General features: G+C 38.0%; 4 protein-coding genes, 3 long non-coding RNA genes and 1 pseudogene across 10 annotated transcripts; 6 read left to right on the top strand and 2 right to left on the bottom strand.

The window, feature by feature from the left end:
* The first annotated feature begins 1,186 nt into the window (after window positions 1-1,186).
* On the top strand, window positions 1,187-3,541 carry LOC112167147 (transcription factor bHLH162). 2 transcript variants are annotated; one of them, XM_024304114.2, is made up of 4 exons: window positions 1,187-1,342; window positions 2,322-2,547; window positions 2,817-3,167; window positions 3,284-3,541. In XM_024304114.2, exons 2-4 carry the CDS (start codon window positions 2,416-2,418, stop codon window positions 3,371-3,373), a joined length of 573 nt encoding a protein of 190 aa, XP_024159882.1. In that variant the 5' UTR covers window positions 1,187-1,342; window positions 2,322-2,415; the 3' UTR covers window positions 3,374-3,541. The 2 variants fall into 2 exon arrangements, with proteins under 2 accessions (XP_024159882.1, XP_040362826.1); XM_040506892.1 differs by lacking the exon at window positions 1,187-1,342 and adding an exon at window positions 1,356-1,468.
* A 12,858-nt stretch (window positions 3,542-16,399) lies between these two features.
* On the bottom strand, window positions 16,400-17,237 carry LOC112167247. Its single transcript, XR_002923665.2, has 2 exons — window positions 16,880-17,237; window positions 16,400-16,794 (listed from the first exon to the last, which is right to left on the bottom strand). It is a non-coding gene; the product is annotated as an uncharacterized LOC112167247 (long non-coding RNA).
* Window positions 17,238-22,145: 4,908 nt separating this feature from the next.
* On the top strand, window positions 22,146-22,258 carry LOC112168615 (annotated as a pseudogene).
* A 6,278-nt stretch (window positions 22,259-28,536) lies between these two features.
* On the top strand, window positions 28,537-29,848 carry LOC112201664 (transcription factor bHLH162). Of its 2 annotated transcripts, none has more exons than XM_024342573.2 (3): window positions 28,537-28,684; window positions 29,042-29,392; window positions 29,489-29,848. In XM_024342573.2, the coding sequence occupies exons 1-3, from the start codon at window positions 28,562-28,564 to the stop codon at window positions 29,576-29,578; spliced, it is 564 nt and encodes a 187-aa protein (XP_024198341.1). In that variant the 5' UTR covers window positions 28,537-28,561; the 3' UTR covers window positions 29,579-29,848. The 2 variants fall into 2 exon arrangements, with proteins under 2 accessions (XP_024198341.1, XP_024198342.1); XM_024342574.2 differs by having other exon boundaries at window positions 28,572-28,782.
* A 13,275-nt stretch (window positions 29,849-43,123) lies between these two features.
* Window positions 43,124-46,081, top strand: LOC112167036. Of its 2 annotated transcripts, none has more exons than XR_005800192.1 (3): window positions 43,124-43,603; window positions 44,466-44,498; window positions 45,839-46,081. It is a non-coding gene; the product is annotated as an uncharacterized LOC112167036 (long non-coding RNA). The 2 variants fall into 2 exon arrangements; XR_002923565.2 differs by lacking the exon at window positions 45,839-46,081 and adding an exon at window positions 44,719-44,775.
* A 55-nt stretch (window positions 46,082-46,136) lies between these two features.
* On the top strand, window positions 46,137-46,641 carry LOC121049428. Its single transcript, XR_005800193.1, has 2 exons — window positions 46,137-46,249; window positions 46,392-46,641. It is a non-coding gene; the product is annotated as an uncharacterized LOC121049428 (long non-coding RNA).
* Window positions 46,642-47,963: 1,322 nt separating this feature from the next.
* On the top strand, window positions 47,964-50,847 carry LOC112202687 (peroxisomal (S)-2-hydroxy-acid oxidase GLO3-like). Its single transcript, XM_040505688.1, has 9 exons — window positions 47,964-48,088; window positions 48,179-48,182; window positions 48,422-48,437; window positions 49,192-49,246; window positions 49,349-49,401; window positions 49,821-49,977; window positions 50,174-50,240; window positions 50,340-50,402; window positions 50,571-50,847. The coding sequence occupies exons 1-9, from the start codon at window positions 47,964-47,966 to the stop codon at window positions 50,808-50,810; spliced, it is 780 nt and encodes a 259-aa protein (XP_040361622.1). The 3' UTR covers window positions 50,811-50,847.
* A 3,855-nt stretch (window positions 50,848-54,702) lies between these two features.
* On the bottom strand, window positions 54,703-55,838 carry LOC112202039 (non-classical arabinogalactan protein 31). The gene is made up of 2 exons (XM_024342945.2): window positions 55,276-55,838; window positions 54,703-55,183 (listed from the first exon to the last, which is right to left on the bottom strand). The coding sequence occupies exons 1-2, from the start codon at window positions 55,787-55,789 to the stop codon at window positions 54,882-54,884; spliced, it is 816 nt and encodes a 271-aa protein (XP_024198713.1). The 5' UTR covers window positions 55,790-55,838; the 3' UTR covers window positions 54,703-54,881.
* Between the last annotated feature and the right edge of the window lie 15,662 nt (window positions 55,839-71,500).

Raw genomic sequence — 71,500 nt, forward strand, 5'->3', positions numbered from 1 at the left:
AGGAGCAATCTACCTTCAACGTCAGTTGAACTAGCGAAGCCAGGGTCACCCCTTAGCAAGCGAAACTAAAGTTACGCTTTAGCAAAACCTATGTTTTCTCCTACTTCCCGGTGATTGCTCTGCTTAATGTACAACGGTGAGTATCGACTCGGTGACGCAAGAGATCACACTCAAAGTCCTTATCCATAAGGCAGAAGTCCTTATCCATAAGGTAGAAGAAAGAACCCTGTGACAAGGTTGGTGCTCTCCTTGCCCACAGCGTTTGTGAAGAAATCAGGTCAAGGGAAACCCCGACGACTACACCGCACGGTGTTGGCATGCTCACGCATTAAAAGAGACTGTTTACTTGCCAAACTAGGACAGAGCCAAACAAGAAGGACCAGTGAACCTGAAATAACTTATGCAGAACCAGTGGATAATCTTCTGGAGCACCTCTTGGACCCATGGCAAAGAACCATTGTTCAGACTCTTCCCGACTGTGGTTCTTAAATGTAAATTGAAGTTGGTCTTTGCATCACATGTAAAACGATGAAACGTAAACTTCTTGCATTCTGCGGTTCTGAAAAGAAGATAAAATTTTTTTTTTTAAAAATAAAAAATTCAAGAAGCTTTGGTATGACATGCATGGTTTTTTCAAAACTAAGAACTCCCATTATCCTTCCTTCACTTATCTAATAACAAGATCGAAAAGACGCTCTGATCACCACTGTCCTTATCTTTTTCGCGTAAAAGCAACAATCGCGCAGTTGTATCAGAATGTGCGAGCAAAGACGATGCGTCTGATTTGTTCCTTAAGATTAGACCTCATCAAAATATAAAGCAACAAACATATACATATAGACGGCAACTTTAGTCTCTCCAGAGGGCGAGACGTACGACTTGTCAATTTCAAATGTTATCTAGCCAGCTCTTAAATAAAATCTCTATGTGTCATCCTGTGGTTCTGGTAATGACTAATGAGACCTAAAGCTACTTTAAAGGGTGTCTGAACACTCGGACTGTTTCTAATTGTGAATAGGGTGCTCTTGACGTTTTCTGTATATGGGTCCTGGAAAGGACAAACGAATTGAAACCATATGAGCGAAGATTAAAGTTAGTTACACTCATGGATAAAGGAAACTACCATATAAAGAACCCAGATATTTTTTTTAAGCACGTGCAGAAACTGGGAATATAACCGGCCAATCAATGCTTGATCAGCCTTGATCAATCGTCTGCTAGATTGGATAAGATTAAGGAGGAGTGGGTTACTTTGTATAGTTTGCATGATAAGCTCAATGAGAAAGTGATAGGCAGGAGGTACCAGATAGCAGCATCATCATTCACGGTACTACTGTACTTGGTAAGTAGTTGATGTTGTTTTAAGCTCAGGTTAGGGTCTGTTGTTGTTTTGGTTTCATCCATCTTTCAGTTCTCATTCTCTGCTGGAGAAGGAAAGAAAGAGGAAGGGAGAACTGTGAAGAAGAATGTATCCACTCGATCTTAATTAGTTTTTAGTCTAATTTTTTTTTTTCCTTCATCCCCATTTCTCACGTTCATTCTCTCGTTCTTCTTTTATTTCTTCTCGATCTTTAACTAAAAAGTTTTAGTAAGAAAATATTACCCCATTCATCCCTAGCTAGTATATAAGTGGAGAAGAATAAAACCTTTAATTTATTCATTCAACTACTTATTAATTGACTAAAATTGTATGTATACAGTAATATATCCAAGGATGTTTGGCAAGCCACCCTACTCTAATGTAGTGTATCTCTTTGAATTTGTTTATAATATTTTTCTTAAAAGTGTATTAAGCAAGATGTTTGTAAGAGTAGAAAAAACGTTGAAAGATTTAATTAGGAATATAAAAGTAAGTCAACAAATAACCAAACAATAATTAGGATGAGGATAAAATGCACAAAATAAACTTTGCGTGTGAACTTCATGTCCTCAGCTTTAGAAGAAAATATTCGCATTTCTCATGATATTGTCCAAGACTCTAAGTAGGGTTTCGGTTTGTAGTTTTGGTCAGAAGTCTAAGTAGGGTTTGTGAAAGCCGAAAAAAACACAGTGGTGAACTAACCAGCTAGGTTTGTGTGTTTCCATCTGTGCAAACTAACGGTCAATGAAGGTGGTGCGCACGTAGGGACCACGTTACCTGTGAAATCTGCATAAACTTTTTTCAGTAACAGCATAGCATCTAATCATATATAATGTTTTGCTTTTATTTCACCTTTCACCTTTCGCTTTCTTTCTGCAACGAAATTGATGAGAGACCAACATCAGTTTATAAGTTTTTGATATATATCATCACCATCACCATATGGTGTTATAATTTGCAGGTGGGAAATTGCGGTTCCTGTTACTGGAGGTTAATTGGTACAGCCAGCTAGCTTAGCAGCCTTAGCTTGGCTAGGCTATAGCCTCGTTCTGTTCATGGATCAGCAGCAGTACCCTAGTAGTAGTTCATCTAGAACTGACAGAAAAACCATTGAGAAAAACAGGAGGAATCAGATGAAAGCCCTATACTCCGAGCTCAACTCTCTTCTACCCCATCAACGCTCAAGGGTCTCTCTCTGTCTCTCTGTCTCTCTCGCTCTCTCCCCCCTCTTGTATGTGTAATGTGGTGTCAGATCTAGGCATTTTTCTTAAGAATGGCCGTTCTCTCATCTCCTCTTATTCATGCCTCTTGTAAAGTCTCCTTGAGACATTTCTATAACACTTTGCCATATTTGGATCCGGTGTTGTGTGTTTGCAAGTACATAGCTAAGGTGCACTTAATTATTTTGTTAATGGGATTCCTTGTTTCTTTCTTCTTTTTTTTTTTTTTTTTGCAGGAAGTGACTTCTTTGCCAGATCAAATAGATGAAGCTGTGAACTACATCAAGAAGTTGCAGACCAACTTGGAGAAAATGAGGGAGAAGAAAGACAGCCAAATGGGAGTAGAGCGGATCACCATTAACAATAATGGAGGTTCTCGTAGGGGAGTAAATGGTGGCGGGTTAAGATTACCTCAGATCGAGATTCGTGAAATGGGTTCTGTTCTAGATGTTGTTCTGATAACTGGATTGGATTTTCAATTCATGTTTGAGGGGTCGATTCGTATGCTTCTTGAAGAGGGAGCTGACATTGTAAATGCCAGTTTCTCAGTTGTTGAAGATACCATTTTCCACACCATACATTCTAAGGTAAGTAAAAATTGACAGAATTTTTGAAACCTGACACTTCAATTAACTCAATTAATTAGCATGATATTACTTCATTAATCTATTATCTATATGACTTCGTTCTTGATCATGAATAGATCGGCGAGTCTGCACCAGGCCCGGTAGCTGCAAGGATATCCGACAGACTAAGAAAGTTTGTGAACGAAGCTAGTACTACTGCATTTTGAAGCCCCTACATGATCAGTCACGTACTGTTGCAATATATGTATTAGAGACATTTCTATGTATCAAATCTTATTGTAAGTCGTTTATATGTTTCCTCGGCTGCTAGTGATCTGTAGCTTTACTCTACTGGCTAGCTAGTGCTATGCTATATATTGAAGTTAATTTTCGTAGTAGAAATTAGCAAGGGTGATCTGAAGCTTTGTTGACCAATTCATTTTTTCCCCAGCTGGTACTATATATATTCAGAAGAAAGCTTGACAAACCTACAAATCTATTCACAGAACTGTAATATATACAATGAAATAATAGAGACGCCATGAATGACATTAGTTCTCTATGGTTTTGGTTACAGAAGAAAACGAATAAGAAATCAAGCTCAGAGAAAGAAGAACGAGGCTCATTATATTTTTAATATGTCATCGAAACTGATTAACAGAACCATATAGGATTACAACACGTGTCGCCATCCTGCTGTCGATCTGTATAAGCTTTGGTGAAGGGGAGTGCTGACTTTTCTTCATACTTTGACTCTCAACATATATGTATATTTCTTGATTAAATCTATATTAGAAAGGAAAAAAAAATCGAGATGATTCTCTACTTACGCAACAAGATAAGGAAGAAGTGTGGACACAGAGTTCTTCGTGTTCTAATTATTAGGTCTTCTTCCATGTGTTCTGTAAGTACTTGTGTAACAAGTCCTTTATGCATGGGCATAAAGTTTTTATATATGTTTATACTACACATGCATACTTATGTTTATGAAGTTGTTAATAATACTCCAGAAATGTCTTTGCTATTTGACTTTAGACCAAAGAACGAGGAACTCAGCTAGATATTTGAGTATCACATGATGATCTATGAAAATATTTGTCATTTGTGATCGAGTTTACTCTCATTGGTGATTCTTAAAATGAGATCATGTAATAAACCAAGTACCGTACCATATCCCAGCACCAAAGAACTGAAGGATATCACGGCAATGAAACTAGAAAACCCTAATAAAGCAGAGTGATCAAACTCAACACTTACATAAATTCAATATATCCTTTCAAAAAAAATATTTATTCAATATATATATATATATATATATATATATATATATATATATATATGATGTCGTCCAAGTGGATGATGATGACATCAACAAGGGGGGTACTCATTAGTCACTTGTTATGAGGTGGCAAAAGGTGGTGTGGTTTTGTGGGAAATTAACACATGGCAACAAGGCCATTAATAGTTGATGGACACATGGCAAATTTTATAGCTTATCAACCATCATCTCCGTACATTCTTTTCCTCGCTTTCTCTCTCTAAAACTTCAGCGGATCATAAGTTTTGATCCGTAACTCTGATTCTGATCTGGACAAATATACAAATTCGTCCTGATGTTCTCTTTCTATCGATGGAGGTTTGAGTTAGATCAAATTGTTATTTCTAGAAAACTCGTATCAGGAGGCTCAGTTTACTATCAGTATTCAGGGAGACGATTAGTATTGTCGAGAATGACAAGGATTTAGAATGCTAATCGCAATGTTATTAATTTTGAGCAGTGTTGGATTTGAAGCTTGGATTCTAGGTAGAGTCGCTTGGGGAACCTTTTCAATTTTGGTGATTAAGGATAAACAAGATGACTAACAAAAAGGGAATGTGGATTGAATTGTTACTAGGTGTTAGATCATATATTCGCAACATCTAGAGTCACCCTTGTTGGTAAAATACACGATATGGGATGTGCAGGCGCTCTTGTTTTGATATATGGACTAATTAACGGGTAATTAAGTGGAGTTCATTTGACATGCTTCGATTCTATTATTTATTTTTGTAAGAATTTTTTGATAACTTGATTCTGACGTCTAGAGAATAATGACTTAAAAAGGTTTGACCCTACTGAGCGTAAGCTCGCCCCTATAGACTTTTGTTCAGGCGTGACACGAGTTTCAATAATGACTAAGCGAAACGAGCCTAGAAGGAAGAGTTTATTTACATTCTTCTTTGTAACACGAGCTCACACCTCGGATTTGGCATTAGGTGCTTAAAATTCACTGACACCGGGTATGGGGCGTGACATATGAGGCTCGTTCTAAAGAGGACCTCTTTACTTTAAGAATTTGAGAATTTTTACTATTTTACACTAGTATGTGATCTAATTCAATGATTTAAACCGTTGATAATTTAAATTCTTATGCAAGAATTGTTCTACAAAAAATCAACCAAATATATAATCATTTGGTCATTTGAAATTGTATGCACAAATGTAGTATGTTAGATAAAAATAAAAAGAATATTGTACTAAGCAAATGGTTAAACGTTTTCAGATTTGCTAATTTTTTTAGGATTCATGTGTATATAACTAGAGAATAAATTGTTTAGAATATTAAACTACACGTTAAAAATAAAAACATTCTCACATTTCAAGTTAAGGAGGTTCTCTCTAGATCCTCCTTTAAAAAAATGAATTCAGAGAGATTAAAATTTTCCCTCAACTAGATGTGATGAGATCGGACACAACGAAGGGTCTGACAAAGAGAAAAAGAAAGTTCTTTTGCATTATGCACAATTGCACATATGGGGTGTTGATGTATTCACTGGAAACCCTAAAAGCTTCAACACAAGAGTTCGTACATTTAATGGCCCATTCTACACAGATTGACTAAACGGAACTCAGTCTAGCAAAGAGAATGTCTCTTGGCCCAATACAATCTTCTAACAGCCCAAACACAAAGGTTTAATATAAATACAAAAGCATACACAAGCTAAGGCTTAATCCCAAACCCAAACGATAGTGAAGAAATTTGCACTGTCAACACAAAGCCAATCAGGCGACCAACTCTCTCTGAAACCTTAAAGTTCCATGCTCACTTTCGAAGCTTTACCTAAACAGATGACAGAATTATTAAGAGCATATTCCCAATATAGCTAATTAGCTATTTGTGTGTGTGTGTGTATTATATATGGTAAAAACGATGCCAGCCAATTCATGCCATTAAAACATTACAATGTGGCATTAGTTTTCACCACTAATTTTCATCTGTTTTGGTTGGGACAGGTTATAATTTGTCAAGCCCAATTTTTGTCTTGTTTTCTTTTCCTTTCCATTGGTTCTAATTCTCATACTCTTAGATTCTGCTCGAATGTTTTTCAGTAAACACTTTCAACTATGTGATTATTTTGATGACCAATTAGTCATTGTTTTTCTTGCTATTTCCTCTTCAATGTTAAATAAAATTTGAATATTCATCTTCAAAAGTAAAGAAATCAAAAGTAAAGAAAAACTCAATTCCAATGAACTACAACATATCACTTGCAAATGAGACTACTGATCTAACACAAAGTGGTCTTCTAACCTGGTATATCAGAATCTGGTGAAAAACCTTGAGCGCATTGGTCCTGATATATAGATAAGGTGCAGATTTCGCAAAACCGATTAGTACATGGTAATGAAATGTCTGACAATGTTCACAAGGAAACAGTCTTAATCATAAGATCGCTACTCCAGGCTCCAGTCTTAATCACAGGGCATGCATGAATGTACATTATACTTGGAAAATTGAAAGGAAAAATTTCTAAATTGTATAAAGGATTAAAGGATCGATATTTGCTTCTAGAATAGCTAAATCATGCAGATTAAACCTTTTTTCTTTCTTTTTTTTCTTTTTTAATTTGAGCATACAATCTAATAACTTGTATACACATAAAATCTACTCCCATCTCAAATAATGCTTGAGAATCCGTAAGTCTAATGCGAAGTAATTTACCGAGATACATTACAAAAAAATGGCAAATAAGATAATTGTTTCACTCCTTTGTTATAGGTCCAATATTGTCTGACACAGTTTCAAAGTTTTGGTGTAGTACATTGTATGTAGGTAATTAGGTATTGAGTTCACAACTCTTAACTGTTGTTTTCTCATCCACATATATAACATATCAATAAGCATTTTATAAGGTAAAGTTTGCCATCAATTCCTTATTTCCTTAACAGCTTAAGCTTGTTTCACAATATTTGGAAGAACAATGATTCTCTAGAAACATTTAATTTATATGAGAGCGCTATTACGTACCCCTTTAGGAATGCAACTATATAGTTTGTATCAGAATTTAAGAGCATTAAGAAGCAACATTTTATAAGATGGCTGATATCTATTCGTTTGATCCAATTTGATGACTCACGATATATTGTATTTCATTAACCTTTCATAAGTTGAATGTGTTAAAATTCATGGTAAGGTTGATGAAAGCTGAAGAAATCTAGAAGAAAAGCTATGGAGGATTGGAGGCTATTGAGAATGAAGAAGAAGAAGAAGAACGAGAGAGAGAAAAGGGAAAAACTGATATTGATATTTTTCAACGTAGGTTTACAAAGATGACTCACACACATACAGTAAAGCATAAGTCCCTATTTATATTGACCATTTCTGTTGACTTTGACCCCATCCTCTTAACATCCTCCCTCAAACTAGTGCTGGGAGAGCCAAGCACTAGGTTACAGCAAAGTCCTTGGATAATAGTTTCAACCAGGAGGAATGAGTGGTAGTGCCTGACATAACATAGAATGAGAGGTCTGCCTACAATGCAGTAGAGTGCTATCCGGAATTGCAGAAACAAATGCCTTGTGATTGGTAATCGGATTCGAAGCTGGAGTGACCGTTAAAGGAGACTGAGTAAGGCTGGATAACTGAGGTGAAGCTGCAACTTTAGACGCAGGAGGAAGTTGAGAATTTCTGTGATAACATTTGTACGCAGAGTGACCAGGTTTGTACAAATTTGGCATACAACCAAAGAACTTGATGCCTCTTGCTATTGTTGAGAATTCCTATAATAACAGTTGTAAGCCCCATGACCTTGTTTCTCACAAATTTGACAAACAATGCTGCTATAAGTTTGACCACTAGTGTTGGTAATTCTCGGTCGAGGTTTACCTTTGTTTCCATCAAAGTTGTTATTAGGAAAGTGAGGATAAACATCACCTTGCTGTATATATCCATCATTGCTAGAAGTAAAGCCATCATTGTCTCCATTGTTGTTACAATTTCTGCTCTTGTCCTTATTAAAACTTCTGTTGATACCATGATAAAGTAATCTGGGATTCACATCCAAAACCAATTGGCAATAGATGGAGTGGCCCAAACCCTTATAAACCCACATCCAAAACCAACTGGTAATGGATGGAGTGGCCCAAACCCTTATAAACCCATAGGCAAGGTCCCATTTTTCTTATGTGGGATGTATATATTCTCAACACGTCCCCGCACGTGTGGCGAATTTTCAAGCCATACACGTGGACAACTTTTGGGTGACGGAGAGCCCGTGTTCTGATACCATGATAAAGTAATCTGGAGTTCACATCCAAAACCAATTGACAATGGATGAAGTGGCCCAAACTCTTATAAACTCATAAGCAATGTCCCATTTTTCCCATGTGGGATGTGAAAGCTTGAAGAAGAAAAGCAAGAAAAACAAGGAAATTGAGAGAGAAAGAAATTATATTAGAAGGTATATGCTCTGATACATTCGGAAAGAAGAACCTGCAACTATATATACCAAGTCCATGTGGTGCTAATTACACATTTACCCTTAACATCCCCCCTCAACCTGATGGGAGAGGAACACTCATCAGGTTGCAACAGAAACAAAACAAAAAATTGAAGTCAATAGAGGAGCACAGAGCACAGAGCACAGGGATGTTTATCTTATTCGGGTGGAATGAGTTGCTGTGATTGCTGCAGCCCCATATCATGACAGATCTTCCTACAATTCATTAATGGTCTATTTGGAGGAGTGGAGTGTAGCTGTGAAGAGCCTTGTATCAACACAGTGTTGATTTCTTTGAGTATAGCTTGTTGCCATGTTGGGGTATCAATGGAGACTAGCATTGGTCTAAAGGTGGGAAAGGCAGCCTGGGCTTGACATTCTACAGTAGAGCCGGAACCATCGTGTTGAGATTGATTCATGTTGGTTGCAGGAGGCACAACACCAAGTTTTGTGAAGGCACCAAATTTCATCTTCATCTTCTCTTTCTCCAGCCTAGGAACATGTTTTACTAAAACTTTGTCCAAGCTCTCACATTCTGTAACATTGTTTCCTCCTTTTTTCTTTTCAAGTGTACGATATTGATAATTGTTTCCCTTTGCCAAGACTTGCATTTTCTCTCTTTCTAACCTGTGCATAGGTTTAAGCATGATCTTGTCCAAGCTATCTTCAGCCCCTTTAGTTCCAGCCTTCTTATTTATTTCCGCCGCAGTGACATGTTTTCCCATGTTCTCTGCAGCACCCGTATTCAAGTCAATATTTTCTCTCTCCTGTGTAAGGGCACCAAGATGTTGCAATTTGTTATTTTGCTGAAAACCACCATTTTGCTGCTGTGAAAAAGTCTCCACTTTGCCATTGTTTTTCTTGTTGTAGTTGAAAATCTTGTTGATTGGAAGTTGAGGATAACAACTGTTGTTGTTGTTCTCTGAAATATTATTAGAGCTTCTTTCATAGAACTTCCTAGAAGGATCCCCAAATTTCAGTGAGAAATCATGTTGTGGACCATGGTAGGGCTGTGGTATTCTACCACTATAGGGAACTTGCATATATCCACCATCAGAGTATACATTGTCATTACTACGTGCTTGGTGGCATGTGAAATTCCTTGTATTACTTTGTGAGAAGTTTCCTTGTTGTGGAGCCAATATTGATTGGGTGACATTGTTCTGTGAGTACCTGTGTTGTTGTGTGTACCCATAGTGCATAGATGGTGGCGAAGCATATCCAACTTGACTTGTGCTAACAGGAGACATATTATATGCACTGTAGTTTGTGACCCCAGTAGTGACAGAAGGCATATAATATGTGTTTGTGCTAGCAGGAGTAGAGCAATTAAAAGGCATAGCTAAACTAGCAGGATTAAAGCCACCAAGATGTTGAGAAAAACCAGTAGGCAAATAAGGTGAGGTGTGAACAAAATTTGCATCAGGAGGATGAACACTGAAATAAGATGCACTGGGAGAGAATGTCATCATGTAGCCATTACTTGACATATGGGGTAACCCAAAATTTCCATTTTGCATCATTGCATTAGCAGCATATGCAGTATTCATAGCAGAAATAGATGTAGTGACATAGTTGGTATTATTAGGCATAATAGTATGTTGAGGTACACAAGAAAATTGAGTAGTAAGATGTGTACCAGGAGATTGGTTCTCATGATTAACAATAGATGTAGTCACGGGAGCAGAAGTAAGAGATCTTGATTCTTGAACAATGTCAGACTCAAAATCCAATAATAGTGTGCGAAGCTCGTGACTTGGTTCATGAACTCTTCGCAAGCGTACGAATCGTTGTCAAGTAAGGGAAGTAATTGGACCTTAGTTTATCGTACCTCGGGGATTAGGTGTTGGACCTAACCAAGATAATTAGCAGTAGGATACTAAAAGCACACAAGAAAAATAAAAAGTAAAATAAGACTATAAACAATCAAGGCACCAAGCCTTGGCAATGCTCGGCTTAGCTCACACCAAGCCTATTCAAAGCCACTAACTTGTAGCCTCAAGATGGGTATACACAAATGAGTCGATGGATTTAATGTTTGAGAGTGGATTTGAACTTAACAAAAAGTAATAAAATGCAAAGCAAATAATAAAAATGCAAGGAAATTAAACTAGAAAAGTGTGAACAATATAATGGGAATGTCGGGTGCTAGGGAGGTTCCTTCACCCAAATCTCATGTGTCGGAAGCTAATCTAATGTAGATGCAAATTTCCTACTTTGGCGGTAATCGTATCTAAGGCGGTTCAAGGCTCAAGGACCAAAATTCCCTTTTATGGTATTCCTACTCCGGTTCAAGGGTCGTAGGAACTCACTTGGCATGACTTAGAGCCGGTTCAAGGGACTCTAATTCACATCAAGAGGCCTAAAGATCGAGGAATTAGACTACTAAGCGACCCGCCCGCGCATTCACGCAACGGGTGTAAATCACCATGCTTATAACCCCTCGAATACGAAATTGAAGGTTTCTAGCTTAGGAATTAGAGGGGGTCAAGCCTCTAACTCCATTCTAGACATGCTCAAAATACACAACCTAGAGTTGACTAGGCTCCTAGACATGCATTTTAACCCAACAAAAATATATATAAGCATCCATCATATGAAAATTGCATCATTACATTAAAATAAACATTTTTTTTATACAAGATTTGGACTAGGGCACACAACCCTAGCCCCCAACAACAAATCTACTCACTACCCATCATTAAACAAACATCAATATACAAAATTTAAAGAGGAACAAAGTGAAGAGAAGTAGGAGTAACAAGAACAAGCCACAAATTATTATAAAGCAATTATGGCTAGCCTTGATTTATGGCTCCCCACTTTTACCCAAATTTAATGGTGATGAATTTCTTGATGCTTGGGCTCCCCCTTTGAAATTTGTGGAATTGATGAGAATATTGAATCTTAGTGAGGTAGATCTTGGTGAGGTGTGAATCTTGGTGAGGTAGATATTGGTGAGGAATAGATCTTGGTGAGGAAAATATTGGTGAGGAATAGATCTTGGTGAGGTGAAGAAAATCTTGATGAGGAGGGAAACAAAGATGAGGAGGAAGAAATGGAGAGGAGAGTTGGAGGTGGGGTGGTTTTGGTGTTAAAGAGGAGAAGAGGATGGGTTTTTGGTGCAGTGGTGAAAGGGGTCTAGTGAGAATGGGGTGTGCTGCTGTGTGAGAGAGAGTCGGGTTGTGTGTATATATATATATATATAGGCATAATTAGGTCATGGTTTCTGTGGGTTGTGAGAGAAAGAGTGGCACGTGGTCTGCAAGTGGGTTGAGAGAAGTGTGGCTGATTTTAATATCAATTAAAGAGGCCAAACGTGCAGCAACATTTCCTTGGGCTTAATCAATTAAACAACAACCTTTATATATATATATATATATATAAATATATATATATATATATTTATTCTCTCTCCTTGTAATTTCAAGTGCATGTCCATAATTACGAATAATTGCATTTTGCTCCTTTTCTGACTTTGATCGTGGTTGACCGCATCAATAATTTCATTTCCTTCTCCAAAATTCAATTTTGCTCCATTTTCGTGCCATTTTATCTCGATTTCCGCAACTCCGCTTATTTTCTACAAAATAAATAAAAGTAGATTAATTACATAATAATTGACATGAGGATTAGTTTAATTCTAGTATTTTAGATATAATTACACGTATATAAATGCGTGTAATCACACCTCCACACTTGAACTTTGCTTGTCCCCAAGCAAACTAAATGATACAAAAACCAAAAATCTACTAACTCACAAACATAAGTAAAATACGGTATTAGCCTTTCCAACCATAGCCCTCGGAGAACTAATTATGTAGATGACCATGAAGTAGATGTAAGCACAACATATGATTTTTGAATTTGTAAGGCAATTAAGATGCATGTGTAATAGATGCTCAAGTATATGCATGTGTTGACCATGTGTCAAATCAATCCACCATAATCAAATAGGCACATAGAAGACCCGACATAACCCACTAAACTCACATAGGTTCACTAAATATTACCGCTCAAGTGTTTAGGGGCTATATGTGTTTCACTCAAAAGCAATTTCACAACACGCGCTGCTATATGCTTGCTCTTTGATCTCATCTCCGCTAGGTAGCTCACAACATTCAAGATTAAAAGGTCTTTTATTTGGTTGTAATGAGGCTAATGGCAAGTGGCTAATAGAAATGAAGGATAGGGAAAAACAAAGTCCATGAAAATCGGTGAAGCAACTCTCTCTTTTAGAGATATATGACTTTTGCTTTCGAATGCTAACTCACTTACTCTAAACCCAATGTACAACCCACACTACACTACTATACCATGTAATACTTTTTTTTTTTTTTCCTTCTTCTTCTTCTTCTTCACACAACCTTTTTTTTTTCTTTCCTACTTTTCTTTTCCTTGAACTTTCTTTTTATTTGCACAAACTTTTTTTTTTTTTTTTTTTTTTTTGAGAACTTTCTTTTCTATACATATCACTCACCCCCACACTTACTTTTATAACCTCACACTTTTGACTTTTCTTTTCTTTGGAAGCACTCAAACACAAAATCATTCTCTCGAATCGCTTCACCAACTACCATGGAAGGGTAGGATAAAAGTGTATAGGCTAGGTACGAATTTGTGGTGGTAATGAACAAAAATGCTAAATTATATAAATAGGCTCAAAGTGGCAATCTAGTGGTAAATATTTTTGGGCACATGCTTCTTTGGCCATGGTGGTATATAGTCCTAATGCCTCCATCCTTTCTAGCATGTCGCAAGCTAAAAGTAGCCTCAAGAGGTCTCAAGCAAGTTCTAGATACGCAATGTCATGAAATTGTACACACATGAAAGAATAAGTGAATGAATGATGCATACACTATAGATATAGGCACAAAAGCTCACAAATAAGGGTATGCAAGTCAATCAAATCATCTATATGCTTATCTAATTATGATGAACCAACCTAAGCTTAGGCTATGTACACACATATAATCAAGCATAGATCACATATACACTCAATTACAAGACAAATTCAAAGTCCTAGATCATGCTCAATCTATCCACAATCATAACAAGTTAAGTCTATGTCTCGTCATTGGGGTTGGAAAAAGGCATTAACCACTAACTTCTAATTACAAAAAGCTATCTATTTATTTATTATTATTATATATATATATATATATTTTTTTTTTTAAGGGCGCCCAAGCCCTCACCCCCACACTTAAAACCAACATTGTCCTCAATGTTGTCAAGTGAGCTCGAAAGCTAAATCCAAGTCGGAATTAGGGATGAGAGTGAAGTCCGAGCGAAGGCACAAGAAAAAAAACCTACATAAATATACTAACTAAATGCGGAGAAAAGATACGGAAACCCACTTTTGCGACCCTCCATTGCTCACGACCTTTGGAGAAGACTAATATAAGACATCAACCTCAAGGCGCAAGACCTTGACTTCCTTCACGTATGCTCCATAATAACTCTAGGTACTCATGAAAATATCAACTCCATTGAGAAATGTGTAGTGTCCAAGAGCAATGCATCACAAATAGCCCATCAAGAAATAAGGACAAGGGTCCTCCACTAAGTTCGTGGTCTTCATCCCATCAACTCACAACCCAAAATCATCCTCCATGACCTCCACACAAGAATTGTAGCTCAAAATATCTCCTTATTCTCCACACTCCAAGCATTGTAGCTCAAAATATCTCCCAAAAAGATGGCTAAATAGCCTTATTGATGCAAAATGAACAAGAAAGAACATCACAAGTAATGCTAGGGTTGCCTCCCTAGCGAGCGCTTTTTTTAAGGACTTCATTGCCGGTCCATATGTCAAGGATGAGTCAAGGGACATCTTGGAGGGTGACCTCCTCCTCTTGAGTGTCAAATCTGGTGTCCAAGTAAGGTTTCAATCGATGCCCATTTACCTTGAAGGGTTCCCCACCATGAAGATTCTTGATTGTGATAGCACCATGAGGAAAAACTTCAACTACCTCAAAAGGTCCGCTCCACCTAGATCTCAACTTTCCGGAAAATAACTTGAGCCTAGAATTGTATAAGAGAACCTTTTGCTTGGGAAGAAAAGTCTTCTTCACCAATTTTCGATCATGTATCACCTTGGTCTTCTCCTTAAACAATTTGGCACTCTCATATGCCTCTTCTCGGATCTCCTCCAACTCACAAAGATCAAGCTTCCGCTTCTCACCACTTGCTTCCAAGTCAAAATTCAAAAATTTGACAGCCCACATAGCTTTGTGCTCAAGCTCGACCGGAAGGTGACAATTCTTTCCATAGCACAAGCGGAAAGGAGACATGCCAATAGGGGTCTTATATGCGGTCCGGTAGGCCCATAAAGCATCATCAAGTTTAATAGCCCAATCCTTCCTAGAAGAGTTGACCGTCTTTTCCAAAATTCTCTTAATCTCCCTATTTGACACCTCCACTTGACCAGAAGTTTGAGGGTGGTAAGGTGTGGCAACCTTATGCTTGACTCCATATTTTCTCAACAAAGCATCAAAAGTCCGGTTGATAAAATGTGTACCACCATCACTAATAATAATCCTAGGAGTCCTGAATCGAGAGAAAATATGCTCTTTCAAGAACTTGGTGACTACCTTAGAATCATTCTTCCTTGTGGCCTTGGCTTCAACCCACTTCGAAACATAATCAACCGCGACTATGATATATTCGTTCCCATGAGACTTCGGAAATGGTCCCATAAAGTCTATGCCCCAACAATCAAAAATCTCAACCTCCATAATATTAGTGAGAGGCATTTGGTCCTTGGAGGAAATATTCCTGGTCCTTTGACATCTATCACATTGAAGCACGAAAGAATGACAATCTTTAAACAAAGTAGGCCAAAAGAAACCGGGCTGAAGGATCTTGAAAGCTGTCCTCCTCCCACCAAAATGACCTCCACATAAAGATGAGTGACACAATGAAATAATCTCCGAGGCCTCCCATTGAGGAATACAACGTCTAATCACCTGGTCTTTACCCACCTTCCACAAGTACTGCTCATCCCAAATATATGACCGAGCATCTCGAAGAAACTTCTTCCTGACTTGTGCATCATAGTTATCAGGAATGAAAGTACAATTGCTAGCCCAATAGTTCACAAAGTCTACAAACCAAGGCATCTCAGTGTCTACATGAAATAAGTACTCATCGGGAAAATGCTCAATCAATGGTATATCAGGAGAGTCTCCGCCATGCCCAAGTCTAGACAAATGATCTGCAACAAGGTTCTCTCTACCCGGCTTATCCTTGATCTCGATATCAAACTCCTGGAGCAATAACACCTAACGAAATCATGATAGGTGAGTGAGTCAACTTCTCCTTAAGTAGCTCAAAAGCCTGTAAACTGTGAAGACTTGAACTCTATTTAAGTTAATTAGTCTAGTTTACTCTACTTCTAAACTAATTATAGCTATGTACTTATTTGTTTTGGCAAAAGAATGATCAAATATAGAAGGTATAGATTTGTGTATGGGGTCATGAATGATGAATTGTTTGATCCCTGCTGATTTTGGTTTATTTGTTTTTATAACTCAAAAACCAACTAGCTTTTGTTAACAAAATGCTAGAGTAGAACACAAGTGTTTCTTACAAACAAAAGCAAACATTTACCTGTTTACATTCTTTGTCAAAAAGAAAAGAAAAGAAAAAAGTACAACTTGTGCTTAGGTTTCAATAAAGGTTACATAGATGGCTACAAGTACTATATTTACATTACTACATGTTTCCAAATGTCACAATACATCAATTTCTTATTTATGATTTGAAATTATAGCTTCCTTGATTTGCTGCCATTACTTCTTGCAAATGTACCAAAATTTCCAGCAAATGCTTAGCTTATTATGCTCCTTCTTCTTGATTTTTCTTTAGCTGGAAGTTCTATTAAAACCTGCAACACATGCACAAAAACACATTAGAAGAAGAAGAAAAAAAAAATCTGGAATGTTATTTGTTTTATTTAACTACTGAGTCACCTAGTAGCTTATTAGAAACACATGTATACACACTTCTAACCACAAGTAAGAACCTGCAGGCATAAAGTTAAGTGTGTGCAGCAAGTGGCTGCTCTTAGAGCAGCTTAAAACTTGGGCAACAAGCTCAAAGCATGAGCTGGCAGTTTGGGATAACTTTCAGATGTTTTTTCTAAGCAGGAGCTGGCAATAAGCTGCTCCCAATGTTTATCTAACTGACTGAGCTAAGCATGAGGTGGCTAGTCTACATATAGGTTCTCATGATTTCATCTTTTAGTATAAAAAGGCCTTTACCTGCAGTAAGAAACACAAGTGAGAAAACATAGCAGAAAACAATTTAGAGACTCTAGAGTTAGCAAAGTCCAGAAAACAAGCTTTGAGAGGTTTGGAAACAAAGTCTCAGCTTTACTAAACCAGGTTTAAGGTAGGGGAAGTTTTGGGGAACCTCAAGTTTGATTATATCAGTCTATTGATGTGATTTTGAGTGATATTTGCTACTGATCAGATTGTTTATGTTGTGTAAAATATTTGTTTAGTTCATTATCATGTTGTTTTATCTAATCCTAGCTTGAAGAAAGAGTAAAAATGGTTGTGTAGTTGAGTCTAATACTCATAAGGGACCAGCAAAGTCAGCCAATGGTATATACACTTGGGGAGAGAAGCCCCTTCAATTATTATTGATAAAACGATCTAATGTTTGGCAAGAAGACACTGGTGACCGAGATTAGTACAAGATTACTAACAATCAGAGTATAAGAAGTTATTTTCTGTATTGCATCATCACCAATTATATGTTTGAGGTTTGCTCTACTGAGCTTTAAGCTCACCCCTTTTATGATATTGTGCAGATCATGCTCTTGGGGGTTAGAATTTAATTTCTGGAAATCTGGGAGAAGGAGAAATAAAATTTTAGTTTACTGTTTTGTTTTATCTTTGTACAATAAAGCTTATTTCCTAAGCTTGCTTTTGTTTCTCTTGTAAGTACTTACTTATGTAATAAAGAGTTCAACCACAAGTCACTTCTGATTCTCATTTTTTTTCAATATAGTTTTTATTTGCCAAAGTGTTTCTTATCTTTGACAATTAAAAGCTATTCACACCCTTACTCAAAATTAAAAAAAAAAAAAAAAAAAAATTTGCAGTTTTCAGGGTTAGGGTGTGACATAAACACTCCTAAGTGAACTCAAATGGCACATCCTTGCCTAGCAAGTCACACAATGGCTTGGTGATCTTAGAGAAATCTGGAATAAAGCGTCTATAAAAGCCAGCATGCCCAAGGAAACTCCTAACTCCTTTCACATTCTTCGGTGGTGGTAAACTAGAAATCAACTCAATCTTCGCCTTATCCACCTTAATGCCACGTGATGATACTACATGCCCTAACACAATACCCTCTTCCACCATAAAGTGGCACTTCTCCCAATTAAGGACCAAATTGGTCTCGTCACACCGTTTTAGAACAAGGGTCAAGTGTTAGAGACAATCATCAAAAGTATCTCCATGAATCGAGAAATCATCCATAAAGATCTCCATAAAGCGCTCAGTCATGTCATGGAACAATGCCATCATACACCTCTGAAAAGTAGCAGGTGCATTGCAAAGTCCAAAAGGCATCCTCTTATATGCAAAAGTACCAAATGGGCATGTGAAAGTCGTCTTTTCCTGGTCTTCCTTAGCAATAGCAATCTGATTATACCCCGAATATCCATCTAAGAAACAATAGTGGCTATGACCTGCTAATCTCTCCAACATGTGATCAATGAAAGGTAGTGGAAAATGATCTTTCCTTGTCGCTCCATTAAGCTTTCTATAATCAATACAAACCCTCCATCCATTCTGAACTCGCTGTGGCACATCTTCACCCTTTTCATTCTGCACTACTGTAATTCCTCCCTTTTTGGGGACAACCTGAACTGGTGAAACCCATGGCGAATCAGAAATCGGGAAAATAACTCCAACATCCAGAAGCTTAATAATCTCCTCCTTCACTACCTCCATCATGGGAGGATTCAACCTCCTCTGAGCTTCCCGAGTGGGCTTACACCCCTCCTCTAAGTAAATGTGATGTTGACACTTGGATGGACTAATGCCTTTGATATCGACAATGGTCCAACCAATAGCTCTCTTATGCTCACGTAATACCCGCAAAAGCTTATCTTCCTCAACTTTACTCAATTTCGACGAGATAATAACCGGTAATGTGCTCTCTTCCCCTAGAAATGCATATCTCAAAGTCGAAGGTAAAGTCTTTAGCTCCAAATCTGGTGGGGTCTCATATGAAGGAATAGGTGGTGTAGTAGAAGGTGGCAAAGGTAAAATTGGTGGAACACGTCTAGGCAAATATGGTGTCAACGCCTCTAAGTGTGCAATAGCCTCAACATGCTCCTTACTCTCAAATTCGGTTCCACCTTGAGCAATACAAGTCTCCATGTAATCTGTCGATGATGCTCAATAAAGTTCTTCCCAAAAATATCATCCATAACATCAATCCGGAAGCACTCATCAAGATGATATAATGGACTCCTCATAGCATCAAAAATCCGAAACCCAATAGTAGTGTCAAATACTGTCATGGTGAATAAACCCCCCTGCAGTCGCCATAAATGCTCTACCAAAAAATGATAGGTAACTCGTCATCATCATCCTCATAAGGAGGGTCCATGTCAAGTACAACAAAATCGGTCGGTACATAAATTTCATCTACCTTGACAAGAACATCCTCCACCACTCCACGATGGTACTTGATACTCCTATCCGCCATTTTAAGCTTAATCTTTAGAGGCTTAATTGGTTCCAATGACAAAGTCTTGTACAAATCATATGGCATAAGGTTGATGCTAGCCCCCAAGTCCAATAATGCTCGATCAAAGTTTCGTGACCCAATGGTGTATGGAATAGTAAAAGATCCGGGGTCACTAAGCTTAGGAGGCAACCTCCTTTGAAGTACGGCCGATACTTGCTCACTTAAATATATATCTTCATTCTCCACAAACTTTCTCTTACTAGTGCACATGTCCTTCAAGCATTTTGCATAGGTCGGTACTTGCTTGATGGCATCAAGTAATGGGATATTGATATTAACGGACTTGAATAGCTCAATGAACTCTTGCTTTTGTGTCTCCTTCCGCTTCTTTTGATCTTGAGCCCTCTTAACTTGTGGATAGGGAAGTCTAGGCTCCAATGAGTTCAAATCAAGAGGTGGAGAAAAAGTGAGACTCCCCCTTGAACCCCTAAGGGTGGTAACCGTCCCACTAGGGTTCTTAGCCCTCAAGGCCTCGCCTAGTGTAGAATGGATCGGTCCACTCCTATCCTTAGAATCCAAAGGTACATGAGAATAGTCTTCCTCCTTATTACTTCCCCCTTGATGTTGTTCCCGATGCTCACTAGATGACAAAATAGGCGGTGAACCATTAGAACTCAAACCTGAGGATGAACCATGTGTATCAATAGAAGTAGATGAAGTAGCTTCCGTCTTATTCCTCCCCCCTTGATGAAGATCCCTAGGTGATGATAAAGGAGTAGTGGGGCCAAAATGCACATGCTTAGGCGGTGCGGATGAAGAATTAGAGGCTTGAGATTTTGAAGATGTAGAATGAGATAAAGAGGCCTTTCTTCCTTGTGCACCTCCGGGAAGTACATTTTCTTCCTCCCCGGCTTCCTTATCCACCCCCTTATTTCTTCCTTTTGTGTACAAAGTCACATCACCCACTCCAATTCCCGGGGGTACATTTTCTTCCCCCCGGTTCCCATCCTCCTTTGAAATAAAAGTACGATGCATATGCACATTATCATTAGCAACATGGCCAAGAGGTACATTTTCTTCCCCCTTGGCCCCATATGAATGCAACACATTATCATCATCATTATCAATGTAATTCTCAACTAACACATGATCATCATCATTAGAATATGAAAGTGAAGAATGGGAATCATGTATAGGGGTGGAAACATGTGTATCATAAGAATGTGATGTGGGGTAAGTGGGAGCATACATGTCATCATGCACATTCAAAGGGGAGTTAGAAGATTTAGGCATGCGTACCTTATTGTCATAAACCCTCCCACTTCGAAGTGTAGTAATAGCCTTAGCTTGCTCATGTCTCAGATTTTGATCCGGTTGTGTAGGTAATGCACCATGTGGACGTGTTCCAAGCTCTTTAGCTAATTGTCCCATTTGGACTTCTAATTTTCCCACACATTGTGCAAGTGAGCTTTGACCTTGAGCAAGAATATTAAGAGTTTGATCGGTCTTCGCTTGGCTTTGTGTAAGAGAAGTATGACTTTGGGCTAGGGCGGCCAATATATCATCCATATGAGACTTCTTTGGTTCCGGTTGTGGTGCTTGTCTATTTTGAAATCCGGGAGGTGCATTTTGTGTAGGATTGGCACCTCCAAATGAATGGTAACTTTGACCAAACCCTTGAGTATCAGGTGGGGCTCCTCCATAAGCATGTGTAGCACTAAAAGATGGCCCTTGGCCTTGAGAATTGTAACTAGATGCTTGCTGCCCATAATGATTTTGTCCACCAAATTGTGTGTTTCCATGACCGTGGGGACCGAAAGATGAAGAATTAAGGCCTTGATTCCTTCCATATGAATGAGAACCACCTTGGTGTGCATTAGAGGACCCTCCACCATCCTTCCATGAGAAATTTGGGTCGTTACGCCAACCCGGATTATATGTAGTAGAATAAGGATCATTTCTTGGTGGCCTTTGATAAGAATTAATAGCTCTAACTTGCTCCTCAACAAATTCTGGAAATTGTGAAGCCAAGTGACAATTATGAGTAGAATGATTAGGGGACTCACAAATCAAGCAAAGATGTGAAGAAGTAACACTCTTCACATGTGAAGAAGACGAACCACTACCCTTTTGCGCTTGAAGTAGCATCTCAAATTTCTTGTCAATCTTTGCTTCAAGCCTCTCAAGCTTGGAATTCATAACCCCATCATCTTTATCAACATGAGAAACCTCGTACACGCCTCTACCACGAGGCTCCATATCAACTCGGCCTCTAGTACCATATGCTTGTGAATCTCGGCCTCTGGATGTAGTGTGGTCATCTCAACCTCCTCTTCTCCTTTGATGATTATCCCATTGACCGGATTGGGTAGCCATTGACCGGATTGGGTAGCCATTTCCTCACAAGTATCCCAAGCGGCATTAGGACCTTTCTTTAGAAAATTTCCACCCGATGCATTGTCTAATCTCCTTCTATCATCAATAATCAACCCATTGTAGAAAGATTCACAAAGAAGCCACCTGGTGAGTCCATGATGAGGGCAACCTAACTCAATATCCTTGAAGCGCTCCCATGCATCATAAAAAGTCTCATTATCCTTTTGAAAGAACTTGGTCAAGCTATCCCACATATAAGTAGTCCGATGATGTGGATAGTAAGCATTCAAGAAGACTCTTTGCATATCGGCCCAAGAGAGAATGGATCTTGGCTTAAGCTTATGAAACCAAGTGCGTGCTTGATCTTTCAAAGAAAATGGGAATAATCGAAGCTTCAATCCTTCCAAAGTTAATCCTCCCAAGCGCATAGTGGAACATATGGCATCAAACTCAATTATATGATCATATGGCCTCTCACTAGCCGTGCCATGGAAAGTAGGTAGAATAGACAACATGTTAGGCTTGATCTCAAAGTTGGCATTTGTCGGAGGAAGCACAATGCAAGATGGAGCATTCACAATACTAGGACATGAATAATGGCTCAATGGAATCTCCTCCTCATCTTGTAGTTCTTGACGCTCGTTGGCCATATCTACTACTCGAATAGGAGACCTAGAAGGTGCTTGTGAGCGATGTCTTGGTCTTCTAACTCTCCTTGTTGGTCTTCCTCTAGGTAGTCTTTGAAAAGCACGACCACTTCTCAAATTGATAGGTAGTAGAGTGTCGCTCATATACCTACGAAGAACCAAAAAGAAATCGAGTATCTCAATAACCAAAATATAAGCAAGATAAGCACCAATTCAACTCATGAAAAATTGACAAGTAATTAGAGGGGTAAAAAGAGAATGAAACACAAGTAGTACTGAATTTGACTAAACTAACCGAAGAAATGAAAATAAAATAAAATAAAATAAAATAAAATAAATAACAACTAAACAAAGAAACAAGAGATAAAGATAAAAATAAAAATAAAAATAAAAGTATGCTAAAAGTGACCCTAAATGCCAATTACCAAGGGATTAAGATCCGAAGACCCTAATCCCCGGCAACGGCGCCATTGACTTGGTTCATGAACTCTTCGCAAGCGTACGAATCGTTGTCAAGTAAGGGAAGTAATTGGACCTTAGTTTATCGTACCTCGAGGATTAGGTGTTGGACCTAACCAAGATAATTGGCGGTAGGATACTAAAAGCACACAAGAAAAATAAAAAGTAAAATAAGACTATAAACGATCAAGGCACCAAGCCTTGGCAATGCTCGGCTTAGCTCACACCAAGCCTATTCAAAGCCACTAACTTGTAGCCTCAGATGGGTATACACAAATGAGTCGATGGATTTAATGTTTGAGAGCGGATTTGAACTTAACAAAAAGTAATAAAATGTAAAGCGAATAATAAAAATGCAAGGAAATTAAACTAGAAAAGTGTGAACAATATAATGGGAATGTCGGGTGCTAGGGAGGTTCCTTCACCCAAATATCATGTGTCGGAAGCTAATCTAATGTAGATGCAAATTTCCTACTTTGGCGGTAATCGTATCCAATGCGGTTCAAGGCTCAAGGACCGAAATTTCCTTTTATGGTATTCCTACTCCGGTTCAAGGGTCGTAGGAACTCACTTGGCATGACTTAGAGCCGGTTCAAGGGACTCTAATTCGCATCAAGAGGCCTAAAGATCGAGGAATTAGACTAATAAGCGACCCGCCCGCGCATTCACGCAACGAGTGTAAATCACCATGCTTATAACCCCTCGAATACGAAATTGAAGGTTTCTAGCTTAGGAATTAGAGGGGGTCAAGCCTCTAACTCCATCCTAGATATGCTCAAAATACACACCCTAGAGTTGACTAGGCTCCTAGACATGCATTTTAACCCAACAAAAATATATATAAGCATCCATTATATGAAAATTGCATCATTACATTAAAATAAGCATTTTTTTTTACACAAGATTTGGACTAGGGCACACAACCCTAGCCCCCAACAACAAATCTACTCACTACCCATCATTAAACAAACATCAATATACAAAATTTAAAGAGGAACAAAGTGAAGAGAAGTAGGAGTAACAAGAACAAGCCACAAATTGCTATAAAGCAATTATGGCTAGCCTTGATTTATGGCTCCCCACTTTTACCCAAATTTAATGGTGATGAATTTCTTGATGCTTGGGCTCCCCCTTTGAAATTTGTGGAATTGATGAGAAGATTGAATCTTAGTGAGGTAGATCTTGGTGAGGTGTGAATCTTGGTGAGGTAGATATTGGTGAGGAATAGATCTTGGTGAGGTGAAGAAAATCTTGGTGAGGAGGGAAACAAAGATGAGGAGGAATAAATGGAGAAGGAGAGTTGGAGGTGGGGTGGTTTTAGTGTTAAAGAGGAGAAGAGGATGGGTTTTTGGTGGAGTGGTGGTGCGGCAGAAAGGGTCTAGTGAGAATGGGGTGTGCTGTTGTGTGAGAGAGAGTCGGGTTGTGTATATATATATATATATATATATATATAGGCATAATTAGGTCATGGTTTCTGTGGGTTGTGAGAGAAAGAGTGGCACGTGGTCTGCAAGTGGGTTGAGAGAAGTGTGGCTGACTTTAATATCAATTAAAGAGGCCAAACGTGCAGCAACATTTCCTTGGGCTTAATCAATTAAACAACAACCTTTATATATATATATATATATATATATACAGATCCTATCCAGAGCGGAGCTCCGCTTTGAAAATTAACGTGTGAAGTTCGAGTTTTGGGTCACTTTTCGGTCGCATATCCACATCTCGACCGTTCAGTTTTTAGGTACTAGTGTATAGATCGTCTCTGCAAATTTTCAGCCAAAATGATGATCGTTAAGGCATTGATAACTGCCTTAAAGCTAGTACGGTTCAGGTTGACAGATTCAGTTCGTCCATTGGTTTAAGCGAGTTAGATACCTTAACGATCATCAATTTGGTTGAAAATTTGCAGAGATGATCTATACACTAGTACCTAAAAACTGAACGGTCGAGATGTGGATATGCGACCGAAAAGTGACCAAAAACTCGAACTTCACACGTTAATTTCAAAGCGGAGCTCCGCTCTGGATCGGATATGTATATATATATATATATATATATATATATATATATATATATACAGGCCTTCTCCACTGCGGACGTCCGCAGTTTTTCATTGGTGCGGATTTCCAGTTTTGACCCACTTTCCGATCATATTTTCACATCTTAACCGTTCAGTTTTTAGGTCCTAATGTATAGATCACCTCTGCAAAATTTCAGCCAAATTGGTGATCGTTAAGGCATCCAAAACTGCAATTTACAACAATGTACACGAACGGTTCCGGTTCGGTAGATTCGGTCCGTTCGTGTAAATTGCAGTTTTGGATATCCGCACCTGAGAATGATTCTATATATATATATATATATATATATATATATATATATTCTCTCTCCTTGTAATTTCAAGTGCATGCCCATAATTACGAATAATTGCATTTTGCTCCTTCTCTGACTTTGATCGTGGTTGACCGCATCAATAATTTCATTTCCTTCTTGAAAATTCAATTTTGCTCCATTTTCGTGCCATTTTATCTCGATTTCCGCAACTCCGCTTATTTTCTACAAAATAAATAAAAGTAGATTAATTACATAATAATTGACATGAGGATTAGTTTAATTCTAGTATTTTAGATATAATTACACGTATATAAATGCGTGTAATCAGCTCGCTTAGAGTGATCGGTGTCTTACTAGATCTGATGACAATCCTTATGGTTGAGAAATCAGCAGGCAATCCATTCAAGATCAGAGTCACTATATCTTCATCAAAAATATAAACTCCAGCTAATGAAAGTTTGTCCCGAATAGTTTTAAATCGCTCCATATACTTGTCAATACTATCATTACCTTTATGAATTTTCTGCATAGAGTTCCGGAGCTCAAAAGCTTTGAACTTTGAAAGTTTAGCATATCTCTCCTCAAGCAAAAACCAAACTTCTTTTGAGGTTTTACTTCCAACAATGAATGAAAGAGCATCTGATGACAAAGTAGTAGCTAGTAAAGTAATCAAAGCAGAGTCATTCTTCCTCCAATCCTTATACTCTTGTGTAAACTCAGGGGTAATACCAATCTCTGTGATTTTGTGTTGTGGAGGACAAGGCACAGACCCATCAATATATCCCATTAGATCACACCCTACTAACATTGACTCTAGCATGAATCTCCAAGTCACATAGTTAGTATCATCTAACTGCAGAGTGATGAGATTGCAGAAGTTGGAAAGGAGACAATCATCCAACCGACTTGTATTCATGATTATGAGAGCAGAGGTAATAAGAAACACATAACCGAATACTAGTATAAGATACTTCTTCAAAAGAAAACCAAACAGAGAAATCTGGAGATACCCAATTTCCAAGCCTTCAACTTCTTCACAAGAAAACCAATAATACTGAGTTGCTTCAATTATCCCCAAAATCTCAGAGTTCAGAGACGTTCTTCTAAATTTTCACACTATTAATCAAACTCCCCAAATTTCTGAAGGTCAGAGTACACAAGAGCAAGTAAAGACTGAGATACCATAATAAAGTAATCTGGAGTTTACATCCAAAACCAATTGGCAATGGATGGAGTGGCCCAAACTCTTATAAATCCATACGCAATGTCCCATTTTTCCTATGTGGGATGTATATATTCTCAACAGGATGTATATATTCTCAACATAATGAATTTTTAAAAGGTTGAGCGGGTTCGATCATAACACGCACAACATGCATATGGACTGAAATTATCGTTTCCAGCGTCTTATAGTTGTTGAATGTGGTGGACTGCGAAGCTTTAGATCGATGTATGATATCAGAGTTTTGATTCAAAGCTAGCCATGAACTTCCTTCCTTTCTTCACTTGCATAACAAGGATCACGAGAAAAAAAAAAAAAAAACATCTTATAAGCTAGGTCACCTCATGCCTCACCTTTTGTGCATGAAAGCAAACACCCATAATATCAGAATTTGAGAGCAAAGACTTTATGTCTGATTTATCCCCAATATGATTAGACCTTATCAAAACTTTAACAAGCATATATAGAAATCTACTGTATATAGTAACTGTTAAGGGGAATTTAGCCTACGTGTACAATTTCAAATCACCTCTTAAACAACATACTGCACCTGTTAATTTTATATGCATGTGGTTCCAATCAGAGCTAGAGCTACTTTCAACTGTTTCTGATACTACATATTGTGCTGTTGACGTTTTCTGTTTATGGGTCCTTTTGGGGTCCTGCAAAAGGACCATCGAATTGAAACCATATATGTGAACGAAGATTAAAGTTGTAGTAGTAGCCTAGTAGGGATGAAAGTTGTAGTAACGAAGATGAATATATCTGGAAGAACCCAAAGTGATCCTTTTTAATTAAGCACGTTTAGAATATAATATTGGAATATAACAAGCTAATCAATCCTCGGATATTGAATAAGAATACGGAGTGTAAGAGTGTTTGTGCAGCTTGATGGAGAATTGTTAGCAGGATAACCCCAATTATAAAATGATAAGAAGCTAATCAATGTTGTTTTAATGTTAATTTAGTCTGTTTATGATGCTTTCGTTTTCTTCCTTCAGTTTTCATTTTCTAGTTAAGGATAGAGTAGAACACAAAGGAGAAGGGAGAAAAGAGGAAAGAGAAAGATTTGGAGCCGTGGAGGTGAGATGAAGGAGAAATTACCAAATAGGTCTTATGTTTTAGCTTCATATGCACTAGACCATAATGAAAGTGCGCAAACTTTGTTTTTCATCTAAACGATCGTTTTTTCATCTATTTCCAAGGAAATACCAAACCGAACCCTTGGCTTCAAAAACATGGTGAATAAACAATCATTACTTAACACTATTATTGACTGATATCTGTAAACAAATCTAGGGTTTTCAGTTTAAGCAAGCAGTCTCGCTTGAATATGCATTTATTTTAATATATCTATGAGTTTTTTCTAAGGGTAGAGGCAAGGTGTTTGCTAGAGTATAAGAAGAGTCAAAAATAGAAGAGAGCAAGGCGTTTGACATATTGTCTAATAAAATCTAAGGTAAGGAAATTGCACTAGGAGAACCATTTGGGGTTATGTTCTTCTCAACATCTGCTCAAGAAGAAAATTTTCTAAATTCACAGAGTGCTTGTGAGAGCCGAAAAATACACGGTCAGGCATGTGTGTGTTCCTATTTGTGGAAAATTGATGTTCAAAAGACTGTGGCGGGCGCGTACGGGCCAGCTTCCTGTGAAATCAGCATTAGAAGAGCAGCATCTAATCATACATAATATTCGCTTTTGTTTTCAGCTTTCACCTTTCGCTTTCTTACCACAACACGACAAACTCTGGCGGTCAGATATGCAGCTTTCTTACCACTAACATCTTATCATCCTATATATATATCACCACGCCATCAAGTATGGTATTTTAATTTGCAACTGGAATTGTGATTCCTGTTACTGCAAGTTAATTGGTACAGCAGCTTTATCGATCAGATAATCAAATGATGAATAGACAGTACCGTACATCGAAAACTGACCGCAAAACCATAGAGAAAAACAGGAGGGAACAAATGAAAGCCCTATTCTCCAAGCTCAAGTCTCTTCTACCCCATCAAAGTTCGAGGGTCTCTCTCTCTCTCTCTCTCTCTCTCTCAACAGGAGGGAACAAATGAAAGCCCTATTCTCCAAGCTCAAGTCTCTTCTACCCCATCAAAGTTCGAGGGTCTCTCTCTCTCTCTCTCTCTCTCTCTCTCTCTCTCTCTCTGTGTTAAATAATTCTAGCTAGCTAGTGACTACATGTGGAGGAGGAGGGCATGTACTGTAAGACTAGCTATGAGGCTCATTCTTATGCCTCATGTTATTCTTGACCCGCGTACAATCTTTTTAAGGCATTTTTGGGAACATTTTGACCCTTCTGAATCTGGCAATGTGTGTATGTGCGCTTAATTACTTTGCTGATTAGATCCCTTGATATATTGCAGGAAGTAGCATCGCTGCCGGATGAACTAGACAAAGCCGTGAATTACATCAAGAAGTTGCAGATCAACTTGGAGAAAATGAGAGAGAAGAAAGACAGCCTAATGAGAGTAGCTAAGATCATTAAAAATAACAATGCAGGCTCTGTTGGTGGACTTACTGATGGAGGGTTAAAATCACCACAGATCGAGATTCGTGAATTGGGTTCAGCTCTACATGTTGTTCTGATAACTAGGTTGGATTGTCAATTCATGTTTAGAGAGTCGATTCGCGTGCTTAATGAGGAGGGAGCTGACATTGTTAATGCCAGTTTCTCAGTTGTTGAAGATGCCATTTTACACATAATACATTCTAAGGTAAGCTAGTAAATTGTGTAGCTTGATTCGTAAACTTATACAGTGTAACTCGAGCTATTAATATACATTTTTTTTTTCTTCATTATGATCGATTAGATCGGCGAGTCTGCACCAACCACAGTAGCTGCAAGGGTATCTGAGAGACTAAGAAAGTTTGTGAATGGATCTAGTACTATTGCATTTTGAGCGTTACATGATCACTCATTGTTGCTACATATATAGGCTTTTGCAAGTTCTTTTGGTCATGATCAACTACGTGTATGATCAAAGAATTAAGTTCAAATGCCCCCTTGGGTATATCTGTGTTAACAGAAATATAGTTCCTAGCCTAGCATTGTTCATTGGTAGAAAAGATTGTTATGTTGCTGTTATAATTAGTGCTTAATTAGTCTTGCTAATTAGGGTTAGTTCATGCTTAATTAGTTAGTGACCTACAACGGTCTACCTCGTGTTGCTCATCTGTGTAGCTCAGCTCTAGGTATAAATACCTGTACGTTCTCATTGTAATGTAAGAAAGCTCAGTTTTTCTTCTTGAAATTTATGTGTTTCTCTCTTTTCTCTCTACTCTCTCATCTCCGCTAACATGGTATCACGAGCCAGGTTCGATCATGTCACCGAAATCAGAGTTTCAGTCGCCTAAGTTCGTTACTCTCTCTAGCACATATCAGAGTTTACTTACAGTGTGATTCAGATAAGTTCTTCACACATATAGATCTGACATTTGAGATTTACTTCAAGAATTGATGCAAATTGTTGTTATTTGTGGCTTTGAAGCCTTGGATTTATGATTGTAGTACACTACTTGCATATTCAGTACTAGTTATTCTGAAATTGATGAACAAAGTTGAAGAAATCAAGAATAGAAATCCTAGATTGTTGAAATTGAAGTTTGATATACTGATTCTACTGCTTCTTGTTCAAATTTGCACAAGATTGTCCTCGATCTACTCTCGATTGAGCTCGAATTGTTCATTTACAAGTGTTCATTGAGAAATCTGAAAGTTGAAAGCTAAAGATGACTATTACTGCTCCAGCTACTCATACTACTACTCACACCACTGTGTATCTTCCTAACATCTTACTTGATGAGAACAACTATCCTACATGGTTGTTTCGCATGAATCATTTCTTAGTGGTCAAAATCTATTTGGCTTTGTTGATGGTTCAACACCTTGTCCACCACAGTTTATCCTTGCCTTTGATGGAGTTACTAGTACTCCCTCCACTGATTATGTTGTCTAGAAGACTCAAGATCAAAGTATCATCAATATGATTGGCCAAACTCTTAGTCTTGTTGCCATGACTAGTGTTGTAGGCAGTAAATCAGCTAAAGAAATGTGGGACAACTTGAGGCTTAAGTTTGCTGCTGCTAATCGACAAAATATCCTGCAACTAAAATCCAACCTACAAAATATCAAGAAAGGCAGTGATGATATTGAAACATATTTGGACAAGATCAAAATTGCAAAGGATGCTCTTGAAACTGTAGGAGTACTTGTGGATGATGAAGACATTGTTGTCACTATGCTAAATGGATTACCATCTGAGTTTGCAGCCATCAAAATAGTCATAAGAGCTTAGTTTGTAACATGCTCTCTCAGTGCACTCAAGACTTTACTGAAAGCTGCTGAAGTGGATATTGCAAATGAGAACCCTACTGTCTTACCACTAACTGCAATGATTGCTCAGAGTAACACCAGCACTAGTATGTCTATGAACTCTCAAGCATCAAGTTCTGTGTCTCAGCCTGTCTTCTACAACAATCAATCTTCAAATACTATACAGACCTCTTCTCCAAGTTCTTCAAGCCTTTCACAACCAGTACAAACAGTGTCTCATGCTCCTCCAATTCCTCCAGGTTTCTCTCAAACTCAAGTGCAAACCATGATGCAAACCACTCCTGCTGTGCCTACTTGGTCCATGTCTCAGACTCAAACACCTTCTCAAGCACCAACTATGCAGTATCCAATTCATGCACCTACTGCACCAAACCTGCAATTGGCACCCCAATACACTTACACTTCCATTCCAGCTATTCCATATGGTTTTCAACCATTTAACTCAATTCCCTTGAATGACAACAACTCATTTGGCTATGCTGGATTCTATGCTGGAAGAGGCCCTGCAAGGTTTAACAACTCAGGTGGCCCCAGATTCAATAATCCTGGACCTAGACCATTTGGCAACAATCTAAATATGCAGACTGGGAACTTCAATGGAGGTAATATGAACTTCAATGGGGGTGGCTCTCTCATTTGCCAACTATGCCAAAAGGTTGGTCATGGAGCAAAAACATGCAGGACTTTGTCCAACTTTCAGGGAAACAATTTCAACTCCTTCAATTCTGGAGGTTGTCAATACTGTGGTAAGAAGAACCATACTGCTGATAGGTGCTACTTCATCATTGGTTTCCCAGGCCAACAGCAGCAACAGCAACAGAATGAATCTGAATCCACTGCTATGCTTGCTACAGCTTCCAATGCACCTCAATTTTGGTTGGCAGATACTGGTGCCACTAACCATATGACAAGTGATGCTCAGCTTCTTAGTAACCTCACTCAATATCCTGCAGCTGATACAGTTAAAATTGGTAATGGATCACAACTACAAATCAGCCACATTGGTAATGCAATGCTAGGTTTACTGAAGCTGGAAAATGTGTTGCTTATTCCGGACTTAGCTGCTCATTTACTGTCTATATACCAACTATGTGAACAAAATAATTGTTCTGTATGATTTGATGAATTCATGTGTGTGATACAGGACAAGGTGTTGGGCAAGGTTCTGTACAAAGAACTGAGTAAGTAAGGACTGTATCCCATTCCATTTGATTTGCCACTTCAGCTCCAGAATTCTACATCAAGTGAGACTACTCTTACAGACTCTCAACCTACTCAGAACACTGCATTTGTTGGGAAATTTGTAAAGCACAACCTGTGGCATCAAAGGTTTGGGCATCCTTCAAATGAAATAGTGAAGCAAATGTTAAATAAATGCAATATGCATAGTATAGCTGATACTAAAGCCACTCTCTATGAGTCATGCTTGCTAGGCAAGTTTAAGAAGTTACATTTTCCAACTCACAAACTAGGAGTCAGAAACCCTTTGATTTGATACACTCTGATGTATGGGGACCTTCCCTACATCTATCCATAGATGGATTCAAGTATTTTGTTCTTTTCATTGATGATTGTACCAAGTTTACCTGGATGTTTCCAATGAGAAATAAAAGTGAAGTTTTCACATATTTTCAATCTCTTTGTGCTCTTGTTGTTACTCAATTTTCAACTAAAATTAAGAGCTTTAGAAGTGATGGTGGTGGAGAATATATGAATGTTAAATTCAAGAAATTTCTGAATGATCATGGAATTATACATCAAGTTTCTTGTCCCTATACACCTGAGCGGAATGAAGTGAAAGAAAGAACAGGCACATTAGGGAGTCTGTTGTCACATTGTTGCACACTGCATCCCTTCCACCATAATTTTGGTATCATGCATGTGCTATAGCTACCTACCTCATCAATAGAATGCCAACACTAAACCTGGATATGGTTTCTCCATATGAAAGGCTATATGGGAATCAACCTGCACTAAATATACTCAGAGTATTTGGATGTGCTTGTTATCCACTATTGTCTTCTGCTCAACATAACAAGCTTCAACCTAAGACAATGAGGTGTATATTTTTGGGGTTTGCTGCTGGCTACAAAGGATACATAAGTTACAGTCCTGCAATCAAAAGGTACATTATCTCCAGTCACAAAGAAGAGTCTATCTGAAATCGACAAGCACAAGGCTAACTCTGCAAGTCAAAAGCAATATATGGAAATACCTGCTTACTTGCTACACACTCAGTCCTTGCCAACTCCTTTGTCAGCCACACTAGGTACTACAACAACAGGTCAGGTTCACTCTCCTCAGTCTTCTCATAGTTTGCATAATCCTGGATCAGCTAATGCACATAGCACTGATGGTGAAATTTCTTCATCTAGTGAGTCTGCATCATCACTTCCTGTGGCTACTAACAATGATACTACAGAAGACACACAACTATGCCAATTCATTGATAATATTCCTGTCATCACTTCTAATCATGTCTCTAACTCATATCCTGCCTTTGGACCTGATACAAATACTAAGATACATTTTGAAGAGGACAATGGTGGTCTAACTGTTCAGTCTTCTGCTGGAGGAGGATCCATCTCCATTGTGTTAAATTGCTCACCAAACAGGCCAACTCATTAACGCTCCTCTACCAATCTGCTTCATCCCATCACTGGTCTCACTACAATAGAAAATGATCATCCAATGGTTACTAGGAGTAAGAATGCAATTGTGAAAAAGAAGTGCTTCTTGTCTATTATGACTCCAGTTATTGCTAATCCTGCAGATGTAGAACCTAGCGCATATAAAACTGCCTTGCAGATCCCTGTATGGAAGCAAGCTATGCAAGAAGAATATGATGCTTTAATCAAATAGCAGACATGGACTTTGGTTCCACTTCCTCCAGATACAAATTTAGTTTCTTGCAAATGGCTGTTTAAAATTAAGAGGCATGCAGATGGCACTACAGCAAGGCATAAAGCAAGACTAGTTGCGAGGGGTTTCAGTCAAGAATATGGAGTGGACTATGATGAAACATTCTCACCAGTTGTGAGGCACACAACTGTCAGATTAATCCTTACTCTTGCTGCATATTCAGGTTGGAGATTACATCAGATGGATGTGAAAAATGCTTTCCTGCATGGCCTATTAACTGAAGAAGTTTACATGTCCCAACAAGGAGGATTTGAGGATCCACACTTGCCTACACATGTTTGCAAGCTTAATAAGTCATTATATGGACTTAAACAAGCCCCAAGAGCCTGGAATGAGAGGTTCACTCATTTCTTACCCTCAATTGGCTTTGAAACTTCATATGCAGATCCAAGCCACTTTGTTAAAATCACCGGATGCTCTAAGGTCTACTTGCTGCTCTATGTGGATGATATCATTATCACAGGCAACTCTGAGGCTCTTATTGAAGAAATTAAACATGCCTTGCACCTTGAGTTTGATATAAAGGACCTAGGTGATCTACACGTTTTCCTTGGCTTGAGATAAGGACTTTTTGTCTCTCAGCATAAATATACTACTGACTTAATTCATAAAGCTGGGCTTGATGATTGTTATTTTCAAATTACTCCCTGTCAGTCTGGTGTCAAACTGATCAAAGATGTTGAAAACCCCTTGAACTCTGCTGATATTCCACACTTCAGAAGCATTTGGTTGCTTGTAGTACCTCACGTTTACACCACCTGATATTGCGTTTAGCATTAATTCAGTTTGTCAGTTCCTTCACAACCCTACTGAGCAACATCTCATTGCTGCAAAAAGAATAATTAGATATGTCAAAGGTACTCTTGATGTTGGCATCTACTTCAGGAGGGCTACTCAGTGTGCTAAACCCATTGATCTTCAAGCTTATTGTGATGCTGATTGGGCAGGTGATCCAAATGATAGAAAGTCCACCACAGGGTTTGTAATCATGCTTGATGGTGCTCCTATTTCTTGGTGTAGCAAGAAACAATCTGCAGTCTCTAGGTCCTCCACTGAAGCAGAATACAGAAGTATGGCTGATACAACTTCAGAGATACTATGGTTAACTCATTTGCTTAAGAATCTTCATATTGATCTGCTTTAGATACCAACTCTCCACTGTGACGTACAACATCTCAGCCCTTGCTCTTGCAACCAACCCAGTCTATCACTCAAAGTTGAAACACAAAGAAGTTGATGTGCACTTCACCCGTGTTCAAGTCAAGGCTGGTACAATCAAGGTTCAGTTTGTAGCCTCAAAGGAACAAATTGCAGATCTATTCACAAAAGGGCTTTGCTCACCACAACACAACTACCTTTGCACCAGCTTGAAGCTCATGTCTATGCATCAAGCTGAGGAGGGCTGTTAACAGAAATATAGTTCCTAGCCTAGCATTGTTCATTGGTAGAAAAGATTGTTACATTGCTGTTATAATTAGTGCTTAATTAGTCTTGCTAATTAGGGTTAGTTCATGCTTAATTAGTTACTGAACTACAACTGTCTACCACGTGTTGCTCATCTGTGTAGCTCAGCTCTAGGTATAAATACCTGTACGTTCTCATTGTAATGTAAGAAGGCTCAGTTTTCCTTCTTGAAATTTCTGTGTTTCTCTCTTTTCTCTCTACTCTCTCATCTCCGCTAACAATCTGAAGCTGTAGTATTGACCTTCATCTTGATCGGAATTAAGCTTTTACGTACTCTACGAATGTTTGGTAGAAGCAGTAGTGTTCACTCACTGAATATGAATCAATTATTTTGTGTTCCTCGCTCGTACTGTTTGGTGATAAAAATCAAGGATGCAGTCAAATCTACATGAAAGTTTCACTTCCCTATGTAGTCCTCTTAGTAGTTTGATCAATCTACAGACAAAACAATTTGGACAAATATCAAATGTGAAATAAAAACAAATAAAATGCATGATTCTCTGCTTGCGGAACATGGAAAAGATGGGGGTCGTCTTGGGTACCTTGATGTATGTCATACCCTTATTTTTTTAATTTTTTTATTTTTAGTAAATTAATATAGTGGAAACCTACTGAACTGGTCAACAGGTTACCTAATTAAATATTGACAAGTGTCATTTTTAAAAATAAAATTTATCATATTAACAACACACTCTTTCTTGATATGTAACATTGTTAAAAATCATGTAACAAGTATTGTCAAAATAATAAATTACACATAGTTGAACTACAATTATGACTTATGACAACAATTGTTGTGGTTATTGTAATTGAGTGGTCAAAGATGTAAATATCATATTTGGACAACTTTTATCAAATTTAGAACCTTGATTATCAAGTGGAGAAGCTCCTTACAATACTGAGTTGTTACATATCTTTTGGTCTAATTTTAATTTTACCATGTTCACAACACAAATGTTGTCGGAATTGTAAAATAGTTGGTAATCTTGTAAATGGTATAGTTTTTGAAGTAATTACTACAATCAGAACAAAAGTTACCTTTTTTACACCAATAGTTTCGAGTTATGGTAAAATATGTAGTCATTGAGTAATTATTCCATTAATGATAAAAATATAACGATTTACCACTTTGACAACAAATTTGTTGTTGCACTTGTTAAATTGTCCATAAATTAGTACATTAGTTTAGGTTGAGTAATTACTATAAATAGGACAAAAGTTACCACTTTTACATCAATTGTTGTGATTGTGGTAAAATGTGTAGTCATTGTAGTAATCATTTCATTAATGATAAAAACATAAAGATTTACCACTCTGACAACAAATTTGTTGTCATACTTGTTAAATTGTCCATAAATTAGTACATTAGTTTAGGTGGAGTAATTACTATAATTAGAACAAAACTTTTCTTTTTTTCATCAATTGTTGGAATTTGTGGTAAATTACGTCGATTAAAAGTAATTACTAATTCGACGATGGACATTACACAATATATTACTTTCATTACGCAAGGGAGAACTTTATTACACAAATGTGGATGGGTAAAACTATGGACATTAACATTTCTCATACATGTTTTATTTTATATAATATTTACTACTCTGAGGACTCATGTAATCACTTTGAGGACACATGTGGTAATTAGAAAAAAAATCCTCATTAAAGTAAATAAGGTCTTCGTTAGAGTAAAGTTGGTTCTCATTTGAGTAATTAATTCCTAAAAGTGGTAATTGTAATAGGTTCTCATTAAAGTAAAGTAGATTCTCATTTGAGTAAATAAGTCCTTAAGTAGGTTCTCATTTGACTACATTTAAAACAAATATTATTTATTTTTACACTAATTGTTGTGGTTGTCATGAAATGCATGTAAAAAGAATTATATTTGGTTAAGGAAACTACTAATGATATAATTAATTGGTAATAAAGACTACTTAACTAATACTAATTTTGCGAACTTAGGTTAGAAGGTTTTGTTTTTAATAGGGAAAAAACATAATTTTCAATTGTGTAATTATCCATTAATAACAAGCATTAATCAAACATTAATTCACTAATAAAAAAATTAATTAGTAATATAGACTATTTAACATTAATTGGCTTTATTGTTTTCAATTCAATTAGTAGTTTGTGTTAACATTTTTGCTTATTGGAAATGAGTAGCATAATTAGAAAGGCTAAGGGCTAAACAAGTTACCAATTTGTTAAATATTTTGAACCATTAGATATATTACTAATCCAATGGTCCAAAATATTTAACAAAATGAGGGTATGGCAAACACCAAGGTACTCAAGAATTCTCCGGAAAAGATGTATAGGATAAGTTCCAAAAGGATTAGGTTGGAGAACTCGACCTAATTATTATTATTATTTTTTTTTATAATATTGTTTAGTATTTTATCGATCATGTAAGCTCCTTCTTTCTTGTGCATGTGTATAACGTTCCGCATTTCGTTCTTCATTTTAATCTGATCAAACAATGAACTCGATCAGCTATAACGAAAACCCTAACTTAGAAGCAATAGTGAACTGGATCACTTACATGATTCAGTATTATCAATATTAATCTCCTAATTAGGAATGAGGAAAGAATGCTGAAGCAGCAGCATTGTTATACGGGAGTGTTAGGCTGTTCCGATCAGCCGAGGTTCCGAGTGGGACCACCGACATCGAGTCTGATATGATAAAGAAAAGTTGCATAACATAATATTGAAGTAAAATCCTTCGCCTCCTTCTCCCGCTCCGAGAAGCTGGCCCGGATCGTCGACTGGACCCGCACCGGCTTTCAGCAACCCGGCCAGGTCCTCCGACGCCGTCGTTACCTGGAAATGCTGATGACGACTCCACCTTCTGCCTCGTCGACGGCAAGCCACCACCGCGTCCCAAATCGGCCTGAAATGGAGGTTCCAGCAGCAGAGGCAGCTCCCTAGCTCACCGCCACGACGAGGAGTATTGAGGCTGAAAAGGAGAGGGCTCGCCGTGACAGGTAGTTTCAATATGAAGTTATGAACCGATCCAATGTGAACATCCCTCGCCGTGTTCAAATGGTACAAATGAAAATGGTGGATCAGATCCTGTTCTTGATCTTGGCCAAGCTCTCATTCACAGTCAGCCGGAGGATCTTCTCATCTGCGGTGCACTGGACACCTATGACCGAACTGTTAGATCGAATCACCCCAAAGAATCAGCGTAGAGTCGAAAAGTTCAAGAACCAAAACTGATGATATGATCCAGTCATTCGCCGACTTGCAAATGAAGACAAGCTAGGCCACCGTCTTCGCCACAATGGACTTGCACAATCTCTGTTGGCCGGTGCTGATATATATGAAGTTGGGTTATGCTTCAACGGTTCATGCATCCTCGTGATCACTTCAACCATGTGGTTTTGGCTGGAAATGGATATAATTATCCCTAGGATTTTCATCACAGATTAATCTGAACCAGGCCAGTAGACTTGTGTATGAAATTGATAGAGATAGGAATATATGTACTGGTGAAGATCCATCTAAGCTGCAAGTTAGACTACATGGGGTGCCACACCAGATGCTTTGAAGCATGACAATGTGGAGGAACCATTACCAGAGGATGAGCAAGTTCATCCCCTTACTGAAGATGGCCAAGGTGTATAGCCAAATGTTGCTGCAACTCATGTGGACGATAAAGAGGTTGATGCTCAAACTTAAAGGGTAGCTTCTCTACCAACATTATCTACTTTCAGTTCTTTTACCTTGTTAGCTATTTTTAACTTTCTATATAATGTTATGTGTTAAGTATCTAATTCATTTTTCTCTTGCTGATTGTTCGAATTCCTTTGATATTTATGGATGACTATAATTTTGTTGATGCTATCCAACAGGATGTACTGTGCTTTTGTCATAGAATTATCAACCTAGCCACATAGGGTCAAGTTCACTTAATTACTTCTAACAGTGTTGATCTTAGCTTATTTCTTGATCAAATAAGGTACTTTGTTTAATTTATCTTTTGAACCTTAAACGGTTAGAAATTTAGTTGGAGTTGAGATCAGTATATGATGCAAAATTTAATCCTTTCTGATATTCTTGGCTGAGATTGCGGTTAGTAGTTAATTGAGTAATAGTACGTATAGATGAACATTAAGATAGTTTGCTTCTTGATGGTTGTTATTATAAGTCCCATTTTAGGGCAGGCACTTTATTTTGGCTGGTTTTTTACTTGACCCGATTGATATTAGTTGCTATTCTGTACCAATATATATATATATATATATATATATATATATATATATGATCGAAAATTGGCTAAAAACTGAAAATCAGTACCTAAGCTTAGATAAGGACGTCCTTAGCCAAGAAGGATATATATATATATATGTGTGTGTGTGTGTGTATGTATATATATGTATATGTATATGTATATGTATATGCATGTTTATGTATATAGACACACATACACACACAGTTACACACCTTGACCACATTTGAACTTAAGAGCAGTCACTGAGTTTCTTGATAATAGTTTGTTGCGATACTTGCCTCGATCAGCTCCTTTATTGACTTTTGAGAATTGGAGGCAGTTAGCTAAACTCTTTACCTAACTTGCTGAGCATTTCTCCTTTGTGGCAAAAAAAAAAAAAACACTTTGATTTGTAATTATTGAATGTTCTAGATAGAAAATGCAAAAACAAGAAGAAAATGCTAGTATTAATCTGGACAAGTCTGAGTACATGAGCAGAAGCTTATATAGTAGCTAGATACTTAACAGAAAAGCAACACGTGTCTGACCTGTAGGCCATTAACAAAGAACAACTAACCAGTAATTAGAAGGTAATTAGGACAAACTAATTAATTATCCTAATTAACAGACTAACAACTAGAAGATTATTACATCCTAACACCCCTCCTCAACCTGATGTGGGTAAAGCAACATCAAGTTGGCACATTAGAAGTATCACACTCCTCTTCAACTTAATGTGGAGAAAGCAGCATCAGATTGGAACAAAAGAAAATATGTTGAGGAGCATAGAGACTCTTGTGGAACAAATCTGCAAGTTGATCCACTGAAGTAACAAATTGAAGCTTGGAACAGCCAGCTTTCACTTGATATCTTGTAAAGTGAACATCAACCTCAATGTGTTTGAGTTTGGAGTGGTATACAGGATTTGTAGCACTAGCAAGAGCTGAGATATTATCACAATGCCGTATAGGTACCTCCGCAAGAGATGGGAAGGTCATTAAGCAAATGAGAGAACCAAACTATTTCGGTTATTGTATTAGCCATATTACGATATTCAACTTCTGTAGAGGACCTAGAAATAGCAGATTGTTTCTTATTGCACCATGAAATTGGAGATTCATGGAATAGAAAGACAAATCCAGTGGTGCACTTTATGTCATTAAGGTCTCCAGTCCGGTCACCATCACAGAAAGCATTCAATTGAAGTGGAGTGTGGGCATAATTAAGATCTATGTTGAAACATAATACCATGAGTTAGTGTACCCTTGATGTATCTCAAGATTCTTCTAGCTGCAATAAGATGCACGTGTAGGAGAGTGAAGAAACTGACAAACAGAGTTGACAGCAAATGCAATATCAGGTCTTGTGAAAGTTAAGTACTGCAGACAACCAACCAAACTTCTGAAAGTTGAAGCATCATGAGGTTGCAAAGGTGAACAAGAATCTCTTACGAGCTTGAGACCAGATTTACATGGTGTAGAGTGAGTTTGACAATCAGCTAGACCAGATTTGAGCATGAGATCTTTAGTATACTTATGCTGAGACACAAACATACCCTTAGAAAGAAACTTGATTTCCAGTCTCAAGAAGAGATGTAACTCACCAAGATCCTTCATATCAAACTCATGTTGAAGGGCAACCTTGACAAGGCAGCAATGAGATCATCACAGTCACCAGTTAGAATGATATCATCAACACAGAGTAACAGAAATACCTGAAATGATTCTTTGTGCTTAATAAACAGACTGGGATTTGCATATGATGAATTGAAACCAATGGAGGGTTAGAAACTTGTAAATCTTTCATTCCAAGCACGTGGGGTTTGTTTGAGACCATATAGAGATTTATTCAACTTGCAAATAAAATTTGGTGCATTTTTGTTGGCAAATCCACCTGGCTGTGTCAAGTAAACTTCCTCATTAACTAAGCCATGCGAAAAAGCATTCTTGACATCTAACTGATGTAATTTCGAGTTGAAATGAGCTGCCGAGCATAAGTTCAGTCTAAAAATTGTGTGTCTAATAACATGTATGTGAGAAGGTTTCATGAAACCTACCTCTGATACCATGAAAGTTCTAGAGAGAATGTAAAAACGAAGAAGAAAATGAGCTAGGATTAATCTGGATAAGTCTGAGTACATGAGCAGAAGCTTATATAGTTGCTAGAGACTTAACAGAAAAGCAACACGTGTCTGACAGCTGTAGGCCATTAACAACAACACCATGCAACTAACTAGTAATTAGACGGTAATTAGGACAAACTAATTTTCCTAATTAACAGACTAACAACTAGAAGATTATTACATCCTAACAATTATGAATTCCACTATGAACTTTGATTATCAAGGAACGTGATAACTGGGCTCTCCTTTAAAGCATGGTTATTATCTTGTTAATTTGGAGATGTGACTTACGGTCAAAATATTTACATGCAGTCATGTAGATTGCCTATTTCATTTTGCAATGCGACATGATGTTTATTTTTTGAGAAGTAATATGAATTGGCATGGATTTTAATTATGATACTTGGTTACTGTAGATTAAGTTTGATAATATCACATTTGCTGGGACTGAGACATGATTACGACTGTACCAGTTGCAACGGGAGACAAGATTATATACCTGTTCGAAGACTCGATCTGCATCTGAATTCGCTATATTTTCAGTGATCATTGGCATGTAGTACTTCCTCAGCATTTGTGCTTGCCATCTTTTATACTGGCTAGATGCAATTTGTTAGCCATGGGAATTGTTTTGCTTCTTTATTGGACTTCTTATGTTTTGTTCGATAAGACTTAATTTTGCCTTAATATTGTTGAGGACATGTTCATAATCTCCTTTTTCTCTCTTAAGAGATCAGTATGCACACTATACCTGCTGAACCAAACAGATTCATGCTTCATTACTTGCTGTCTAGTATGATTTCCTTGCCATATTTGGGTGATTTTTACTTTGCTGCTTGGAATTAATTTTGCTTTGTCTTCCAGCTCTTCTTGTATCGTAGGCTTGTGGATTCAGTTCCCTCAAATTGCTTCCATGTTCAGTCACATAACTCGGAGAAGGGAGGATTAACTTAGTAGTTAATACAGGAGAAAAATGTCTTCCCCGGGAGTTGGAACTTTTGAAACATCAATTTAAGTATTTCCAAAGTGTACTAGTGTAGCTAGTAGAGTTTAGGTTTTGTAACGATATCTAACTGATGCCATACAATCAGTGGCGGACTTAGAAAATTAGTTATGTGGAGGCGAATTTAAATCATAATAGCTAACGAAAACTGAAATCCTTGTCCACCATTTTCAAAAAACAATTTGAAAATATTGGGATGAAACTAAAAAGCCTAGAGGGTGGGTAATTAAATAGGCTTTCCCTACAGAAACCACAACTTTTCCTTAATTCAAAAAACTCCAGCAAGAAACGTTAAGGGATTGAAACACATATATGAATCCCTGAATATAGCAGTGTAGATAAAGTGCAGAAAAGAAAGGTAAACACAATCACACAGCAATCAACACTACTAAAAAAAATTGCAATTGCTTCGCTTTTTTACTTCGGCAACGGTTGCCGTCGCAATTGAGACCTTATTGCTACGGAAAATGTTCCGTCGCGATTAAGTCTTATCATTTGCGACGGAAAATTTTTGCCGTAGTAACTTTATAATGAATTACTACGCTTTTTCCTCTTGCCGTCGCAAAACTTGTTTCTATTTCCCTCACTATCATCCCGATCTGCAGCCCTAAATAACCTCTCTCACCCAACGCTCTGTCTCTATCACGCCCAAACTCTCTCTGTCTCTCTTCTCGCCCAAGCTCGCCCATGCCAAGCGCTCTCGCTCTCTATCTCTATCTCTATCACGCCCAAACTCTCTCTCTGTCTCTCTTCTCACCCAAGCTCGCCCATGCCAAGCGCTCTCTCTGTCTCTATCTCTCTTGCCCAAGCTCCGCAGCGCCTTGAACAAGACATAGTCGAGGTCCGAAAGAATCGTCAGAGAGAATAAGGTGATTTTTTCGAAACTCTAAAACCCCTAGATTTCTTTTAATCTGAAGTTCTGTTGTACCTGACAGATTATGCGATTTTTTATCGCCAGTTGTCTCTCATATGCTGATCGATTGTGTTGATCTTTCATTTAATTTGGTATTGTGCGAATTTGATTTGATTTGGGTAGATTTCGTTTGGGTCTGTTTAGGGCTCAAGATCTAATTTTGATTCGGTTTTCTTTCTGGGTTTTCTAGCCAAAGGTCGATGAGATCTTTCCCCCTCCCTCAACTCCTCTTTCGCTCCGGTTCATTTTGCACTTGCTTCTTTATCAATTGGGTTACATTTTAATACACCACAGGTCATGGTTCTGAAGTTTCTTTTTAAAACTTAGAAGCATCTTTTAAGGCTAAAAATTAAGATCTTGACATGTTACACAGTTGTTTCAGCTGCGAATATAGATGCGTAGGTATAGTAATTCTTTCTGTTTGTTACTTTTTCCAGTGATGGTTTTGTAGGAGCTTTCTTTTGTTTCACTCAGTCCTCTCTCCCAACACACGTTTTTGTATTCTTATGTTTCTTGCTAATTTCTGCTTTTCATTTCCTGCACGAGTAGAAATTTCATTGCTTGGATAGAGAAAGGTACAGTCCATTTATATGTGTGCCTTCTTGGAAAACAAGTATGAATGTATGAAATTTGTGTACAAACAGTAAAGGGTACAGTCCATTCATATAAACAAGTATTGCATGAAGAAACAGTTTCTTCTACCCTTTACTGTTTGTGCACAAAATATAATGCACATAATGCATTTATGTTTTCTGCTCTGCACTTGATAAATATAGGTGGTTATCTGACGCATTTTGTTCATCTTTTCTGCTCTGCAGCTTTCGGGAAGAGAGTGGCGCCAGATTCTTGAGGTTGGTTTGTGTAAATTTCAATTATCATCTTTCAGTTTTAGTCTTAAGAAGTTACTTTTCTGGATTGAATTGTTTTGAACGACCTTCATATATGCTAACCTACTACATCATAGTTTCACACTATTTATACTACGCATGACATCCAATAATCACTAACAGTGGCTGGTTGGCAACCAGACTGCTAATCTTAGAACTTTTTCCTGTCTGACGGAATGTGCAGAGTGGTTCCCTTTCCTTCGTCATGAACCATGACTCAATATTTGAGGTCGAGGACTCAAGCTTCCAGCAAGTGATGATGTTTCTACTTCCATGGCCAGGTTTTCTAAGCATCTTTTTGTGAAAGATTCTTGATTCTCTTGAATTGATTCATGTGTCCAGGGTATATATACTTACCCTCATTGTCAACGGAATGGGAGATAACTAACTTGGTCTGAGAAATTTAGATTTTTGATACTTATCTTTAAGTGTCTATGGCTCTATGGCATCAAGCTTTCTAGGATAAGGTCTAGAAAACACCCTTCCATAACATCCTCTTTCATTAGCTCGTTGAACTTTAGCACATTTAGGTTGTTGGCCATCCGTTTTACCGTGGTAGATTATAACTGCAAACTTCTGTGTTTTGGATAAAAACCTGTATGTTCTACTCTGTAATTGCCTGTGCTTATGGCTAGGGGCTAAATCAAACAAGTTTATCTTTAGTTATAGTTTGAATGTCATGAACATGACACATAATGCAGACAATCTTAATTTCTGTAATTGTTTTCCTGTCTATGACATGCAAACTATATAGGTAATATATGACTAAAGCTTTATCATAAGTATTATGATTGTGGTCTCCATTTTTTTTTTTTTTATGGTGATGTGTGTAAAAAAAAAAAGGCTAGCTTGGCTTAAAATCGTATAGCATATTGTTAAGGTCACTCTATAACTATCGTTGTTGTTTGATCGGTGGGTTTCACAAATTCAATGCTAAGTCAGGAATTGTTCTCTGTTGTTAACAGTTAAAAGGGTCTCTTAGAGTCCGGTTATAGGATGACATCTTCTGTTAACAATAGTAATTGACAATGTATGTGCAGAGCTTGCATGGAAATGCCGCTTCATAATAAATATATTTTGTGCACAAACAGTAAAGGGTGGAAGAAACTGTTTCATATATTTTTCCCTTCTTAAAGGTAAAGTTGGTCTATATGAATGTATGAAATTTTGAATGAAATGTCGCCAGATTGAACTTCAAATTCTCTCATAAATGACAGGATAAAGTGTTGTCAACCGTTGATACCTTTATTTTCTATATATAATCTAATATTACCCTATTAAACCTTCTGTCTATCTGTACGCAGGTAACGAGTGTTGGAATCAATACTGAATGGGGATTGTTGATGGCAAGTATATCTATAAGGATACCTATAAAGAAACTCTTCTACAGGTTCTTGCATTTTTTCTAGAATGTTGTTCTTTAATTTTGGAAAATCACTTACAGCTGATTGCTATCTATTTGTGGTCTGAAAGTTATCTATACGGCTAGAGCTCTACTCTAGCAATATTCATATTGTTATCTCTCTGCTGCGTACAAGTGATTATGATGGATGTAGGTAGGCTTTTACTATTCGTCACAATTGCTTGCACCTGTTATTCTATGGTAAATTAAATATAAAGCCTAAGGTCTATGATTTTAGTGCAGACAAGGTTGACATCGAAACTAAAACCGAAAGTGAAGAAGGCATGGTTCCAACTTCCTATATTAACATTAGGTTTCTTGTGTTTTTTGTGCTGTGCTTAATCATGTTTTCTGTAATGGTTTGCAAGCTCATTTTCTTCACTGTTGCTTGAAGTAAATGATCTCTTACCTTACCATTCCTGTAAGAGTCTCATAGATTGTTCTTTGTTATGCAGATTTGTGTTCTTTCCAATTTCTGACCTGAAACTGTTGAGGATGCTAGCTAATGAAGGTCCTGCAGTGTTGTGTTCCTTGCAATCTCTAAACCTGAAACTGTTGAGGAAGCTAGCAAATGAAGGCGTTACAGTGTTGGGGTTGCCTTGACTAGTCTTTTTTTTTTTTTTTTTTTGGATTTGTGATTTTTGGTTGGTGTAAGAATGATAGATATTGTATTTTGATATTTGTCAATTTATAATATTTGTGGAACATGGTACTTGATTTGGTGTGCAATTTTTTTTTTTTTTTTGGGTGTGCAATTCACCTTTTTTTTTTTTTTTTTTTAAACGAAATATCTATTTGCGACGGCAAATTACCCGTCGCAAATAGTTTAGCCATTGCGACGGCAACAGTTTTCCGTCGCAAATACTTTTTGCAACGGTATTTTACCGTCGCAAATGGATTTTGTGACGCCACTTATTGCAACGCCAACATTTCCGTCGCAAAAGGCTCAATTTTCCGTCGCAAAAGCCCAATTTGCCGTCGCAAAATAGGCGTCGCAAAAGCAATTCTTTTTAGTAGTGCAAGAGACACCATAATTGTTTGCGCAGTAAAAACCTCAAAATAAGGAAAACAACTGCGGGGCCTTAACTCTCTAAAGCCCTAGTGAAAACCAATTCACTTAATGGAAATATACGAGTTCTCTTACAAACAACCAATAGCACTGACCTCGGCTATACTTACTAGACACATTCTGGAAGGCTGTATGATCACGTCTTCGTAAATCTTCTCCACTGATGAACTGCTCTCACTGGTAGGATTGACAGGTACTGACCTCGACCTTCAATCTTCTTTGCACATCAACAGCTCCAACTGACCTCGGGAGTACTTGATATGCAGTATGTGATTGATAAATGAGAAAGTGTTTGACTCAACAATCTACTTTAACATGAAACAAGTAGATTATTTATACGATTTGAAGCACATCACTATTCAAAGATGAATGAAGCCTTTTTCTGAATCACGATGGATGAACACACTACTAGAATAATGTCATTAGACATTGCCACTATTAAATCGATCAGGATTGCACCTGATGTTAAAAACCGTGCTAACATCAGTTTGTGAAAAAACCGATTTCTATTATTATTATGGACATCGGTTACGAAAGTAACCAATGAGAAAAGTTTCGTTCGAAAAATTTAAAAAAAATGCGGAGGGACTAAGTTGAAAAATTTGAGAAACACGGGGACTGAAAATTTCATCCCCCCACACTTAGTTATTTTTCCCACATGACTTGCAATGACTTTGAGTCATTCCCAAACCCTAACTCATTTTCACCCAACCTCCTCGTCTTCGTCCTCCGCCTCTGCAGCATCCTACCCTTATCACTCGCAACCCTTATAACCTAGTCTCTGAGCTTCGGCTGCTGTGCCTCCTCAACACCACAACCCTTCAGCACTGGTCCTTCTCTCTCTCTCTCCCCTTCTTTTTGTTTCTCTTGTTCCGAATCTGAACAAGCCTCTGTTGATTTCGCAATCTAACAATCTGTTTCTTCCGTAAAGCTCTAATTGCAGGCGTCGGAGAACCCCATGAGGGAAATCAAGGTCCAGAAGCTCGTCTTCAACATCTCCGTCGGCGAGAGCGGCGATTGTCTCACCAAGGCCGCCAAGGTCTTTGGAGCAACTCAGTGGCCAGACCCCTGTTTTCTCCAAAGGTGAGATTTTTAGGGTTTCTCTGTTCATTTTTGTTTTAGGGTTTATGTGTTGGTGCGTTTTGACTCTGGGTGGGTTGTGGTTGTGTGCAGCTCGGTACACTGTGAGGTCTTTCGGTATTCAGGAGCCTATCGATCTTGGAATTAAGTGAGTGCTTTATACTTTAACTCTGTCCTTAGAGGCTTTGCACTGTGACTCAAGTAGAGGAAGTAAAGATTCTATTGAAACTTATTCCAGTCCCAGCTTTCTAGGGGACACGTTTCTAATCTGTTCTGGGATTTGCATGTTTGATACTCTTTTTTGGGTTTGAATGAGTTATCTCGTATGTTTGGTAGGAGAATGTGAAGTTTGGTATGTCGGATTTCTTTAATAATGGGTTTTTATGCAAATGTTGAGTCTTTAGCTTCATTTTGATATTGGCTTTTGCTATTCCTATGTTTGTCTCACTTTCTGCAATCAAGTTTATGTTTTTGCTGCTAAGGATTGGAATTCTTAGCAGTATATATTATGGGTTGGCATCAAGTTTGGTATTTGAGTCCTAGTAAAGCATATTAGTATTTGACTAATAGAATGATGATCTGTTGTTTTTATTTTGGCTAAGAAGCCTGTAGGTTGAATGTTCACACCTGATCCACCGTCCACACTTCCTACATTCACTCGCCTTTCATTTTTCTTGCAGATCTGAATTTAGTGTTCTCTTAGCATACTTCTACCTATGTGATTGGACAGATTTCTTCAACTCTTCAAAAAAGGTGACATTGACAACTTAATCATGTTATGTTAGTCATTTCATTCTTAGTTGTTGGAATTGTTTGGCTTTCAAATCATTTTGAAAATGAAAATAAGAAATTTTGATATATATGTTCCTCTTGTTTAGTATCTTAGTAACACTTGTGCTAACTAATGTGGGAACGTAGTAACTGTATGCAGACTTCTGCTAACTCATAATAAAGCCAAATCTGCATTATTCACTAATTGCTTGAATATCACATTCATGTGAATTGTACAGATTTTCTTCTCAAAAAAAAAAAAAAAAAAAAGTGAATTGTACAGCACTATACCATCTATGTTATTTGTCAAATGGTGGGCTTGTCTATTGTTTCAGCTACTGAATGGGTGAAGGGGAAGCAAATGGAGGAGGTCCTAACTATTAAGAACACGTGAGTTCTTCACTTCTACTTTTATATATATATATATATATATATATATATATATAGAATTTCTTATGTTTGTTTTGTTGCGGATTCTTAACCTTGTTATAGACACTGTCCATTGGCTAATTCCAGCATTGAAGAAGTTGCCTCAACAGGACCTGGTATTCGCTTGTTCCAACTCTATATGAGTAAAGTTCATGCCTGACCAATTTCTGCAGCTTTACTTTTGTTCTTGTCATATGTGTTTTTTGCCGAAATTCACTTATTAATTCCCTGTTGTAACATAACACCTTGAGCTCTAGCGCTTGCATAGTTATCCTGGGAATTTGGGAATAATTATATACACATAAGATCCTTAGAAAGCTATTTTTTCTTATCACAAATGAATGAACTAAAATTATTTTATAGACTATGAAGTTTGAGTTTCTGGGCTTCCAATCAAGTGGAATGGTGCTTCTTATGAATCGAGACTACTTTTGAAGCATTTTGTATTGAGTTCCTATCAGGATTTTCATTTCAAGTTTGAAATGATTTTATTAAATGTTTGCTTTCATGGTTGTCTTTTGTCTTGTATTATCAGCCTTACCAATTAATATTGTGCTTATTGTTCAAGTGTTCAAAGACAGGAATCTGGTTACACGGCTTATCAGAAGGGCTAAGAGGGCTGGTTACAAGGAAATAGTCCTCACTGCTGACACTCCAAGGCTCGGGCGCAGGGACGCTGATATCAAGAACAGGTGAGCGGTAATTTAAGAATATCGCGTGGAGATAAAGAATTTCATGTGATATCTACTGTTACTATGTGGCTCTTTTGGTACATGATACTGCTTCTATGTTCCATATGCAATCAGATATCATTTTAAGGTTTGATATATCTTCTTTAACTTGATTTTGCGTAATGAGGTCCTAAAGCTGTCTAATGGTTCTTCACAGGTTTACTATGCCACCAAGTTTGACATTGAAAAACTTCGAAAATTTGGATCTTGGAAAGATTGATGAGGTTGGACCCATTTACTTCTGATATCAGACCAAATAAAAGTCTCTGCAGTTACTTTTCATTTTGGCTTAGTTATTCAGCATTGTGTTAATGAAATTGCAGACCAATGATTCTGGATTAGCATCATATGTTGCTGGACTATTTGCCCGCTCTCTCAGCTGGAAGGTAAGATGATTGCTTCAATATTGATAATTTGAAGTAGCAATCTGAAGTAACAATTTGAAATATTTTATGGGTAACATGGGCTCACAGGATGTGAAATGGCTTCAGTCAATCACTACATTACCAATTCAGAGTTTCCTGCTAAGTTATTCTGTTTTAATAACTTAGCAGGGATCTGTCATTCGCTTTTCAGTATTAAAAGCACCTGGCATGGATGTACTGAGGATTTCTATGAGTCCACCACAAGAAATAGCAGATGGAGTTTCAATATGGGAATGGTCTGGTGCTGCCTTAGATGAGGGAGCTGATGCATCAAAATGGTTTTCGGACTATCTTGGGAAACCTAATCGACTTGTTCGCTTTAATGCAGGTACAGTTTCATGTGGTACTTTCAAAAGAGTCAGGCACTGATTACTGAGAATATTTCTGACAGTGGTGGTATAAATTACAATTTTCAGTTCAGCTATGCAATTGCATGTTGTGCAGTTATTATGTATGTGTTGATATCATTATATTTTGCACATTTGAGACTAGGAAATAAAAATTTGATTGTGTTGTATTCTAAATGCAGCTTCAGAAACTAGACCTGTGAAACCGTCCTTTTGGTCGCATAAACCTGTGGAACCTGAATATGCTGGGGGGAAGCAAATCATGTTCTCCGACCTTTTTCCATACTTGATAGCGTCTCAGGTTAGGCAGATTGAGATGTGGAAATAGTAGTTGCTTCTGAAATGGGGGATCCAACCTAGACCTTGTCATTGTACTTTTGCAGGCATCATTGGATACACTAAATAAGCATCTGAAGGACCCTGTATCAATTAACTGTTTCAGACCCAAGTACTTTTCTTCTTATATAGCATCTCCTTATATTGCTTAACAAGCATCAAATTTGATCTTTTGTTTTTGGTAGTGAAAATTTTGTTGATTTTCAATAGCATGTATACTGTAATGCTTATTGTTGCTAGTACTTCTATTAAAGATAGACCTCAATGTTATCAATTTCATGATAAATATGCATAGATCTGATTCTCAAATACTTCTGTTTGCATGTCACAGCATTCTTGTTAACGGTTGTGAACCATTTTCGGAAGATTTATGGACAGATGTCAGAATAAACAATTTCACATTTCAATGCTGCATGTTGTGCTTCCGCTGTCAGGTATAAGAGCTATATCACTTCTGCATTTTTTTGCCAGTCTGATGGCTGTCAAGCTATTTCCATTGCATATTTTCCTCAAAGTTGTATTTTGTAGCAGTTAACAATTGGAATCTAAATACTTCGATACGCATGCTAACTATCATCACCTTAAACCATCAAAGCCACCAGAGCTGGGGCTTTCTCTTTTGTTACAGGTGTAGTATCTCGTTGTTCAAGTACTATCTCTAACCATAAGTCAGGTCTGTGAACCTTGGACATATCCTATCAATAACTAAGACAATAACATTGATATACTGAGAGCATGTCAGTTTATTGTAATAACTTGGTGCGGTGAAGGTTTCTTATGCTTTCGTGTTTGATTATGTTTTAGGTCAATGAAACATCCAACTATACCCAAAGTTCCATATCCCCCAACATAAGAAGATCAAGTGCTGCTTGTCATGGAATTGTGATGAGCTCCTACTCTTGTCAAAGTGAAGCTTGAAGATGACAAGAAAGAAGCTTTGCCTTATTTGTTTCTCACAGCCATGTTTATTGGATCATTATGAATAATTGATCCATTCCATTTTGTAGCCAAATTGTTTTGTAGTAGGTGAATTGAGGTTTTATTTTGTCCATTTTGTAAAAGCCGCATAATACATTTTCAAATGCATAAAATTATCCAGAGCTTCTATGTATATCAGTGTGTATATGACGATGCAGTGTGGGCGGTAGCCCCCACTAGCCCTATGCTAGGTCTGCCAGTGCATACACTCTCCGCCAGTTGCAATATGTCACCGGAAAAAGTATACGGTGGCATTGTCGGTGTACTCAGCTCCGTAGACCATCCTCTGGGACCTCAGTTGTCTCTTGTTTTCTGTGTCGGTTGGGTTGCCGCTCCTCTTTGGTGGTGGTGGTCATTTCTCATATTCATGTGTGTTTGGATTGTTAAGTCTAGATTATTGTTTTTTATGGCCTGGTTGGTTTTTCAGCCTACCGACTTGGGCTTGGTGACATTACAGGGCGTCCCACGAGTCTGATCTCTGATAACATTATTGGATATTTGGCAGGGAGTGAATGCTAAACTTTGTGCACAGAGGTCCAGACTTTCCCAACGACTTTGTCTTCAAATTACACACAGAAGAGCAGACTTCCATCATGATGCAGAGACAGAGTCAAGTACTGAACATGAACACAATGAAATAAAACAAAAATAGATGCTAGAATTTGAATTTCAATTTTGAAATGTGTCATGGCATTTTTGCACCAATATTTTTTTGGCTCTACTCTATTCTTCATGACAATTGTGATAAACGAATTTTTATCTTAAATTTTTTATAATGAGAACATATGTGATTGAAATATCTAAATTCATAAAAGTTCAATTAATTATAAAAATTAAGAGATTATCCATATTTTGAAGCATTAAAAAATATCGAAACATAACACCTAAAAGACTGTTTAAAAGTCAATAGATAAATCAGTTTCACTGTTTATTTTTTATTTTCTTATCCAACTTTGTGAGCATTTGTCCATATTCTCCATGCCACTGACTTTTGCTTTTACCATATCCAAATGTACCAATTTGCCACCAAAATCATTGATCATGGGAAAAAAGACTTGATAATTGCCATGCTCGTTTGAAAAAAGGCAAAGTTTAGGGATGTGTGTAATCCCATCAATTTGCTCAGATTATCCCCATTCTATGTTCATCTACATGAACTATTCAGGTTAGATTTTGGCGTGCATATCTCTAAGAATATGCTGCCCTACAAATCAAACAGACAGATCGAGAAGATTGCAATAAAAATAATTATAAAGAGAAAGGGCTCTGTTTTTTTTTTTTTTTTCCTCTTTGTTTTATCCAAGGAGGAGCTCTGCTTCATCATGGCAACATTGGTCATCAATCATCATGCACTGTAGTGAATGCTTTGTAACATTAATTTACACAAAGTCCTCTGACTGTCTTCGCTACCTTTGTCTATCAAATTTCATACAAAAGGCTCATGTTCTCATGACGCAGAGAAAGCACTGAACAACAATACCAGGAAAGGAAACAAAATGAATACCCATCAACCCCAATTTGAATTTATAATGTATGCATCCCAGCAAGGTTCATGCATGACATCATTTCGTATTAAAACGTGTCGTAGAACTACAAGTAGTTGGACACATGCATTTACAAAACTACCACTATATGTATAAACTGCACCAGCTAGATTAAGGAGAGGTCTATAGTGCGGTCGCATCATTAAGCATGAAAATCTCACTTGTGTAACAAACAGCATATTTATATTTTTAAGTGAAAATTTTGTCCGGAATAAAAGGAATGGAGAATATTACACATGTCATTTAATTTTTACATTTTCGATACGTGTTGGTTATGGAGAAAATTCAAACCAACCACGTACAATGTCTCATAAGGTTTACTCCATCTTCTGATCTTCCCCACACAACATGTGATAAATCACTGCCTAAAGCCCTAAACCACATGAATTTTCTTCTTCAAACACTACTATCCACATGGTTTGATTAACCTTTCACGTATCCAAAACCCTAACAGACCTGTTCATCACGTACATACGGATATGGTGTTGTCCTTAGCGACTGGGACCTTTAGTTTTGGTCCGGTAAAAAAGACACTTTCTTTTCACAGGAAAAAAGAGGACCCGCCGCAGAGCCCTTTATTGGGTTAAACGACATAACACGATGAAATCAACGGGACCTTTCACAAAAATGGAATCCAATGGTTGTCGCATGAATGGGTAATATTTCCGAGGATAGAAACGTAAATTCATATTTCAAAGCTTTTCTTTATTCCCAGTGAAAAGTGAAAGCTACCTGTCTGCCATTGAACAAACAGTATCCACGTAAACTACTTTTGACCGTTGAATCACTCAAATCGCTACACGTCAAAATAGACAATTTCAATTTATTTACCACACTAAAAGTTAAGAATACATGGATTTTTGACACCACGCTCCATTCGAATTGATGTCGGTGTCCCAAAAACTTCTGAAATTGAATGATTAATCCGCTAAGAGCCCGATCGGCTAACAAAGCATGCAACCCCTTCTCTAATTACAATGGACAAGAACGTGGATATTTCACATCTTAATATTTCCGTGGAGGGACCCAATGTATCTAATAAATTAAAAACATAGATATTTCAATAATATAACTGTTATTAATTATTGTAAACCAAGTAATTAAGCAACACAGTACCAAATTTAAACCATCAATTACAAACCACTGGGGGGAAACCCTTCAAACTCATAAACCCTCATACAGTAGTGGCACACTCTACTAGGAATCACAGTGGCGTAGATTGTAAATAAGCTAAATCAATGGGGGCATTTGGACTCGAAGGCAAACGGACCGACGGTGTACAGAAGGAAGGGGAGCTTCTTCTCCGACAGGAACGGCTTGGACGGCCTCAGAACGGCGCCCGTAAGTCCGCCGTGGAAGTCGGTGATCTTGGAACACGCGGTGGTCGGAGCGGAGACGAGCGAGGCCTTGCACTTGTGGGCACCGTAGGTTGTGATGGTCTTGGGAGCTGTAATGAAGAAGTAGCCGTGCTTGTCCGTCGTGCCCTTCACGACAAGCGGGTACTTGGTGTTGTTGCACTGGAGCTTCACGGTAGCACCTACAATATAAAAGGACGTCATTTTGGGTTTGTAATTAATGTAATATTTGTAGTGCACTTGTCAAATAAAACAAAAGGGATTTAAACTTTACCGGCAATGGCAGTGGCGTTGAGGAGAGTGTCGACGCCGGAGTACTTGCACGACTTGCAGTAGACGACGCCTTGAACGGCCACGAAGCTACGTGGGAAGGGCTTCTTGGGAGGGTAGGTAGGAGGATGAACCGGGGCAGGGGAGTGAGCCGGTGGCGCGTGGTGAGTGGGAGGGTGGCTCGGGGGCTGAACGGGAGCGTGGTGGTAGGGAGAGTGAGCCGGCATGTGGGAAGGTGGGTGAGCGTGGTGGTGGTGAGTGGGAGGGTGGACAGGAGCGTGAGCCGGAGGGTGGACCGGGGAAGCGGTTGGAGGGTGTGGGTGAGGTTTGGGGTGGTGGTGGTGGTGGCCGTGAGTGGGAGGGTGGGCAGGGGAGGCTATTGGGTGTGCATAGTAACCATGATGGCGCGACGGAACCGGTGCCTGAGCTTCAATGGCTGAGAGCTGAGCAAGAACAGTGAAGGTGTTTAGTAGGAGAACAGAGAGCTGAACAAAAACTAAAGCTTTTGCAACACCCATTTTTGCCTCGTTGAGAGAGTGAGTGTGAGTGAGAGTGAGGGGATTAGTGGAAGTGAAATATGAATATATAGGGGTTTCGGCCGGGATTCGCTGCGGCAATGCTTGGTGGAATTGGTTTTTAAATTTTGGTGGGTTAAGGGTCGGGTCGGGTCAGGGAGTGGTGCTTACTGGGTTTTCCATTTTTTTTGGGAAGTGGCAGATAGGCTCACATGCACAGAAACCAGGAGCCAATGAATATGGAGGTGGCTGTGTGGAAGTTTCCAAGACGTTCGAGAATCGGACCTGGGTTTAATTAAATGGGTACACACTTGACATAATTTTAATTGGGTTATGTTATTTGATGGGTAATGATGCTTAACTTTGGTAAAAAGGTAATTAACTAAGTAATTTAGATAAAGTGATTTCTTTTTTTGATCGGAAGATAAAGTGATTTCTTGAAAGAAGAAAATTAAAGGCTGGGAGATTGGGTATTGAGACTGTAGTCATGGAAAAGTGGAGGCAATGATAAAGACTAGACCCTAGAGATTGATGTATGAGAGAATATTGTACGTTACAATGTGACAGATGTGTGTAATTCTGTGTACAATTAATTTTTACTAGTCTCAAACGGTAACAATGGGCATTATTACTGCTAAAACCATCTCCAATGGAGAGGATTTTTGCCAAATGGACAAGGCAACGGTAGAAAATGACATAGCAACTCAACTCAACGTGGATTTGACATATCAAACCAATTTATTAGACCATCTCCAATGAATTTGTCATTTGCCACTTGGAAGCCCAACAGCTATAAATGACACATGAAAGTACCCTCCAATCCATATGTTATTGCCACCATGGATGACAATTTGGTTTCAAACTGTCAAATTTGACAGACCCAAATGAAATTGTCTTTTCTATTTTTATTGTTTCTCTCTCGTTCTCCCACTTCCCTTCGCCTCTCTCTCTTCTTCCTACCCAGACCAAAGCAAAAACTCAGTAGATCTGCAATTTTGACATCACCACCGTTCTTCAGTCGGTCTTTGCTGAGCTAGGCATCAAACCCCGTCATCCAAGATAAGCAGTTTGGGAATAGTAAAGGTCACCATTTTTTGCCGACGGCAGGGCGCAATAGAGGTTATGTATATATGTAAAACCAAAGGATGATGTATGTATAAATTAAGGTGAGGTGGGAGATCGATTTTGAGGAATAAAGAGGGAGAGAAATAGATATTGAGTCATTAAGAGTATGTGGCCATATGATCATCTCTGTTTGGGAGATATGGAGGTTTCATGGGACAAGTTTGTAATTATATTTTGGAGGAATTGAGGATTTTAGACCTTTGGAAGTTATGGAAATTCATGTGTTATTGTTTCTTGAAAGAAAAGGAGAGAAATAAATGGGGAGATTTAAACAGAAGGAAGAAAGTCGCAGAAGAAGAAGGAAGAAAGTTGCAGAAGCAGAAGAAGAAGAAGAAAAGGAACTGAGAAACAGAAGGAGAAGAAGATAGAGAAGAAAGAGAAAACGTTTTTCTCTTTGTTATAAAATATTCTGAAAAAAGAATAGATTGAAAAAAAAAACCTAAAGAGAGAGAGGGGAGAACGTGGCTTGGTCGTTCTTGCATAGAGGCATGGCTTGTCCGGCGGTGTGCCCCCATGACATCATCGTCAGACGGGCTAGAAGGGACGTGGTGTCCTAAGGTCTGTGGTCCAGTCAGAGTGAGCACTGCAGGGGCGCGGAGTCGACATCCAAATTCACTGAGGATGAAAGGGATGGGCAGCAGTGGTTAGATGGCTGGCCGGCGAGGCTAGCGGCGACTTATCTCGGAGCGAAGTGAGGTCGTTACAGTAGGGTGGCAGCGCTAGGATTCTCTGTGATAGGAGCGGATCGTTTGGATTCGATCTGGATGGGACAGATTGATCTCGATCTGAGGAGGGTCGTTGTCTCTTGCTGGCATGGTGGGGAGGATGGTGGGATGGAGGAACGGTGCACCGACGTGGGGCGTCAGGCAGGGTTAGGTGAGGAGGCTGCAGGAAGGGTGGCTCAGGGGGGATGGGGAGGGTGTGAAACCTGCAGTGTTCAACCACGACTTGGGCTTAGCTATAGATGCGCCTGGGCTTTGACCCTTGACCCAGTTTATTTTTCTGTTTTGTTATTTACTTGGGCTTATTGTTATTTACTTTTAGTAGTATGTGGCTCTATGCTGGCTGACAAGACCCACCCCGAATTCCACCCTGGAATCCGAAGTGGCCCTGTGGGACCCACCTTTAAAGGAGATTTACCAAAAATTTCGGTATAACCTCCCTTAAAAATGGTTAACCCAAAATCCTGCGGAAAACCAAAATTCACTTCTAATAATCCAACCACAACTCCTGGAGCCACCCTGCTCCCAAATTCAACCAATCCCATCTCAAAGCTAATAACATCATACATAATCTCCAAAAGGTACAAGTTACTACAATCACCAAAGTTAGGTCATGGACCTCAAATATAATTCATACAAGTTTGGGTTACATATCCCTTAGTAATCAGAGCATTCTAGGAATATAAATGGACAAGGAGTGCAGTAGGTTAAACAGGTAACCTACAGAATGTGATGGCGGAAGCAGGTGCGGTCACTATGGCTCACACTCGTACACCGAGCAGCAATACTGCAATCTGGGCATTTGAAACCGAAGGGCCCAGGGAAAAGTATATAAAAACGTTAGCGTGAGTGGACAAAAATAAATAATTGAAAGGAAAAAGGAGTTTATACTTTTCCACATTTATATCAATAAAACTCCCGATGCATGAAATAATTAAGAAAACCACGAGAAACCCGCTCAAGAAAAACCGACTAGCCCCGCTAGTCAAGAGCAACAACAAAAGGATATGGGGAAAAAGAGTTCACCATACGGGAATGCAGCCCCTCAGGCTCTACCTACCCTCGACTACCACTCACACATAGATTGTGCGAGGAGGAGAACTAATAACCTCAACTACCACTCTCACATAGATTGTGCGAGGAGGAGAACATTACCTCGACTACCACCCACGTGAGGAGGAGAAAGCTACCTCAACTGCCACTCACAAACACAAAGTAAGTGAGGAGGAGACCTATTCACATGACCCGCGTATGGTGAGGAAGAAGATCGTCGAAAGTCAATAAATCTGTATAGTTTCCCCACATTTCTCACGAAATAAGAATCCAAGTGTATAAAGACGTGACCCCGCACGCCAAGATCATCTCAAGTTCAAATATAAATAGGATATAAATAAGTATAAAGTTTTACTTCATCGAAATCTTATTTCGTAAATCTCATAATAAACTCAATTAGCCGAATATAAATATAAAATAAATAGTATAGATTCTAAATCCGCATAAATCAAAATCCTCAAATCGAGCATAATGAATCTTAATTCAAAAGTTCAAACCAATAAATCAATCAATAATCCAAACCAAAATAAAATGCTCGATAATTAAGTTGATAAATCAATAAACTCAAAACTTGAGGAATTTAATTTGCATGCATCAATTAAAATCAAAAGTCCACTCACAATATGCGATTAATCCCGATGTCGCTCGTGATTTTCCTCGTATGGAGACTCCTCTCGTCCTGTACGAATAACATTCATAAATATATATTTTTGACAGGACGGAATTTAACTTTACGATACTTAGGAATGGAAATTCAAAACATCCCCCCTTCCTAAAATCCAACTTCTCAACTCTCTACAACAACCATCCTTAATACTCCAACATTAATCTTTCATCGATGTAATATCTAAAGTGAATCCGAAAGAAATTCGGCGATCAAACTCACGAAAATCGATGATTAATCATTTAAACTCAATTCGTAATTCCTCCGATATCCACCAAACTTCATGCATCAAATTCTACAATCATTATAGGATATATGGAACTAAAACTACAATTAAAATGCAGCTCCACGCGCCGGCGACCACTACCTCCGATGACCACCAAATTCCGGCATTAGCATCTACACAACAGGCCCAACAATTTTCCCAACTGCAACATAATCCAATTTTACCTCGAAACGGTCGAATCAAACCGGTGAAGAAAAGCCCCAAAACCTCAAGAACCCTAGAAATGAAAAATCGTTAATTCGACCTCTACAATGCAAATTGGAATGAACTACCTTAGGGGAAATGATCTCCATCAAAAACCGAACCTTCGATGCTAACCTGGTGGCCGGAATGGCCGGAAGTGGCCGGAATGGCCGGAAATCGGTGAAATCCCAAAACTGCAACCGGAGCAATCCTTGCTTCGATCTGGAATTTCTCGGCCAAAACTCCAAAATCCTAAGTCACTAGTGTCAAGAGAGGGTTGAGGCGCTCCTGTGGTGACCGGCTGCACGCCGGTTGGTGGCCGGAAAGTGAAGAATCAAAGGGAGGAAGAGAAACCCGAAGGGAAAGGGAGAAGAGTCGGGGGAGAGGAGAGAGAAAGAGGGGTGGGTTTCCGGTTTTGGAAACCTACCCGGGTAACTTTCTATATTTATCAAAATTTTACCATAAATAGTAACTTCTGTATTTCACTCATAACTTTTGCATACGAACTCCGATTTTTACGTACCACATATGCACGCGCTCGGTTTAACACCCTCTACAATTTTCATGAAGGAAATTTTCTCAAATTATTAACCCATAAAAAGTCAATTTTTAGCCACCCCCTAAACGTTAAAATTATAACCGCGAACGGTAAACATAAAGAAATTCGTGTAACTCAGTAAAAAGGGTACATCAGATGTGGGGTGTAACACTGGCAATAAGTCTCTATCACCTTTGGGTAGGGCAACGTGGGATTTGTCCCTGTATGCACACTCAGTGTTCCTTGTCTGGCCTAGCGAGACTGCGAGATATTTGGTTGATCAAATGGACGCAACCTCCTAGTGGCAGGATGAAACAGAGTGTCACCGGATTTATTTTCGTGCGGCAACATAGTGGGAAAGCTGTGTTATTTGCAATGATGCTTCTTCGTATGAGAATTATCTTTCCGGTATGTCACCGCTATGTCAAAGCAAATGGAGTAGCCATTCGTGCACTCTTTGTTAATTGGTGCTTGTTAGAATACATAGATTTTGTGGAGACTTCTGGTATTATTTCAAAACGTTCTCTCTATGCTTATTGTAATTTGGGGTTCAGACTCTACGTCCCCTCCCTTGTATTATGCTGTTTCGATAATTAAGGCTCTACGTCCCCTCCCTTGACTTTTGGTATTATTTCAAAACGTTCTCTCTATGCTTATTATAATCTGGAGTTCAGGCTCTACGTCCCCTCCCTTGTATTCTGTTGTTTCGATAATTAAGGCTTGAAAGCAGCCGCACCAACCCATTTTCAAAAAAAAAAAAAAAATCTGAAAAAAATAATAAAATAATATTTAAATTAGACCTATATGCTGAAGTAGAAGTATGTCAAAATTGACAATTGCCACCTCTACCTTCAAATTCAAATTTGACATAGGCATTTTGACTCAACCATTGGAGATGCTCTTAAATTTGACAGCTCTTCCCAACTCTGTCAAATATTTCTTTTCTCCCTCTTTCCTTTTGTTCTCTCTCTCTCTCTCTCTCTCTCTCTCTCTCTCTCTCTCTCTCTCTCTCTCTCTCTCTCCCCACTCATGACCAACCTTCATGAATCATTCTCCGATTCTCATCTCTCTATTTCTTCCTAGTAGGCAGTTCCACCATACCAGAAACAACTATGGCAAATATTCATGAATTTCTGACAAATATTCGCAAAGTCCAATTTAGATTTGAGATTTGGGGTTGGTGATTTAATGGAGATAAGCAAAATCATGAACATCTTACACCCAAAAGCATATCAAAATGAATCCCAATAATTCGATCTCTCTCTACTTCTTCTGTTAATTGGGTTTTGCTTGTGTCCGTCCTTATTGCAAAGTCAAGCTAAGCTCTTTCCTGATCAAGGCTCAAACTTTGATCTTTCTTTCTCTGTTTTGATGCTTTTTGCAGATCTTGGTCTGAGCATAAAATGGGAGAAATTTTGGTTTGGGTTGGTTTGCTTTTTGTTTGTGGTTATTCTCCTCCCCTAAAATCTTATATGGAATAGTTAGGGAGGGAGAGAGAGAGAGAGAGAGAGAGAGAGAGAGAGAGAGAGAGAGAGAGAGAGGAGGAGAAGAAGACAGAGAGTTTCTACACAAGACAAAAGAAGGGGTTGAGTTGGGTTGGTGGTGAAGTCTACAAACTGTTATTTGCCACATTATCTGTCAAATTCAAATTTGACCTAAAATTTTTGACATCTCTACTGAAGATGCTCTGAGTTGCCTCCAAATCTGTAAAAAAAAAAAAGTGAAAATAAGAGTTATATATAATTAATTTGTGAACACTTCATGATTCATATATGTTGATAGCAGTGATGGATCTCGATTAAGAATTCATAATTTTGATTAGTCAACTTGTGATATTTAATATTATTGAATCATCTTATATATAGATATACTCAATTTTCTTTTCACGATTCATATATTTATTAATTATTATATCACTTTCGTAGGTCCATTTATGTTTGCAGTCAATAGTGTCTTGACCAATAATAGTGTTCTACGACATTTTAATACGGCATAGTTTGACATTATCATCTTTCATCTTGATCTTTTAATTTAGGATTGATTATTTTTTAGGGGTCGTGACCACTTACTCATTTTTAGCTTAAAAATTACTCACTCACTCTACTAAGAGTTTTTTAACCCCGTTTACCCAATCTAACATTCATTGACAGTTTTGCCCTTATTTTAATTAATAAATTACATCTCTCTCTCAGACTCTCTCTCTCTCCGATCTCTTTTCTCTCTCCTCCCCCCTAACTGATTTCTCTCTCTCTCTCTCTCTCTCTCTCTCTCTCTCTGGGTTTGGGTTCGATTTGTCGGGCCTCCACCATCAAGCCACCGCGCCCACCACTCCACCGTCAATGTCGGGCCTCCACAGCCGCCGCTCTGTCCCCGCTGTCGGACCACCAAAGGAGGACGCCATCCAACTCCTCGATCCCAAACCCATGCAGCCTGGATCTAGATCGTGAATCCAGACCCGAGAGGAAGACTGCGGTGGCTCCGCCGCCTTGACCCAACGCAGAGCCATGGGTCCGCCCAACGACCAACATGGTGGTTCCCAGCAGCCGAGGTAGGAATACGAAGCTCAACGAGCAACTCCCTCTCTTCCTCGGCGTACAAATCTCCGAGCCAAATCGAAGATGAGCTGTGCACCGTGGGCCGTCCGTTGCAAGAATAAATGGCGTCCTCAGCCTGCTCCTGGCAGTAGCCGGCATTCTGCCCGAACCCGAAAGCATGAACCGGAATCTCAATGTGGGCGAACGGGTGGACGACACGTTGTTTGAGCCTGATGTTGATTGGTTGAACCGGAGTTGTTGACCCTCTCGTCCGGAGTTGTTGATTGGCTTGGTGTTGGGCTGATGTCATGAAGCCGCCATTACTGACTCCTAAAAATCACATTACTGGGGGGCAATATTATGTCTATTGTCCCCCAATAGACCAACATAGTACACTACATTTCCACTCTATAAACACAAATAAACGTATCAGCTATCAAAAACATAATTCCCACAAATAATAACATAGAGTCAATAGATTATTGGGGGGCAATAATCTGTCTATTGCCCCCCAGTATACCAACCAACAGCCCTCCATTTTACCCCTATTCACACACTACTACTATTTAATAAACAGAAAATTTTTTAGGAGGCAATAATATGATTATTGGGGGGCAATAATATGATTACTTGGGGGCAATAATATGGTTACTGAGTATTATTGGGGGGAAATAAATTCAGACGCCGGAATCCCGACACCAGTCCTGTAGCCGGATTCCGGATTCAGGTCACCGATTTCCGGATTCTGGTCACCAGTCGGCGGCCGGCCACTGGACACCGGAGTCTGGCAAGGTGGAGGATGACTTCTCCCTCTAAGTGAGAAAGAAGGAGAGGGCAAAAAAGTCTCAAAAATAAATAAAAAAGAATTAATTGGGTATTAGGGAAATAATCCCTTAGAGTGTTTTGGGTAAACGGGGTTAAAAAACTGTTAGTGGAGCAAGTGGACAATTTTTAAGCTGAAATTGGGTAAATGGGCATTTTCCCTATTTTTTAAGACTGAGAACTGCAAGCGTCTAAAGTTTAGTATTTTACCCATTAGATCCTACTTCTCTTTGTCAACATGAGCTATTGCAACGTTTCTGTTTTACTCTCTTTTGGAAATGATAATGTACGTATTGTATTTAGATACTTATATATACTCACGATATATGTTTTAACATCAAATTAAGCACATGATCTGTATCTATATAGTCACTAAACATAGAGGAAACATAATCGGAGGCAAGGTTTGGGGTATTGAATCAAAACCCAACTCGGGATCGGCCATTTAGGGCAGGTGTATGTGGGGTTCTGACTTTCTAGTTTCTACTCATCTCCTTCTCAATAATGTCATGCATATAATTAAGCTCAAGTTTCAGACACAAACGTGTAGAAGTTTTCTTGGTATAAAACCACTAGCACCCAAAACTAAAGGCTTTTCGTGTTGACTGTGGTGGTCTGACAATTTTTTATGAACTTCGATCGCAACAATATTTAGATATCAACCCGATTTTCCGGTTTGAAATTCAATTCGTGCCATGTGAAGAAAACAGGCATTAAAAACAAATGCTTGTAATGCACTCAATTATATATCTAATGTCTTAATGGAAATGAATATCGTATAATGTCTAATGGAACCGCGAATTTAGGGCACTCGTCGAATATTGATTTCACTGACTCCATATTGCCCTATAGCTTCAGGGTAGCTGCGTCCAACCCGGCATTTAATCGCATAAATAAACTAGTATAAAAATGCATTCTGTAGAAAGAAAAATAATAATCTATCTGGGTATGAACTGTAAGTTTATGCGAAGGATATCCAGCAGAGGACGTACGAAGAAAGATATATACTTATATATCTTACTCCTGCAGGTCAAATTCACAGGGTCAAATTGTTAAACGAGCTAGCTGATCAGTAACCAATGCAACTCTGGATTGATGCTCGACTTAAATCGCCTTTGGATCCTGCGTTCATCGTTTTGATTAATCTTACTTATTCATTTACACCTTGATCAACGACTTCTAGTGCTAGTTACTTAAACTAATCTTAATCTTCTTGATATTTACTGGGTCAAAAGTCACTAACTGTATATATTCTTTCATCAGTTTATTCAATATTAATATACCGACTGGTGTAAATATATAGCCTTTGGTTGCCATCTGTTGCAAGTGCAAATCTGATCTAGTATGGAAAAGTAAGAAACTACTGAGAGTGCAATGTTGGTGTCTGGGTACTGAGATTGTAGCCATTCTGATCTTTTACATGTGTCGTAGCTTCATACTAGAACCATCCATTCATCCAAGTCCAAGTTACGTACGATGGTTGCTTGAAGAAAGGGTATGTAATAAATTAGGTAACCTGTTTCGGCCATAGAAAGCTAACTAGGGTTGATACGGAGTAGTGAAGTGCATAGGAGTTTGGTTGACACATTTAGAGACTACCGGTGAGCATGAAATTAATTAAAATGAGGCGAACAGTGCCTATGACAAGTGTGGTCAACAGTGAGTATGGCAAGTGAGACTAACCGTAGGCAAGACAAATGAGGTTAAAAGTGCACAAAGCAAGTGAGGTTATGGACGCGCTTGTCTAATAAGGCTAACGGTGTCTATGCTTACGTCCATGCAAATTAGGCTAATAATGTTTCCTCAAGCGAGGCTAAGCACACTAAATGATATCGTATGTTTTTCAAAACCGTGAGAGCTAACCTTATAACACATCAAAAAAAAAAAATCGAGACCATGGTAAATTTTCCACCTAAAATTGGGGATAGCACATAAGTTTTTGCCAAAATTACAAGTTTTTTTTTTCTCACCAAAATTTTCTCATCACTAATTCAAAATTTTTAAGCAAGTGCAATTCTAAAACTAACAAAACTCAAAAATCTAAATTCAGTTTTTTTTTTTTTTTTTACAATTTTTCGAAGTTAGAAAACTGAGAAAATCTTTAAAAAAAAAAGGTCAACATTTTTGCAGTCCATCACTTAGAGAAGCTTCTAAAATTTATATCTTACTAGTTGAATGATTATAACACTGGAGAATTTAAATAAGAAAATTGTTGACAAGATTTTGTATCATTTTTGCAAGGCCTTATTAGGTCCTGGGGAGTGGGGATGAAACCCATTGGGTTTGTGATGGACAGTCAACTCGCCTTTTAACACGCGGAGTTGTTGGGAGAGATTTACAGGCTCCCCAACCCCATTGTCAAAATTATATAATTGTTCCCAATTTGGGAGGGCTTGGTTCCTCGGCCCAATAACTAGCCCAGCCTATTCTCATCTGGGCCAAGCACCTTTTCAGCCCATCTCAATCAAAGAAGAAACACACAAGTTGCCTTCTTCTTTTTTTTTTGAAGGGACATGTTAGCTTTCTATGCACGTGCAAACGTGCTGGATTTTTCAGCTCCGGTCATTTTCAGATTATGGCTTCTAATGGTATTCAGATCTAAGATTTTGTATAATGTCTGCGTCTTCTAAAGCAACTCGATCTGCAAGTTTTCTAAACGTGCACAGTGGTTACATCTGAAATTTGAGCTCGTTAACTAATAAAGTTGTGTATAAAGCAAAATGTGGACATGGATCTAGCTCAATCCCCATCTAAAATTCTCCCAACCATCTTCATCAAGCGTTCCGATGAAGTTAGAGTTATTATGTTTATCACCAATAGACGGTAAAGTGTAAGTTAAAGTAACTTCCCGTTGATCCATATTTTTATATTTTACTTCAAAATATACAGATAAATTGTTCAATGAATTGCTTCAAAAAAACTTAAAACAGAAAGTTAACTTTACAAATAACATTTCCATAGAAAAAACTTTACAAATAACATGAGTGAAAGGGTTAGATTGTTGGAACACAACTTATAAGCGATGGCAAATGTCATTAACACTAATATGATTCCTCACCATGCAATCTATGAGAGTTTTAGAGAATCACGTACATTCAACAAAATATAACCAGCACTATGAACCAACACTCGAAGTCTTTGGTTGCTGCATGCCTGCATGATTTCAATGCTTCATCTGCTCTCGATCCAGGGTTTTTGAAAACAGTTAATGTAGGTACAATTCTTGTACATGTCATATTGGCATTCCCATACAAAACTATGACAAAGTCCCTTTACTGATCTCTGAGAATCACAGGTAAATGCACACGTTGCAATCCCCGAGTCTGCAGTCAGTTTCTTGTGGAGTACGATTTTGAAAAGTAGGTTTTAGGTTTTATGTATTTATGTCTTTAATAGATTTTTCTGAGTGTTAAAATCACGGTGTTGATGCCCTAGGGTTTTTAGGACTTGTCTATTCCTAATTGATTTTCTTTCAGATTTATTGGATTTCATATATGGAAAGTTACTTTCCTAATTAAAGGACAATTAGGGTAGAATCTTTGGTTGAGAGGTTTTGCCGTTGGTGCTTGATATATATTCAAAAAGTATGCACGGCAGAAGGGTGGATCTAATGACGCAAGAATTTTGTTAGAGTCTTACATATGTTAGTTTGAGATTGAATCTTCACAAAGAGTAAAACACTTGGTCCATGTGTAAGTGTTATTGATCATGTTTTCATATGCATAAACAAACTCTCTTGAGATCAGTAGAGAGACTGTGAAGAAGGAAGAACAAGATTTGGTCATCATTCAAATTGAAGGAGTTCAAGAAGATAGACAAATTGTTTGTTAGTTTTTGTCTAAACAAGATAGCCGAGCTAGTGCTATTTGAAGTTGTAAAAGAACATATCCTTTTGAATACGATGATTCTTATTTTGGGTTCTCAAGAGTAAGAGCCCCGCAGTGTTTTTATCTGGATCCGGCTTCTCTAAAGTGAGGAGGTTGTGAATTTACGTCAATTTCATAAAATCTTGACTCTCTATCTAATCTAAGGGTCTTGACAATTGACACATCACTATTCCAACAATTTTTTATTTTTTTATCTAAATCCTAGTTAACTTGTTGTTAACTCTCTAAAAAAAAAGAAAAAAAAAAGAGAAATTTCTGGTATGCGTTTCTCTCTGCGTCAATTTCTTCTTTGTGCTTCCTTTTCTATTTCTCTTTTGCTACCATGGTTGTGCATTAACCATGGAATGACTGTTCTTGCACTTATGTTAATTGATAAATTCATAAAGAAATAATCCTATGCTATTTAGGCTTAGTTTGGGATTGCTGTGCTGTGAGAGGAAGCACTTCCGAACTTGCTGTGAGACAAAGCAGCTGAGGTGTTTGGTAAACTATTTTTAAAAGTGCTGTGAGAACGAAAAGCAATTTCTAGGTGTTTGGTAAGTTGCAAGGCAAAAGTGCTTTGGCCAGATATAATTACCAAAATGGTCATACATGCTAAGATATGCTACTAAAATACATAATTTTGTTTTTTGATGATGTAACCATACCAAATAAAAAAATTTCTCATGTATTATTCTTGTATCCTTGGTTGGATCAAATAAAATATTTACTTTAAACCCTTCAATATGCATATTATGTTTTACTATTACACAAAATAAGTCTAGAATATTTGGATTAATTTTCCGAGTATATTTCAAGGGGAACCATTACATAAAATATATTAAAGTCACTTGAAATTTGGAACTAAATGCTAAGTAATTGCATTCATTAGACTTTGTGCAATTGTGTTTCTTTTTTTTCACCACTAATAATTATGTAGCCATTCTCGACTGAACAAAAACAGAATTACTGTGCACTCCAGAATAAGAATTTCTACTAATTGTTGAAGAAGCTTTTCGAGGAAGATGCATGTCTTTAAAGCAATTAAGCTGTGCTGGTTGAATATTACAGAAGGCTAGTTTGAAGTGCATGGTCCAAATCAGCAATGAGATCATTCACATCCACATACCCCACATAAATACGAATAAGATCTTCATATAGACATCTAGCCTCTCGCACAGCAGATGGTATGCTTGCATGTGACATGAAGCTGGGGAGGCTTATAAGGGAGTAAATGAACTTCACACTCCCAAAACTGACAGTTATACTCTAAAGTATTTGGTAGTCTTGACAACATGCTTTGATAATGCCAGTGAACCTATCAGAAAGCTCAATACAGATCCTGCACCCTTTGCTTGAGAATAATGCAAGGTACGGCCAGGATTCCATGCAAAAAAGCTCAGAACATATATAGTTGAAAAAAATTAAGCCACAACTCAATAGATTCAATACAACTCTTTTCGCATTAGTGTATTGTGAACAGAATTCCAGAAGGAAGTATGATTAATTGAAATGATATCGATCCAAAACGGAGACTACTGATGATGAATACAAATATTTTAGCAACCAAACAGAATAACAACGCAATAGGAAAAAAAAAATACATATATCAATCGCAGCAAAGTAGCCAGATCAGTTTTATCAAAATATAATAAAGCTTGGTAACATGGTATCTCCTTTTGTTTCGTTTCTCTCATCTCCTCTCTATCCTTCTGCATTTATTTTTGTAGATTTCTTTTCTTCTAAACCTCTGAACAGTCATAGTTACTAAACATTCGACCATCTAACACACCAAAAACCTAAGACACAACTATGCAACTCATTATATGGAATAGATCATCAATGTAAAACTCTTGTTTGCCAATTTGTGATTACCTCCAAGACACACAAACCTCCAAGATTATTCATGTGATTATCTGTGGCTAAGAGTAAGGAGGTGATTGCTTGTCAATTTGCCATGCCCAGTCTACAACGGTTAGTCAAGAGCAAACAAACTTTTCAGAAGCAATAAACATAAACATGAAACTGATTTGAGAGCAATCACACTATTGAAAATGACGATTTTTGAGAGATAATAGCACACCCGACAAAAAGGAAAGGAAAAATAGGTCGTGTAGGATGAGGCAGAGAATAATACATCAAAGAACCTATGTGCTATGTAGGTGATTCTGCAAAACTTTCAACAAAAACCAAAATTTCAAAAGAGAAATCTTCAAATAAAAATTGCGAATACATAGAATTAAATAAGAATGATCACCATCTAGGTCATCTTGTTTATAATTGTGTGAAATTTGGATCTGGAGGATGAGGGGCGCGTCCGTGATGACATGATGATTGAAGAAAGATTGAAACTTTGGGATCAGATTGAGATATGCATTCATTAGAATCCATGTCAAAATATCGAACAATATTGCCTTTTTCAGTGAGATAGAAGATCATTGAGATAGAGAGAAGGGAAAATGTCGACGATGAAGGCGGTGTGAAAGTGAAATGAGAACGAACGACTTTCTGATGTAAATTTCAGAAAAGCAAGAGGACAATTTAGGTTGTTTATTAAAATTCATTTAAACCTCCGCATCAGGACTTGCTTCCCGCAAAAGCAGAAACCAAAAAGCTACGAATTGTAGCTTCCTGATTTCTCCGGTTGGAAGAAGCGCTTCGGGCCGAAAGCTGCCCCCAAGTGGTTTACCAAACAGCCCAAAAGAATTTTGGAAGCGCTTTTGGGAGGAAAAGCAGTTTCAAAAGCCCTCCCAAACTGGGCCTTATTCTGGTTTCATAATCAAAAATCTGATGTTGTACACTGTACAGAGGATTAGGGCTTTTGAAAATGTTGATTTGAAGTGGAATCCATTAATACAGACATCTGAAGATAACTAAACCATGATCGAAGACCAAAATACACATTGAACTTGCTTTTGTTGTTTTTTTTTTGTTTTGGAAGAGAAGGGATTTTTTTTTTCGATGGAGTTAATATATCCCAATTTAGTATTGCATCTTGATGAATTTTAAGAACTATTGAACTCAATTCCATGATTAATTTTTTGAACTCATCACATAGCAGATTCTCAATTGCGATGCTGAAGATGAGTTCATTAATATTGATGATGCATGATCAAGCTGATAAACAATTTTCTAATTCTCAGGTCCATCAAAGATGAGCATAGGATTATGAAAATTGAATCTGGTCATCCGAGTTCTCTAGTACCCAAACCATAAACAATTTGATAATTTGATTCGTAATTATGAAAATAGAATGAATAACATAGGATTGATTCTAGCTTGATGAATTTATTAATTAACACAAGTGCAAGAAGTCATTCTATGGTTAGTACGCAGCCATGGAAGTAAAGAGATATAGGAAAGGAAGAACGAAGAAGGAACTTGACGAGAAATTCCCAATTTTTTTTTTTTTTAGAGTTAACGGAAAGTTAACTAGTGTTAAGATGAAAAACTAAAAATTGGTGGAATAGTGATGTGTCAATTGTCAGGACCTTTAGATTAGACAGATGGTCAAGATTTTATGAAATTGACGTAAATTCACAACCTCCTCACTTTAGAGGAGCCAGATCATTTTAATCTCATATTTCAGGTTTTCAATGCGTAACTAAAATCTAGTGTCCAATTTGTTTATTTTGATTTCTGCTGTCCAATAAGAATTGATTTGTGTACTGCAATCCCCATTATTCATAAAACAGTTTATGTCCTTGTATTTTCAGTTAAAGTAAAAGAATTCTGACAAGCAAGCACTTGACAAGAAACCAAGATAAGCCTCTTGGAAGAAGTGTCTGATCGAAATAATAGACTGTGGTCCTTCACTGCTTCCACCTTTTTACAGCAACAGTAGATAGCTTTTAGTCTACACAATCCGCAATTGGATTCACCACCTCTCATTTAACTTTTCACTTTTCTTTCCCAGCTAGC

This window comes from Rosa chinensis, chromosome 5 (assembly GCF_002994745.2).
Source record: "Rosa chinensis cultivar Old Blush chromosome 5, RchiOBHm-V2, whole genome shotgun sequence".
NCBI classification, from domain to species: domain Eukaryota; kingdom Viridiplantae; phylum Streptophyta; class Magnoliopsida; order Rosales; family Rosaceae; genus Rosa; species Rosa chinensis.

What these genes read in the sequence shown, in the direction of transcription:
- LOC112201664 (XM_024342573.2), top strand. Translation starts at nt 28,562, where the DNA reads ATGATGAATAGACAGTACCGTACATCGAAAACTGACCGCAAAACCATA. An exon ending in TACCCCATCAAAGTTCGAGG is followed by an intron (nt 28,685 to 29,041) that starts GTCTCTCTCTCT and finishes GATATATTGCAG; the next exon opens with GAAGTAGCATCGCTGCCGGA. An exon ending in TACACATAATACATTCTAAG is followed by an intron (nt 29,393 to 29,488) that starts GTAAGCTAGTAA and finishes ATGATCGATTAG; the next exon opens with ATCGGCGAGTCTGCACCAAC.
- LOC112167147 (XM_024304114.2), top strand. Translation starts at nt 2,416, where the DNA reads ATGGATCAGCAGCAGTACCCTAGTAGTAGTTCATCTAGAACTGACAGA. An exon ending in TACCCCATCAACGCTCAAGG is followed by an intron (nt 2,548 to 2,816) that starts GTCTCTCTCTGT and finishes TTTTTTTTGCAG; the next exon opens with GAAGTGACTTCTTTGCCAGA. An exon ending in TCCACACCATACATTCTAAG is followed by an intron (nt 3,168 to 3,283) that starts GTAAGTAAAAAT and finishes GATCATGAATAG; the next exon opens with ATCGGCGAGTCTGCACCAGG.
- LOC112202039 (XM_024342945.2), bottom strand. Translation starts at nt 55,789, where the DNA reads ATGGGTGTTGCAAAAGCTTTAGTTTTTGTTCAGCTCTCTGTTCTCCTA. An exon ending in CAACGCCACTGCCATTGCCG is followed by an intron (nt 55,184 to 55,275) that starts GTAAAGTTTAAA and finishes TTTATATTGTAG; the next exon opens with GTGCTACCGTGAAGCTCCAG.
- LOC112202687 (XM_040505688.1), top strand. Translation starts at nt 47,964, where the DNA reads ATGAGGGAAATCAAGGTCCAGAAGCTCGTCTTCAACATCTCCGTCGGC. An exon ending in GTCCTAACTATTAAGAACAC is followed by an intron (nt 49,247 to 49,348) that starts GTGAGTTCTTCA and finishes ACCTTGTTATAG; the next exon opens with ACACTGTCCATTGGCTAATT. An exon ending in AGTTGCCTCAACAGGACCTG is followed by an intron (nt 49,402 to 49,820) that starts GTATTCGCTTGT and finishes TTGTATTATCAG; the next exon opens with CCTTACCAATTAATATTGTG.